This window comes from Orcinus orca, chromosome 2, assembly GCF_937001465.1.
Source record: "Orcinus orca chromosome 2, mOrcOrc1.1, whole genome shotgun sequence".
In the NCBI taxonomy this organism is placed as follows: Eukaryota; Metazoa; Chordata; class Mammalia; order Artiodactyla; family Delphinidae; genus Orcinus; species Orcinus orca.
Genome location: NC_064560.1, coordinates 63,532,625 through 63,599,609, shown reverse-complemented (window position 1 = coordinate 63,599,609; position 66,985 = coordinate 63,532,625). Strand labels below are relative to the sequence as shown.

The following is a 66,985-nucleotide window of genomic DNA, read 5'->3' as shown; positions in this document are numbered from 1 at the left end:
CAGAGTCTTAACCACCGAACCACCAGGGAAGTCCCTATTATTATTATCATTATCATTTTACAAAAAATTAAAGGCAACAAGTCCCTCTTTCTTCCTTGATGGGTTAGCTGCGGGGGTGGGAGTCCTCAGCTCCCTGCAGCTTGGAGTTGGACAGTTAGCACCTCACTGGGGAGTGGAGAGATGGGGGGGGTCTTAACCTCCTGGGGAGGGATACCCCTCTCTTACATCCAGCTGAGAGCTGGGGGGCTGGGCCTCCGAGCTCGGTTCTGCCAGTCTTCTCCATGTCCCCCCTCTAACCTTCAGTTTCTCTGGGCCAGCCCTTCCCCACTCCGGGTGCACAGAACAAGCCCAAGGATGGCGGGCTGGGCTACAGAGGAAGAGTTGTAATTAAAAAGAGAAAGAATTGGGCTTTCCTGGTGGAGCAGTGGTTGAGAGTCCGCCTGCTGATGCAGGGGACGCGGGTTCGTGCCCCGGTCCCGGAGGATCCCACATGCCGTGGAGCGGCGGGGCCCGTGAGCCATGGCCGCTGAGCCTGCGCATCCGGGGCCTGTGCTCCGCAGCGGGAGAGGCCACAACAGTGAGAGACCACAACAGTGAGAGGCCCGCGTACCGCAAACAAAAAAAAAAAAGAGAGAGAAAGAATTAAAAGCAGCATCAAAAGGGAAGGGTAATTACCCTTCAGCTGCTGCAGAAATACAATTAGGGCCGTGCTCTCTGAGCCGCCAGGATACTGTGGCTTTTGCTAATTATGAAGCGGATATGCCCTGGCAGCACAATTAGAGGCCGGCCAGGCACCGGGGGCCTGGCCTCTCCTCCATCAGTGCCCAGGCCTGGGGAAATTCAGCCCGGAGCCCAGTGCCGGGACTGGCTGGGTGGAGGCGGGGGCGCAGGCCCACAACCGTTGTCCCTTTTCCTCTCCTGCCTATTCTGCTAGGCCCAGCCCCCATCCCCACTTCATTCGGAGCCGTGGTTCAGTAAGCACTGGGTGGATTGTCACCCTGGGCCTTCACCGTGGACTAGGGCGGAGATGGGAAGGGGGAGGCTGGTAGAGAGGGGTCACCGTGACCTGGAGCTCTTCACTTTTCCCTTCTCCGTGATAGTACAGCGCTTTGTGATTCCCAGAAAAAGGTAGAGAAATGAGCCGCCCGCTGTCTCCCTTTAAAAATAAGATCCCCCTATTATTAAAGGAAATACGTTCATTAGAGAAAATGAAACACTCCAAAGAAAAAGAAAATAATAAAACAATCCCCTCCCCACCCCCCCACCCCCATCCCCCCATCCCCCCATCCCCCCATCTCCATCAGAGGCTCCGGAGAACTCTGGGGTGGGCGAGGGGTGGTGGGCTGGTGGGAGGAGGTGACCTTGGGGGCGGGGGCGGGGACACAAGCTGGCCCGGCGGGAGTGTCGGGCTGGCTGAACGCCTGGCCCGAGCGGCGGGTGCGGCCGTGGACCAGCCAGCCCCATCTGGAAGACTAGTGATTTTGTTGTTGTCTCCCTGCGCTCAACAACAAGTCCCAGTCTGCCGCATGGTGCCGGCCGCCGCAGCGGGGGGGAGGGGGGCGGTGCGCTGGGGCCTGGGGCGGGCCGCGCACTTTGTGGCTCTTCCTCCGTGTGTTCTTTCTGTGCCTTCTCTGTCTCCTAGAAAGCACCTCTGGAAACTACCCTGAGCACCACCTTGGGCAGCACACCTCAGGCGGACTCTTCCAGAAACAAGGACAGACTACAGTGTGTGTGTGTGTGTGTGTGTGTGTGTGAGTGTGTGTGGTGGGGTGCGGGGAAGCATGAGGGTGGGAGGGATGGACAGGGTCACAGTCCTCCGGGAGCGGCGAGCTGCTTCCACATCACTGACAAGGGCAGGGAGAGAGAATCCCCCCGCAGGGGCCCAGGCGTCTAGTTGTCTCTGGCAGGAGAGAGCCAGAGCGTGTGCAGGCACAAAGCGGCATGTACTTATGACCAGGGTGCCTGCGATGTTGGTGCCCTGGCAGCCACCTGGAGGACACGCCTGACCCTGGCCGGCCCGGACCTCACCTTGCCTGCCCAGGGAGGAGAGAGTGGACTTGTGCGTATAGAACTTCTTCTTGGCCCCAGAATCTGCCTCCGTGCTGCTGGGCCCAGAGGTGTCGCCAAGGGAAAACTGAGGTGAGAAAGCCCAGTCCCACATCTGAGCCTGGAAACCAGTCCCCCACTATGGCAGAAGCAGTGATCATACAAACCATTTCCCATCCTTTGTCCATGCCTCCGTGTGGGGGGCACCTTACCCTCAGATGGTCGCCAAGTTCCAATGGTGAGACTCTCAGTGGGACAAATTTTTCAAGCAGCAAACTCAAATGCCCTCCCCAGTCCTTTCTAAGTATATTCCCACCCTCCTCCTCCACCCTGGAGAAGGAGGCACTCCTGGGGCCCTTGGGCCAGAGAAAGGAAGTGTTGGTCAGCAGCCTCCGGAGGCAAAAAAAAGACTGGGAAAGTGTTTGTTTGTTTTAGAACACTAACACATCTTACCAATTTAAATTGGGTTGGGAGTTGTACTCCTTTAGGGAACCCTAAAAATGCAACCATTGTTGAGCTTACCCTGCCTCTGCCACTTGCCAGCTGTGTGACCTTTGGCAAGACACTTAACCTCTCTGAACCAATCAGTCCTTCACTTCCACCCAGAGGCTGCTGCTGTCAGTGTCTCAGCTCCTCCAAACTGGCTCTCTCCTTCTCCATTTCCTGCCTCTTAAATTCTCTTTACTCCAATCCTGCCTGAAACCAGTGGGCAGCCAGTCCTATTAGAAATCTCATTCACACTTGAGAAGGCTGCAAATTGGTGTCAGCAGGTGCCTGCCCTTCACTGGAGGAAAGGGGCCTGGATTGGGCAGAAGGGGGCAGAGGTGGGGAACAGGGGAGGAGGGGAGTCAAATCTCTCCCAGGCAGTCCTCAGTATCCAGGGCTGCTATGGAGACAGAAGGGAGAGAGATCCTGCCTCAGCGAAACAAGCATCTAGAGAGGGTAGTGGGGTGCACTCCTGATTTGAGAGATGGACAAGAGTGCCCCTGTTGATATGTAGCAAGGTACAAAATGGAGGGAGCAAGGTACTCCCTGGGGGGTGGGGAGGGAGTCCTGGCTTCAAAGTCAGACACACCCCAGTTCCAATCCTGGCTGCACCACTTACTAGCTGTGTGACATTGAGGCAGTCACTTAACATCTCTGAGCCTCAGATTCTTTAATTGTAAAATGAAATTGATCACATCTACCTTGCTAGGTTATATGTTAATTAATCAACAGAAGTGCCAATAATATATAATGGTATATGTAAATACTCAACAGTAGTCTCTTTTGCCTCCTCTTTCATAGTTTTTCTTTTCCAGGATCTGGGGTACCCACAAGTCCCCTTTCCTGAAGTAGCAACAAATGAGAACCACCATCTCTCTATTAGTCTCCCACATCGCATAGAAGTTTTATCCCATTTAAACGTTTATCCTTCCCCTCCCCAGATCAGTATCTTGTCCACTTCAGGAGGCTCAATATATATTTAAAGAATGATTATAGACCAAGTGTCCCCGCCCCCACCCCCCTCCTCTTCCCTCCCCACACTTCTCCGTTTTAAAAATGCAGAAACCAACACTTAGGTTGTATGATTTACCTCTAAGTCACTCGGCAAAATAGACAGCTTACTACTTCTTAAAGTAACTTTCTAGGAGTCTCAGAACACAAAATGGTTGGTGATCCAAGGGTCAGGCATCTGGAGTCCCCTTACCTCAACTGCATCGCCCGGGTTTATGCAGCCAGCAGCCCCATCTGCGGGCGCGTTTCCAGGGATGAGCGGGGAGGCAGCGCCCTCTGATGGATCTTGTAGGTAGCTGCGCCTTAGCGCCCAGTCTCAATCTTGGCTGCAAGCTAGAATCACCTGATAAGTTTTAAAAATCTCCATATTCAGGTCACATTGCAGACCTGTTACATCAGAATCTTGGGGTGTCACCCAAGTGTCAATATTTTTTAAAGCTCCGCAGGCAATTTTAATGTTCAGCCAAGATTGAGCAATAATTACAGATTAATTTTATATGTGAAGAAATTGTAGTGTAGAATGGAAAAAGTTAACGGTGGAGAATAAAATTCCCCTGGATCAAATCTTGCCAGTTTTCCACAAAAAGTCAGTCATATGAGACTTGACATGGTTCTAAAAATCCTGGAAAATCTCAGGAGTTGGGAGAAGGTATAAAATACTGTAATTGTCTTGATGACAGGCTGTGTCCAGGTAGGTTCAAAGTCACTGTTGGATCAAGAGTGCTAGTAGAGCGGGAATGTGCTTGAATAAAATAAGTTATTTACATTGGCTCCCAGGTTGTGTCCGCTTCATACCCTCTAACACATCGGATTTTAAACTTGAGCATGCATGAGGAAGCTGCTAATCTGCTTGTTAAAACACAGATCGCTGGGCCACACCCACCCCTGAATTTCTGAGTCAGTGGGTCCAACAAATTTCCAAGTGATGCCTAGGCTGCTGGTTTAGGACCACACTTAGAGAATCGCTGCTACAAAAAATGGCCAGATCGACACCCGCCTTCAGGTCTGCACCTGCTCCAGCAACATGGGAATCCCCATAGCATCCCAAATAGTCCTCAAAGCAGGCATGCAAGGAAGGCAGAATGGTGCTTCGAGTGTGGCATAATGATTTGTAAGCACAAAACACAGGTCAAGTCCGATGTCTCAAGTGCTTCTGGATTGACAGGGTTGGGGGGGAATAGTGTGGGGTCCCTGGGGGCAGGGCTTGGATCTTGGGCTTTCCCCCACCAAGCCCCAACTCTAAATGGTCTGTTATAGAGGAGCCCCAGTCTTTGTGGAAGGAGGAGATAGTTTCATTTCAGGAACGGGAAGGTGAAGTCCCTAAAGGTTGGGGTTGGAGGTACTGCCGTTCACAGTCAAGATGCCAGTATTGGGCCATCCATATTGTATACTTGTGGACCTTCAAATTTTTTGCTTGATAATATTTTCTATTGTAAGTTGTGGTAGTTACAAATGATGTATCGTAAATATTGACATCTTTTTAAAAACTGTGTCTGTAAATGAATGTAGTGGACACATATCTATCAGAGCAATTTGATACTAACATTAACCATTTTAAAAATACATGAAAAAACTCTTACCATCAATGTTAAATTTTATCTGAGTCCTATGCTCCTGGAAAGCAGCAATGGTGAAGAAATTTCTCCCATCCTTCTGTGTTCCAGAAACTAGTTACTGCAAAGAAACATCCTGCCCCATATGATTGTGAAAAGACTCCAGGATTCCCCCATTGTTTACCTATGACGAGTCCTGGCACGCACACTCCAAATTCCCATTCTTTGCCTCATTGATGATTAGCTGAACTGCTGGACCCATGGATCAATTGGAATAAAATGCTCATTAACCAAACTTTGGTTAAGCTTCTTTTCTTCCCCTAGGTCCCTGAACTATGGCCCACCCTCAGCCAGAGCCAGTTTACAATCCCTCCTTAATGACCCCTCCAGGGAATAGGCTGGCCTCAGGGTAAAACAATCTCCATATCTAATATCAATTTACTAACCTAATAGGATCTGGGATCTGGTCACTGCCATCTCCATATCCTGTTCTTTCTAGCCCCCTTTACTCCTCCCTATAAAGGAAAACCCTTTTTGCCTACCCTTGAGAACTAGCAGAGCATTTTCTCTATTGCAATAAATATCCCCTCCCAAACACCCACCCCCCTAATCCTTTCAAATAAAGTCTCTCCTTCCTAAATCTGGATTTATTTTTTATTACATGCAACATTCTTTTTTCTTCTTCAACTTACACTTCCATTCAACTTCCACTATGGAGATTTATCCTAACATAATCTATTTTCATGCTTGGCAATATTTTCTGGAGAACCTGATCATACTTTAATGTCACAAAATTATGTATATCAATTTGAACTTGTTAACTCTAGAAAAATGTCCTGTGACCCATGAGGTTCCACGTGTTATTTTTTTTCCTTCTGGATTGAGACATTGTTGCTATTATTTCTATTACAAGTGAGCAAATGATAAATATACAGCATTTCATTATATGAGCAATAATCTTTACACATAAAAAGTGAGTTTTAATTAGAAATGCCATTGGAAACATGTCTCTTTAGGAGATAGATGGAGCCAGTTATTTTTCATTAAGTTTATAAATCTGGGGATGAATATCACTTTTTGCAAGAATGGGAAAAAGTTGGGCCTTCTGTTTTGTTTTTATGGAGGTAAACACTGATTAAAAACATTGTTCACATAAAAAGCAGATAGAAGTGGAAGGAGTTTTCTCTGACAATGTCATCTCTTTTCATTTCTGTTAATTATGTAGCCTCAAAAAAAATTTTTTTAATGACCCATTAGCTGGCAACATGATTAAATCCTCCTCAGATCATAACGAAAGCAAAGAATCAGAAACCCACCAGACTTGTAGAAAGGGTTTCTTGCCCAGTCCTCAATAATAACCCATATTTAGAGCAGTCTTATTGAAACTGATAGGTGTCATTTCAGGCGAGCTCCGAAAAGCCTGGTCCTTTATGTCTCAGCGCAGAAAGAATTCAGCGAGAGGCAAAGTGATAGATAAGAAGTGATTTATTAGAATGGGATGCTTGTGAGGCTTACAAGCGGACAGGCAAGAGGGTGCCACGCCTGAGAACTTAGTGGGAACTTACATTTATAATCAAAGGAAAAGGGGGGAGGGGGAAAAGACCACTTTCATCTTCATTCTTTTTTTTTTTTTTTTTTTTGCGGTACGCGGGCCTCTCACTGTTGTGGCCTCTCCAATTGTGGAGCACAGGCTCCGGACACGCAGGCTCAGCGGCCATGGCTCACGGGCCCAGCTGCTCCGCGGCTGCATGTGGGATCTTCCCAGACCAGGGCACGAACCCGTGTCCCCTGCATCGGCAGGCGGACTCTCAACCACTGTGCCACCAGGGAAGCACCTCTTCTTCATTCTTGAGTAGACATCATGCTTCCATCATCAACTCCTCGTCCAGGTTGGGCAGGGGAGTTTTTTGTCCCTACATGGTCAAGCCAGGACTTTAAAAATTATTTCAGGTCTCTGTACAATGAGCACCTTTCCATACTGAGCTCACTGGGCAGGATGTGGGTCTCATGCCACCATTGTTTGTTTTGGGGCATGTCTCGTGCTTCTGTCACGTGGTTTTGTGGCTAGGCAAGCCTGCTTGGTTTTGTGGTTAAGTAAACCTGCTTTCTTGAGTGATCATTAATCTTACTGTGGTCTCCCAAAGCCTCCTAAAGTTCCCTATCTACAATCCCCTAATGGGGTTTCTAAGCTGACTATTTGATTATCCTACTCAATCCCTATCATTATTTTTCTTCTTCCCAAGACTACTTTTATTTACCCGGGTAATGCCACAGAGCAAGATTTAGAATGTGTGTGTGTGACTTTCCTTTGTAAAGTGGGAGACAGCTGGTTATAAAAAGGGAGATGGAAGCTGGACTCCAAAGACTCCAGGTCCATTCCCAGGTGTAGTTCCATGGGAGTTAAGGATCTGGTTACTGACTCTCTTAAAATCCTCCTTGCCCCGAGAGTTGCCTCTGACAGAGTCTCCATGTCCGAAAACAGCTACTCTGCATCCCCTTTCCTTCTGCTCTCTGTCGTCTCAATGTTGCCTCCGAAGGAGCTCTGGAATCTGTCCCAAGCTCTTTATCCTCTCTACCACTCTGGCCACCAGGATCTTATCCCACCTGAATGTCCACAATCACCCCAACACCCATGTCTCTTCCTCCAGGCCTGGTCCATTCCTTTCCTATTGCAGCCAGAGTGAGCTTCCCCAAACGCAAATCTGCTGGTGAACCAGCTCTGGCTTGAATTCCTTCCAGCTCCCCCAAGCCTTCAGGAATCTGAGTAGAAAGGCTTATCCCTCTAGTGGCCTTCTCCTTTGTCCTGCTTCCCTCAAATCTGTAGCCTGGGCAGAAATACCCAATTTTTGGAACATGTACCCCTGGCCTTCTGAGTACATTTGCGATGCCACTGCTGCTTGCACAATGGAGCTAGAAGGAATCTGACTGCGTTGGTCTTTGTTTGGACCTTCGCTGTTTTCCCTTAATTTCTTGAAATGTCAATTTCCTTAATCGTAAAACAGAAATAATAGTACACATCTCAAAGGGTTCGTCAGATTAAAGGGGTGTATTGCCTGGCACTCTGTTAATGCTCACTTAATAAATGCAAACTCATTGTTATTGTTTTTTATTATTCACGTTGCACTGTTATCTGTTAACCTCTGTTACTGCGCCAAACCATGAACAACTAGAGTCCCCAGCGATTGTTCTTATTCTGTGTATCCCAATGCCGAGCCCATAGTAGGAACTTATTACTTATGAGTAAAGTATCGCAAAAGGATAACTGAAAAAGTAGCGCCGAAGGAGCAAACCTGACTTTTAAAAATCTTTTTTTTAGTGGCCATCGTGTACATTATTTCACCGAAACCCCTCGACACCCGAGGAGGTAGGAGTTATTCCTATTCCGCAAATGTGGGTGTGTACTCTGTAAGTCAGCCTGCCTTTAGTGGCACGGAGCTCATAGGAGCCCGCATCCCGACCCAGGGAGCGGGATGGATTGGACAAAATTGGGAGCAGAAGTGGGCGATAGGAGGCCACGATCCCCTCCAACCGCTTGAAAATTTCCCGCGGGCTGGGCCAGCCTTGGGCACAAACCACACCCCTCTAGGAGTCCCCGCCCCTTACGCTCCCAAGCGCCAACCCGCAGCGAGCCAGGCTCCCGGCCAATCAGAAGAGGACTTAGGCGGGCGCTGCGGTTCAGCAAGCCAACAGGCTGGCGGCCGGAGCAGGGCTTGCCCGGGCGTGTTGGAGCTGCAGGTTCCCTGGACGCCACGTGCTGGCGTGAGAAGACTCGCTGGGCTTTCAGGTGATTTCGGGGACCATGCTGGGGATCGCGGGGTGGGGTAGGCTGGCGCGACGTGTCCCCGGCCACAGGGCCCCGCGCGGTGTGTCCGCCCCCGGCTTGTGGCGGGGGACGCCCGGCCGGGCCGGCCCGGCTCCCGGGCTCCCCAAAGTGCAGGCCTGGCCCCGGGCGCCGCCTGGCCCCCATCCCGCCCTGCTCGGGGTTCTCGGGCCTGAGTGGGCGGCGCTGGGCGATGGGACTCGGCCTGGTGGGCGTCTGCCCGGCCGCCGCGACCAGTGAGTGACCAATGCCTCAGTCCTTCCCTGGGTGAGGCCGGGCTCCTACACGTCACTCCTCGGAACGCCGGCGCCGGGGGAGATCGTGCAGGGCTCTCCTCTGTTCTCGTCTTGTGAACTTTTTAGTAGCACAGGGGATCTTATCGAGCCAGCTTTTCTCAAATTAGGGCGATTATTAGTATCATGGCAAGGGGGTGAGGCCGCGCACTCTTTGAAATACAGATTCCAGGCCCCGTTTCCACAAATGGCAGTTACGAAGGTGTGGGGAGTAGGCCTGGAAATCAGCCTTTTAAACAGACGCTTTAAACAGACTAGGTTGGGGAAGCCCCTAACCTAGTTCAGTGCTGGATTTCATAAACACTCGTTTATAAGTTAGGAGACAGTGCCTTGGTCCAGTTGATCTAGCTCTTTAGGGCCAGAGCAGGGTCTAGAACTGCCCACCTTCCTGATCAGCCAGCAGGTTGGTGGCCCTGAGGCCACTGGGAATTCTGACTTCGAGGTTCCTTTGGGCCTTTGCCCAAAGGCCTGGTGGCTGCTGATTCAAAGTGCTGGTTCTGGGCTGGAGAGAGATTTGTTTGCCTCACTGAAATACTTTTATTTGAGCAAAACTTCTCCTGAGCTTCCCTGAGCTCCATGTGGGAGCCCAGGATGAGGAAGGTGTCCCCTTGATGATTAATTGTTGGTTCTGACGTGTCAGCTATGTCAGGGCATGTAGAGAACTGCTTTCATCTCTTGCAGCACAGGGCCAGGGCCACAGAGACCTTTTTTCTCAGGGATCCTAATTTCTGGCTTCTTTGAAACCTTGCCAACAGTGTTAGGGAGGCCACCGACCCTTGTCCTGGCCTCAGCTCCTGACCTGTAGGGTCCTTAGCCATCTCAGAGAAGGGAAAGGGCCCTCCTCCCCTACAAAAGTCAGTTATTAGTGAGTCTCTGTCTAAGGCCTCCCCATTACTGGGCTGAGACAAATTGAGGTTCTGTATTTGTCAGCCTTAATATGTGACTTGTCAATATGAGGAAGTTGATTACAGTTAAGAGCCCTTTTAAAAATGAGAAGACTTCTTGGGGAAGGGTTAAGCAAGCAGAGGGAGGATAAGTCAGGATGGGTCACCGTGCCTCCCCCTGGCCCAGGCATCACCAAATGGCAGTTCATCTCCCCTCCTATTTCTCTTAGCCTCTGCTGCTATTGCTCAGATTCGTATGTTCTCCAGGTCTCTTCCTATATGGCAGTTGTGATCCCCCTCACGCTAAAACTCTAGGGAGATTGGTTCCCATCCACCTCTGGATTAAGGCCAAACTTTTACCACTCTCCAGGAACAGTTCTTTCTCACTGTCCACACTGCACCCGTCTCCTCTCCCCTTACCTCCTTGCTTTCCAATTGCTGCACCAAACTCCTTGCTTTCCCACAATGGATGTGCTTTGCCTCCTGGACTTTGTGTCTGTGTTTTTTTCTGTCTGGATGCCCTTCCCTACCTGGGCTCCCTGGTAGACCTTTCTGAAACCCTTCAAAGTGTCCCCTCCACTGCCAGGGCTTTTCTAACCTAGCGCTTCTGCTTTTTAAATACCTGGCCTGGTGACTCAGGCATGGGTCCTTTGTCCATTGCTCCCATCCTGAGCACACTCTTGTAAGTTCCTGACTATCTCTCTTCTGACCAAACCAGAGTTCCCTGAGGATGTGGTCACTTCCAGCACTGTAGTCCCGACAGTCTGGCAGATAGCAGGCCTGGTGTCAGCTTCTGGAGAGGATCCACTCCATGCCAGGTTCCGGGCTGGCTGTAGGGGAAGGGACAGAGACAAACAAAGCTCTCTACCTGCCTTCATAGTGCTCTGAGGTAGGCTGTATGTAACTGTTGACTTTGAAGAGTGCAGTAAATTCTCTGATTGTGCTGCCAGAGCAGAGAGGGGTGAACTTCTTTGCTCCCCAGTTAGACTGTAATTGTCCGGGGTCAGGGCTACTGTGCCATATTTCAGTGACCTCCCTAGGTGCCTTTGGGGCTCCCTCGCTTGACCCGCCGAGACCAGTATAGGGACACCACCTTGGGGTAGGAAAAGCCACCAGAGTGTGATGGGCTTCCCAGAGTGCAGGCAGAAGGTGGAGTGGTAAAAAGCGGACAGGGGCAGTTCCTCCAGCCAGGCCTACCTTGTGCCTTACGCCCAAATGGCATCAGGCTGAAGGTGGGCCCCTCTTCCTCAGCCCTGGGGTACTTTTTTCAGGCCTTTGCCCCTAACATGTCCACTGATTCCTCTCCATTCTACCTGGAGGGCTACTGTTCCACGTTCATGCAGACTTAACCTCTTCAGCCTGTCCTGCTTCCCTGGCACTTCTCACGCAGCCCTTCACACGCCTTCTGCTCTGTTTCTGTCTCTGCAATGAGACTCAACTCTTGGAGTCCAGGATCTTTCTTTGTAACTCTCTGCCCAGCTCTTGCCACAATTGGGAACCCAGAGGCCTCAGTGTGACATTGGCCTGTGCAATCCGGAGGATTGTTCCAGAAGGGCTTCCTGGAGGATGTAGAAAGGGTGGGGGGGTGTGAGTGGGAAGGGAGGCAGGAGGAAGGCCTGTGGGTTGGGAGTCCAGGCTGAGGCAGCTCTGGCCTGGGAAGAACTGGTTACCAACCATGAGCAGGGGTCTTCACCTCTGGGGGAAAGGGAGCATATAATACATGCCAGGAGGGAATTCCCCTGTGGTCCGGTGGTTAGGACTCGGCGCTTCCACTGCCGTGGCCTGGGTTCAATCCCTGGTTGGGGAACGAAGATCCCGCAAGCCGGGTGGCCATAAATGAATGAATGGATGGATGGATGGATGGATGGCCCGGATTCAATCCCTGGTTGGGGAACTAAGGTCCTGTAAGCCACGTGACCAAAAATGAGTGAATGAATGAATGAATGAATAAATAAAATAAAATAAAAAAGCAAATTATTAAAAAGGCAAAAGGGACTTCCCTGGCAGTCCAGTGGTTAAGATTCCGTGCTTCCAATGCAGGGTGTACGGGTTCGATCCCTGGTTGGGGAACTGAGATCCCACATGCCGCTCAGCCAAAATAAATAAATAAATAAAAGGCAAACAATAAAAAGATAAAGTCCTTTAAATATATATATATGTATATGTATATGCAGGGAGCATATAATATATGCAGTTTAATGGGGATTTGGCCACAATTCAAATATACACTAACCAAGGGAAACTTGGGACATGACACTCCTGACTCCACAGAAAATCCCTTTGTTCCTATTAAGAATAGTTGATTCAGGAGTTAAGGATGAGCAGCTAAATTTTATCCAGATGTACTAGGAAATAGCATTTTCATGAATACAGATGCAACTAAAATTGGTCACCTATAAAGATTTTAAAGGCTACATCAAGGTATATAGTCTTGACTAAAGACAGATTAATGAACCAAATGACTAATAATTAGTATTCTTATTAATAGGGTGGGGGAGGGAAGGATTGGGAGTTTGGGATTAGTAGATGCAAACTATTTTGTATAGCATGGATAAACAACAAGGTCCTACTGTATAGCACAGGGAACGATATTCAATTTCCTGTGATAAACCATAATGGAAAAGACTGAAAAAGAATGTATATATACGTGTAACTGAGTCCCTTTGCTGTACAGCAGAAATTAACAACATTGTAAATAAACTATACTTGAATAGAATTAAAAAAATAAAGCATGATTTTAAAAAATATATGCAGATCCTAGCACACATGGATTGTGCCTTTTTCTCTTCACAAGGGAAGGGTAGTAGGGCCATTTTACACGCAAAGAACCTGAAGTTCAATGGTTAGGTAACTTATACAGAGCTGAGTTACCCTGCTCTGTCTACTTCAAAGCGCTGGTTTTCTGGTGTGTTCAAAACATACTGGCTGACTTAGTACAGCAAACAAGATGAGGTTTTCCAGGCTACATCCTTCACTGTTGGGAAGATGCCGGCCTTATTGCATGGGATTTGCAAACCCATGTGAACAACAAATATTTCCTGTGGCAGTGGTGTGTGACAGCATCTCTTTACAACCCAGCGTTCAGGGATGGAGAGCTTGTGGGAGGTACCACAGGAATCTGCAGCACTATAGGTCAGGGCTTTTTCTGTTTCTCTTTTAGAGTTGAGCTGGTTAACCAGCACACCAGTGCCTGTAGGCTTCAGTGATTAAACTACATGTCCAACTGTATTTAAATGTTTGTAGACAGTGTTGTGATGAGTGAATTAGAAGAAAGGCATTTAATAGATTACATCATTTTAGTTAACCCATACCAAAAATACAACTATTGTGGCCTTCCTGTGAAATATTTTCTCCAGGTTTTGCTGTGGGTCTTGCGTTCACATTTCATAAAGTTTTTGTTTTTGTTTTTTTTTTAAATAGGATATCATATATATGCCGTTTCTGTAACCTTTATTTTCTCATAGCCATACCTCTAAAATGTTTTGATGCTAATGGTATTGGAGGTAAGCTATGGCTTGGAGGTTGAGAGCATGGATTCTGGGTTCACATCAGCCTTTGTCTATGTATTAATCGGGCAAGTTACTTAACCTCTGTGCCTCAGTTTTTGTACCTGTAATATGAGGATAATAATGCTTTGTTCAAGTTGTTGGGAAGATTGAGTGATTCCATGTAAAGTACTTAAAACAGTGGTTTTGCAGGTGGTATCGATTGTATGAGTGCAATTATTATTAACATAGGTCCTTGACTCCACCTGGGATGCTGAGGCAAAGTGTAGGGCTCTGGGGCGGCCTGGCAGTAGAGCACTGCAGGGAGGGAGGAAGAGAGTTGGAGGGGCAGGGCTGGCCTGGGACACTCCTCACCCAGCCCCTCTGCCCTATGTGTTCTCTCCCCAGGCTGCTGCCCTGTTGGCAGATTACCTCCCAGACCTCCCTTGCCCTGAGCGGTGAGCTGATTAGGATGGTGGCCCGGGAAGCTTCTGAGTCTGCCCAGTGCCTGTGCCCTTCCCTGGCCAGCCTGAATGCCAAGGATGTGCTTCGGAGGAAACACAAGAGGAAGAGCCGACAGCACCAACGGTTTATGGCCCGGAAGGCCTTGCTGCAGGAGTATGGGTTGCAGAACACACCCCCGGAGCCAGGATCCTCCCCAGGCACCGAAGCCGCCAGCAGTGTGAGGCAGCGTCCAAGGGCTGAATCTGGAGGTGCCCAAGGCAGCAGAAAGCCCACCCCCAGAGAATCTACTGGGCCCTTGCCCAGCAAGTGCGTGGCTATCGACTGTGAGATGGTGGGCACGGGACCGCGAGGGCGGGTGAGTGAGCTGGCCCGCTGCTCCGTGGTGAGTTACCACGGCGAGGTCCTCTACGACAAGTACATCCAGCCTGAGATGCCCATCGTGGACTACCGCACTCGCTGGAGCGGCATCACCAGGCAGCACATGCGCAAGGCCATCCCCTTCCAGGTGGCCCAGAAAGAGGTAAGGGCAGGGCTGGGGGCTTGGGGGCAGTGTGATGGGCTGGGAAGAGCAGCCCCGGGCCTGAGTCAACACTTAGCCACTAGAAGCGAGAGACCATTGGGAAGTTACTTAACTTCTCCAAACAGTGGGTTTCCTCTCCATAGAAAAGGGTGAATAGAAATCCTGCCCTACCTGCGTGGAAGGGGTGCTGGGGTGTCCCACGTGATAGTGTTTATGGAGAGGCCGCGCCAGCTGTAAGATGCGAAACAGCTTCTTTTCTGTTATGAAAGCACTATGTGTCTGCCTAAAATTTGTAAGGCCCACAGTGCTGTCACCTTCAGGTGTTAAATGTTTTGGTATTTTTTTAATGTTAGTTTTTCATTGCTTTGAAAAAAATTAGTGTTGGGACCACACTGACCAGGAATTCCCAAACGTCCTCGAGCATAGGAAACACCTTAATCCTTATTAATGATCTTGGATCCTTGTCCTCAGATCCCTCCATAGAGATTCTGATCCTGCAGGACTCTAGGCCTTGGGAGGGCTCTGATGTGTGTGTTCCTAAAAACCGTCATGCTGTGTAAACTTGCACGATAAAAACCCCAGAGCTGATGGGGAAAAGGGGTTAGGGACACAATGCCCAAAAAACTTCATTAATGACACCCCAAAAATAAAAAGATAGAAACCTAATAACAGTGGGAGCACAGTTTTGCACAGGTTGAGTGGTTGAGAAATGCGTAAATACAGCACTCTGCCTTGAAAGACCTGGAGCGCTCGGGGAAGTGGGTGTCAGGGGGGTGGCGGCTCGCACTGTGGGGGGGGTTGAGAGAATTACCTGAAGTCAGGAAGTGGGAAGCCAGGTGCGGGCAGCGCGCTAGTGAACTGCGCTGGCTGGTAGACTTGCAAGGCGTGGGTGCTTTCTGGATTCCCCAGTGGCTCTGCTCAGCTAGGTGAGGTTTCTGCATTCACTTTCGCCCTTCTGTTTCTCAAGGGCGAAATTTGCATTATTCTCAAGTCACATCCTAATATCAACCGTGTTGGAACATTTTTCATTTTCAAACCAAGCCTTGTAGCAGAACTACTTAACATTTCTGGTTTATTCTTGGGATGAGGTGCATTTAGGAAATACTAATATAAGTCATCTTGTGTCTTCCTTTTTCACATAAGATACACCCTAAGGATTTCTTTCAAAAGGTTATTAATCAAGCAGGTTGATCAGGAATAGAAGCAGCAGGAAGGGAGGTAGGTGGTGAACCCTCCAGCTCCCTGTTGCTTCCCTCAGCCTGCCAAGAGCTGGACCACATTGGATCTGCCTGGACTTGGAGCCAGTGTGGAGTGTGCTGGGTGCCTTCCCACCACGTGGCTTGTGTTGGGGTGTGTGTGTGTGTGTGTGTGTGTGTGTGTTATGGGGGGTGGTGACTAGAGTGGGGTGGCCCGTCCCTACCACTAAAGTCTAAATGCACCTTATCCATATGCCGTGAAGGCTGAGTTTAGCGATAAACCATGCGTCACCAGCAGAGGCAGCTGTGGGAGGCTGGTGGCGGGTGATAAGGAGATGCCCATGGCCCTGGACATGGCCTCCCTAGGGCCTGAGGACGGCGGGAGGCAGGAAAGAGAGGCGCGCATTGTGTAGCTGGTGAGAGCTGAGCCAGAGAGCATGTTTTGACGGTGAGAAGCGGGAGTCCTGTACAGCAGAGGGGCAAAGGGATAGAATCCTGAAGATAAGGACCGTTCCATTAATGCTGTAAAAGCTGCCGTTGGTGATACGTCTCCAGTGCCTGGCACAGTTCTGGGACTTCACCCTGACACCCTCCTGTGTGCTGAGCTGGCACAGAGCATCACTAGTCCAGGCAGACATGGTTCCTGCGTGTTACCATGAGCTCACAATGGGGGGCAGCCGGACAGGCCACGCGGAGCTGAATGTGTGCTTAGAAAATGTGGTGAATCCCCCGAAGGAGAGAACAGCGGGGGTCCTGATGGCGTTGGGGGAGGCCTGCTGATGTGTAAGCTGAGACCTGCCATGAGAGGAGTTGGTGGGGGTGGGGGGTGCTGGGGGGCTGGCGAGGTCTTCCGGGCTGAGAGAGAAGAGCCTGTGCTGGCAGGAAAGAGTGCTTGTATGGGGTCACTTACCCATCCAAGAGCCCCTTAATGCTCACTACCACCCCACCAATGCTGTCGCCAGCTTTCCTGTTTTGCAGATGTGCGGGAAGCTTAAATGGCCCCCTGATTATAGCAAGTAGTGAGTAGAGGGTCTGGATTCAAGCTCGGGGCAACTTGGTTGACAGTGGAGCCCGTGGTCGCCCCTCTGCGCTGCCTCATTCCAGAGGGGTCCCCGCACCCACTGGTCAGGGTGTCAGGATGTGTCTTGTGCCCGCCTGACAGTGGGGCCTTCCCGACTCCTCCTCTGTTCACAGATCCTCAAGCTCCTGAAGGGCAAGGTGTTGGTGGGGCACGCCCTGCACAATGACTTCCAGGCCCTCAAGTACATCCACCCTCGGGGCCAGACCCGGGACACCACTTATGTCCCCAGCCTCCTCAGCCAGCCCAGCCTCCACGCCCGGACCCGTGTCTCTCTTAAGGACCTGGCCCTGCAGCTGCTGCACAAGAAAATCCAGGTGTGTGGTGCAGGGGGGCGGGGGAGTGAGAGGGCCTGGCCTCCATGCTGGCCTGGCCACGGACAGGCCGTGGGCTGTGCCTCCAGCCTGCCAGTCCCAGTCCTGGGGCTCCCGCATGTCCACACAGCCCTGGGTTTTTTCTCTCCGTCGCCCTCCTTCCCCAGTGCTTTGTGACAGCCAGCCACACCCTCCCGGGCTGCTGTCTTTCAGATCTGTCTCCCACCTAGTTCCTGGCTCTGTCCCCACGCTTGCATGTAGAACCCCATCTCCTGCAGCCTTCGGTCAGGGGCAGCTGATCACTCTTGCTCCTGCTGTGCTTCACATTCATAATTCCATCTGCTCCTCAAGGCTTTGAAGCAGGGATTTTTTTTTTTTAAATAAATTTACTTATTTTATTTATTTATTTTAGGCTGCATTGGGTCTTCGTTGCTGGGCGCAGGCTTTCTCTAGCTGCAGAGAGCGGGGGCTACTCTTCGTTGCGGTGCGTGGGCTTCTCATTGCGGTGGCTTCTCTTGTGGAGCACAGGCTCTAGGCACACAGGCTTCAGTAGTTGTGGCACACAGGCTCAGTAGTTGTGGCTCGCGGGATCTAGAGCTCAGGCTCAGTAGTTGTGGCGCACGGGCTTAGTTGCTCCGCGGCATGTGGGAATCTTCCCTGACCAGGGCTTGAACCCGTGTTCCCTGTGTTAGCAGGCGGATTCTTAACCACTGTGCCACCAGGGAAGCCCTGAAGCCGAGATTTTTAACCGGGTTTTCTATTTGAGGAAACAGGCTTCAAGAAGCTAGGCTTGTGGTACAGCTGGGATTCTAGCGCTTGTCTGTGTGACTAGGACCCATGCCCTTCTCGCTGGACCAGGCTGTACACCCGCATTCTGAGAGTATGCATCTCTGGGCCAGGACCCAGCCCGGGCCGCTGGGCTCCCACCAGGACTGCAGGCAGTGATGCGTGGGCTCTCGTCCGCAGGTGGGCCAGCACGGGCACTCATCGGTGGAAGACGCCGTGACGGCCATGGAGCTCTACCGGCTGGTGGAGGTGAAGTGGGAACAGCAGGAGGCCAGCAGCCTCCAACCCCACCCTGAGGACAGAGAGCCCGACAGCAGCACAGACATGGAGCAGTATATGGAGGACCAGTACTGGCCGGAGGACCTGGCCCAGGGCACCAGCAGAGGAACAGGAGAGGCACCGGGCAGAACGGAGTGAGGGAGGGGAAGCTCCACTGGAGAGCGGGGACCAGGAGAGTGGCTGGGGCCGGATGCCACCAGTGTCCCCCAGGGCCTAAAGTGTTGGGACCATCTGCCCACAGCACAGTCCCCGATTCTGTGGTTTTGCTGATGGCACTTTATAGGCACCATGAAAATGGCGGGTGGGCTATAGCTGCTTGAGCCTAGCAGGAGTAGGGGATGTGCCGGCAGACTCCCCACCCCCAGGCTGTGCTCTCTAAAGGGATGATCTCTCCCTCCTTGGGGGTGGGTGGGGTGGGTGTCCCTATTCAAGAATTCCCTTGTCTCGCCCCAGTGACCTGGGGTAAAGCTCTCTTCCTGTTGTCACCATCTACCTCTTCCTCTACAGTCATTTTCAGGAGAATAACTACGCCCTGAAGCTACAGAGTTAAGGCCACTCAAGGGTCATTTTGTCCCTTTCTCTCAGAACTGGAACCCTGGCTGTAGCCATCGTAGGAGCTGCCAGGCTACAATGGAATAGCAGAGACCTCAGCTCGTGGGGAGCTGGGTCTTCACTTGCTCGCCACCAGAACTCACCAGGCACTATTCTGGGAGGAGGGAAGGCAGATGAGCTTTGGGTGGAGACTCGCATATGTATTTTGACCCAAGTCAGGCATTCCTCCTGCCCACCCAGCGCTAGGCTCTCTTAAGCAAAAGTCTGAGAAACAAGACAGCGGTTTGAATTCTGGGACCCCTGTGCAGAATTGCCCACAGGGATCTTTATTTATTGAGAGCAAGGCCACGGGTCTGTAGGGGGGCAGAGGGCGGGTCCACTGGGGCCGGGCCGGGCATTGACAGCTGTGCAGCTGTTGCACTCGGGTGGGTGTCCCCAATCACTGGTGGTTGGGTTTTCTCCAGATTTCTAAAAATGTTCTGTGTCAGGATTCATCTCCTACCCCTCTTTCCTTGTTTCCTAAGGGGCAGTTTGGGGGTATTGGGGTAACCCGGAGCTCAGGTCACACAGAACCTTTGAGCCCCATCTTTGTTCACTACTCAATAGCTTTGAGACTCAGGCAAGTGTGTGACTTCACTCTTGAGTCTGTTCCCTCATCTGTAAAATGGGGATAATAACACCACCTACCTCACAGGTTGTTAGGAGGATGAAGTGCTGAGTGCTTGGCGCAGTGCCTGGCGCCTAGTAAGCTGGACCGGCTGTGTTTTCTTTAAGGATCAGTGTTGGGCTTTCCGGGTAACACCTGAACACGCCCTCAGGTTGAGTGGCTTTGACCCAGACAGGACTGTCCTCGTGGCTGTTCCAGCAGGTGGGGCACAGGCTGCTGAGGACAACTCAGAGGTTCCGGGCTCTCACCGTTCCCCGTGATGCTTGGATTTCACGTCAGTCTGAGCAAAGCAGCAGGGCCAGGAAGGGAGAGACACTGAAACCACGCAACTGCAAAAGCAGGGCCGCAGATTGCTCTGGGAGCTGGCTGAGTCACTGACCATGCCTCGCCTGGCTCCAGGACTTTGTTCTAGGTTCCTTAAACATCTGTAGCTGACGCCACACTCACAGTTGAGAAGTAGCTTTGGTTCTTTGGTCTGTGGGTTGAGGAAGGATGGAACTGCTAGCAGTGGGGAGATGTACTGGGTTTAAAATCAGCTTTGTTGTAAAACCTGGAAAAAAACTCAATTAGAAAGTGGGTGAAGTGGCCTTTTCTTTGAATTCTTCAGCTAGGGTGGGAGGGTGGCTTGGGGGAGGGATGGTGGTGATGCTGGGGCGCTGAGTCTTGCTGGCTGCTTTGACCTTTGAGGTGGGCGGCTTTCAAGATGATGCTTTGGGATGTAGCAAGAAAATACTACAGAATTTATAATTTATTATTTTTTTCCTTTATTTTTTTTAACATCTTTATTGGAGTATAATTGCTTTACAATGGTGTGTTAGTTTCTGCTTTATAACAAAGTGAATCAGCTATACATATACATATATCCCCATATCTCCTTCCTCTTGCGTCTCCCTGCCACCCTCCCTATCCCACCCCTCTAGGTGGTCACAAAGCACGGAGCTGATCTCCCTGTGCTATGTGGCTGCTTCCCACTATAGTTTATTTTTGAAAATCTTATAACTGCCCTAGTATAGAGCACAAGTTTATTAAACTTCTTTCTCTTTGAAGGTACATACTCACTTTTTTTATTTTTAAAAACTTTTTTTAGTTTTAAATATAAAATACACAATATAAAATTTACCATCTTAGCCATTTTTAAGGGTAGAGTTAAGTAGTGTTAAATATATTCACAATGTTGTGCAACCTGCCTCCAGAACTGTATTATTTTGCAAAACTGAAACTCTATACTCATTAAACAATAGCTCCTCATTCCCTCCTTCTTCCAACGGCAACTACCGTTCTTTCTGTTTTTATGAATTTGATTAGGTACCTCATGTAAGTGGAATCCTACAGTATTTGCCTTTTTGTGTCTGGCTTATTTCACTTAACATAATGTCCTCAGAGTTTGTCCCCGAGGTTGTAGTATGTGTCAGAATTTCCTTCCATTTTAAGGCTAAATAATAATTCATTTGTATGTATATGACACCTTTTGTTCATTCATCCATCCATACATCAACAGACATTTGGGTTACTTCTCCCTCTTGGTTATTGTGAGTAATGCTGCTATGTCTCTCCAGGACCCTGCTTTCAATTCTTTTGGGTATACATCCAGAAGTGGGATTGCTGGACCATGGTAATTGTGTTTGTTTATTTATTTATTTTTGGCCGCACCGTGGCTTGCAGGATCTTAGTTTCCCCCGACCAGGGATTGAACTCCGGCCCACAACAGTGAAAGCTCAAGTCCTAACCACTGGACTGCCAGGGAATTCCCTGTGTTTCATTTTTTTGAGGAATCTCTATACTGTTTTACACAGTGGCTGCACCATTTTACATTCCCACCAACAGTGCACAAAGGTTCTAATTTCTCCATATCCTCACCGACACTTGTTATTTGTGGTCTTTTTGATAATAGTCATCCTGACAGGTGTGAGGTGATATACCTCATTGTGGTTTTGATTTGCATTTCCCTGATGATTAGTAATCATCTTTTTCACATATTTATCTTTTTCACATATTTATTGCTATATAGTTTATTTTTAACACATTCTTTTTTATGTTTTAAAAAATGTATCCCAGGGCTTCCCTGGTGGCTCAGTGGTTGAGAGTCCGCCTGCCGATGCAGGGGACACGGGTTCGTGCCCCGGTCCAGGAGGATCCCGCGTGCCGCGGAGCGGCTGGGCCCGTGAGCCATGGCCGCTGAGCCTGTGCGTCCGGAGCCTGTGCTCCGCGACGGGAGAGGCCACAACAGTGAGAGGCCCGCGTATCGCAAAAAAAAAAAAAAAAATGTATCCCAGGGACTTCCCTGGTGGTCCAGTGGTTAAGAATCCTCCTTCCAATGCAGGGGACACGGGTTCAATCCCTGGTTGGGGAACTAAGATCCCACATGCCGCAGGGCAACTAAGCCCACGCGCTGCCACTACTGAGCCCGCACACCTCATCTAAGATCCCGTGTGCTGCAACTAAGACCCGACACAGCCACAAAAACAAAACAAAACAAAACAAAACAGTATTCCATAGCACAGTTTGACATGTTTTAAGTTGAACCATATTAAATTGCCGATATTTGACTGAGGTGTTTCCATCTGTGGTATATAATTTAGAAATTCACATACACATTTTAGGGGTACGTGACCAGCTGAGGTTGGAGACAGTTGAGCTGGATTTCAAAGGGCAGGTTGCCTGTAGGGAGAGGTATCTGACCCACCGTTATGATTCATCCACTCGGCCTGTGTCCTATGCTGGGGGTTCAGAGAAGGCCATACAGTGGCAGCCTTTAACCTGCTACAGGCACTGCAGGTGGGCCAACTGGCAGGATGCGTGTCTTGTAAGGCTGAGAGGTTTGCCCTGAATGACTCACTTTCCCCCTTACCCAAGGAAATTTGTGGATTGGTCTGGCCAATGAGTGACACCAGTTAAACCTGGGAAGCATCCCCACTAGGAAATCCCCATCCCATCCCCCTGGCTGGGGTCAGGGATTCCTCTCCTAGGCTGTTACTCGCCAATGTTTGTGTCCAACCTCAGAGCGCACAATACATTTGAAAAAATTCAGTGTGATCCAGGCAGGGTTCCAGGTGCAAGTGGGAGGGGGAACAGTAAGTGAACAAGTCCAATATGTGGTATCTCAGATGGCATCAATTCTTATAGAAGAAACCTGGGAAGGGGATGAGGGTGTAGATTTAAATAGAGGCCAAGAAAGGCCTTGGTGGGAGACCTGAGGGAAAGGGAGAAAACTGGATAGATAACCTGGAGGAAGAGCTTTCCAGACTGGCACAGCAAATGCCCAGGCTCTGGGGACAGAGAAGAAGCCAGTGTGCAGGAAGGAGGTGAGAAGGGGGTGCTAATTGAAGGTGTGGGACAGGGGCTGACCTTGTAGCACGGCTGTACATCTCCTTGACCTGAAGGTGCAGACCTGATTATACCCCTGCTAACCCTAGGGCTTAGCACGTGATAAATGAATTATGGAATGACTGATCTCTTCTGAAGGAGTCAACATGTGAACACACGGAAGGCCATCAATTTAGGTCAAAACCTAAAAAAGAGTCTTAGATTGGATAGTGGTGCAAGATGAGATTGGAAAGGCAGGTGGGACAGATGTAAGAGGGTCTTGGGGACTGCGTGGGAGTTGAGGTTTATTTTTTTTTGGACAGCAGGAAATCACTAGGTTCTTGAGCAAAGTGCCATGACAGTGTAAGAGATTCGATTTTGGAGAACTTAAATCTGGTAAGATTTGAAGGATAATTTAGAGCAGGGCGTGAAGATGGAGGTAGGGCAGGTGAGGACTGGGGTAGGGTGTGGGTAGAAAAGGAGAAATGCAGAGAAGACTGGAAGATGCAGGTTTGGAGTTGACCACGGAGCAGGTTTAGGACCCGTGGGGAAAAGAATCGCAGGGGTGAGTACGTGTTCTGCCTGAGTCCTGAGGTGGCCAGTGGAAGAGAGGGGGTGAGGCCTGTAGTGGGGATGTTGATGTGGGCCGATCACCAGAGGGTGCATGGGGTCCTACGGGGACTGTAGAAACAGAAACCTCCAATTGGATCTTTAGGGGGTTACCTTTTCAATGCATGTTCATTTAAAGTAAGGGGAATTTTGCTTCATCTCCCCCTAAATCAGGGTGACAATCCTTTATGCATTTGAGAAACAAAAAATTCCCAGACAGCCTGAATTCAAGAAAAAGTAGCTCATTCAGAACGGGAACCCCAAATAACCTCTTCTAACTCAACTTCCCACCAGTTGAGCGACAAACAGGAACAATGACTTATCCTTTAAACGTATGTCAGTATCTGGTTTTCTTTTTGAGGTCTGTTAAATGAAGCTGGATGTCACTTGGTGAAAACACTGAGAACCTGGGGAAATTCCTTTCCAAGCCACAAATCTTTGTGACAACGGGGGGCTGTCAGATTCAGCTCCACAGCTCAAAGCTTGTTCCATATGGATCTGGGGTAGGAGGCAAGATGGGAGCGCTCAACTCACCACAGTATATAATGGACAATTTCCTCATTAAAGCTGATTCTATTTTTGCCCCGGATGTAACTCATTCATTTATTCAATAAATGTTGAGTGCTCCCTATGTGTTAGGAATTGTTCTAACGGGTCAAAGTTCTAGCTTGGGAGAGCGTTGCCCCTGGGAAATATGGCCGGGCTGGTGGGGCTCCCTCCAGGCCTGCTTCTCCTTGTCCTCAAAACAGTGTCAGTCCAGCTGGAGGCAGAGCCGTCGAGGGCAGACCAATGACCCTTTCTGAGGCATCCCTGAGCCAATAGAGGCCGTAGGGCTTTACTGGGTCGGCAGTGGGGGCTAGCCCCTCTTGCACCCCAACCTTCTCCTGCCCTTCCCAATCAATAACCTCAGTGTCCCAAGAGCCAGCTCTCCCTGCCCCCATAAAAGACCTCACAGGGGGACTTCCCTGGTGGTCCATCGGTTAAGACTCCATGCGCCCAATGCAGGGGTCTCGGGTTCGATCCCTGGTCAGGGAACTAGATCCCGCATGCCACAACTAAGAGCCTGCATACCACCACAAAGACCTGGTGCAGCCGAATAAATAAATAAATATTAAAAAAAAAAAAAAAAAAAGACCTCACAGAGTTGTCAGATTGGTGGTGGCCCCGGAAGTTGTGGGACATTCCCTGGGCTCCAGTCCTGGGGATGTTTATTCCCCAGGCAGAGGGTGAGAAATGAAAGACAGATGTTGCAATCCACTCCATCCACATCAGCTGCGTCATCCGAGGAGGGGGAGGGCTTGAGCGATTAGGTGGAGGGCAGGGGCAAAGATGGGACACACGGACAAGGAGCCGGCAAGCTTGGTCAATTCTGACTCGGGACACTGAGCTCCCGAGCCGGCCGAGGAGATGAAGCTGCCCAGTCCACGTGCCCCGCCTCCCGCCCCTGATTTCACTTGATACCAAACCAGAAACTGAAACAGGGTCAGGATTCCCGGCTTGAAGTCAGAGATGAGTCACTGCTAAGAGCAACTGCAGTAGCTGAGAAGGGGCACCAGAGAGGCAGGCTGGTAAGAGTGGGAGACAGGGTGGTGGGTTCAAGGCATTTCTCCGGGGTAGCAGCCAGGGGAGGTGCTGGGAGGGGATATCCTGGTCCTGAGGCTGCCGGACGGGACCAGAGAGAGGCCCTGGGACTGCCGGCTGAAGAAGCCAGTTGGGGTGGCAAGAGGCCAACTTCCGTCTGTGCCAGGTGGTGTTTGTGACAAAGGGCAGGGCAGAGGGTGTAGGCTGGCTGGGAGGTGGCTGAGGACGCCTGGGGTCTCAGCTGGCCCTCATGTGATGCCCCTCCTGCCGCCCCCTCTCCAGCACATCTGAGGGTCCCGGTGGAACATGGCAAGAGGCACAGATGTGGTGGCCATGGACTGCGAGATGGTGGGGCTGGGGCCCTTCAGGGAGAGTGGCTTGGCTCGCTGCAGTCTCGTAGACTACCACGGCACCGTGCTCTACGACAAGTTCATCCGGCCTGAGGGCGAGATCACCGACTACAGAACCCCCGTCAGCGGGATCACAGCTCAGAACATGGAGGGGGCCACCCCGTTTGCCGTGGCCAGGCTGGAGGTAAGAGAAGGGCCATATGCCATCCAGGCCAACACACATATACCCCCTCACACACACACATACACACTTCCCCAGCACCTCCCCTGGTTGCCGGAGCTGTGACCTGTGACCCCAGCCATGTCAGATTCCTTGCCACCCATGCGTGGGGAGCACCAGAGCATGAGAAACACGTTGGTGTGTCCATCACATCCCTGAGGAGGCTTCCTGCCATCAGACAACCTTAGACTCGTGTCTGGGAGCAGCCTTCGGGGCATCTGGTACACCTTGCTGGTCTTACGATGGGGAAGCTGAGTCCTGCCTGCTGTTCCCTGCATACTGATTTGGGGGCTAGATTCCTCCTTCTTTCCTCTATACCAGCTACCTCTGGGGAGCCCTGTGGGGGAAATGGGGGACGGGTCCTGGGTGGAGGCCCTCACTGGCTGGGCGCTCGGCAGGGCGCCCTCCTGGTCCTGAAGGACAGGCCAGCCAGAGTCCACGGAGCTCAGGGAGAGCTTGCTCCCAGACCCACCACAGGCCATCCACTCATAGAGATGGGTGTGGCACACCAAAATCTCCCATTCTCTTCCCCTTCAACTTGTTGTGACATCTCCAGTCTACTTTCTGTTTCTCTGAATCACTAGAAGAAAACGAAACTCAGCCACTCAGCACCAGGGTTGGTCATTCATGGGAAGGTGAACTCACCCTGGGGAAGTTCATGAAGAACACAAAGAACTGAGGTTCACCTCAGTCCCACATACTGCACATGTGCCAGGCTCCAGGTGCCGGAGATAAGCCCACAACAATAGCCCCTGTTTTCTGAGCACTGGCTACTCACTGGATGCTCTCCTGAGCTCCATCCAGGAGCTCATGCCTCACAAAACAGTCTGCCAAAAGTGTCTTCAGGAGCTGTTAGCTCAGAGCTAAGAGGGCCAAGTTTGAATCCTGGCTTTGTTCCTTACCTGCTAAGTTACCTTGAGCAAGTTCCTCACCCTCTCTGTACCCCATTTCACCATCTGGAAAAGAAAATGGGGGTGATGACAGCAGCAATCTCACAGGATTATTGTGAGGATTGGAAAAGGGCCTGGAGAGAGTGCCTATATAAGTACTAAAAAACTGTTAGCTGTTAGGTTTCTTTCCTTGTTGTCCCCATATTACAGATGAGGAAAACTGAGGCTCTCTTGAACTAAACAGTGATTTGGTAGAGCTGCTGAAACAAAGTACCAAAAAGTGGGTGGCTTAAACAATAGAAATGTCTTCTCTCACAGTTCTAGAGACTAGTTCTAGAAGTCCCAGATCTAGGTGTCAGCAGGGCTGGTTCCTTCTGAAGGCTGCAAGGGAAAACCTGTTCTCTGTCTCTCTCTTAGCTTCTGACAATTTGCTGGCCATCTTTGATGTTCCTTGGCTTGGAGAAATGTCACCCCAATCTTCGCCTTCATATTCACATGGCATTCTCCCTGTGTGCATGTCTCACAAATTTCCCCTTTTTATAAGGATATCGGTTGTATTTGTTAGGGACTCAACCTATTCCATTATGACATCCTAACAATAACGTCTGCAATGACCCTATTTCCAAATAAGTCACATTTTGAGGTGGTTGGGGTTAGGATTTCAACAAATGAATTTGAGGGGGAACGCAATTCAACCCATAACACTAAGCAACTCGCACAAGTTCAGATAACTAGAATGTGGAAGGCTCAAAACCTCTAGAGCTGTGTGTCCAGTAGGGTCCCACCAGTTACGGGTGACAGGTGAGCACCTGAAAAGTGGCTGGTCTGTCTGAACTGAGATGTGCTGTAAGTGTAAAATATGCACTGGATTTCAAAGACTTGAATGAAAAAAGAACCATAAAGTACTTCAATAATTTAAAAATATAGATTATATGTAGAATGGTAGTATTTTATATATTTTTATATATTAGGTTAAATAAAACAGTAACACTAATTTCACCTATTTCTCTTTACCTTCTAAAATATGGCTGGTGATGATTTAAAATTACGTATGTGGCTCACGTTATGTTTCTTTCTATTGGACAGCACTGTTCTAGAGGTACTAAGAGGGTACTAAGGAGCCCTGAGGAGGGGGCAGAGTACATCAGGGTGGTCCTGGAAAGGCTCCATGAGGCTGGTGCTATTTGCCAAAGGGGAGGGAGGAGTCTGTGTATGCAACTCAGTGGGCCATAGAGAGCCACTGAAGATTCTTGAGCAATAGCATGGCAGGAAAACCACTGTCAAGAAAACCTGAACGGGGGTGCTGGGGAGACGGATGGGAGTGAGGAAAGAGATGGCAGCAGAGAGAAGAGTTAGAGACCCCAGGGAGCAGTGTCTTAGTCATCAGTAGCATCCAGAAGATCGGAAAGAAGGAAACATTAGGACAGAGGAGAACAAAGGTGAGTCACCGAGAAGGGGAGGGCAACACGAAGAAAGGTGGCGTGCTTTAGGTGCCGATGGGAGACCCAGGGATACTACATGGAGCTGCCCACACTCAGAGCCCCACGGAGCAGTCAGGTGGGCGGCTTGGCCCCGTCCCTTCTCCTCCCCGGCCTCCCTCCCCATCCCAGCAGCAGAAAGGGCAGAAGAGATATGCGATTCCCTGGACGCCCTCCAGCACTGGCCTGGGAGTCAGGACACCTTGGTCCTCATCCAGACTTGGTGCCAAAATGCTTTTGTTTCTCAGTTGGAGATTATGCCGGGCCCTTCCAGTGTGTAACACGGAGTGCCGTCCAGAGTAGGCACTTAACAGCCATTCGAGGAGGGAGGCGGGGATCTAAAGACCGGGCAGCTCTTTGGAACCACATCTGCGGTTCACATTTCCTGCTCCATCACTTACTGGTTTGTGTGACCTTTGGCAAGTTACTGAAACTTTCTGAGCCTGAGTTTTCTCATCAGTGAATGGGGAGTACTAATGCCTCCTTCCTGGCCTTGTGTAGGTTGGGTGTAGTGATGTCGTCTGTATCCCTAAGCACAGTGCCTGGCTCATGGCTGAAGGTCATCAACGTGCCTGTGGAGAGAACAAGGCAGAAAGTCAGATTTTACAACCCGTCCCCTCTCCAGCTTCCCTTGAGAACCTCGGTCTTAGATTCTGGCCCTCGTTTTCTGCCTGCTGCACCATGTATGCTCCCTGCCCCTGTCTTCTACCCTGCTGCCAGAGACACTTCCCCAGGCCTGGCTCAGATCATAGCCCCCGCTCCCATCCCCACCCCCTGGTTCAAGTACCTCCAAGGCTCCCATTGCCTAAGGTCTGGCAACCCAACGTCCATGGTCCTCTAAGTACCACATACCTACATTTTCTGCCTTCTCTCTCAGCTCAGCCATCGCCCACTGTGCTTCAGACCCAACCCTACTCTCTCCCATCCCCCATCCCTTTCCCTAGAAATACTGCCATTCTGGCAGGCCCAGGCCAGAGGAGTCCTGTGTGAGGCCCTGCCCGACCCCCTCACCCTCCCCACCCACAACTCTAACCCCCTGGGGGTCTCACCCTCCTTGCTATAGCCCACACACTTCCTTTCTTTCTTTGGCCGCGCTGCCTGGCTTTCGGGATCTTAGTTCCCCAACCAGGGATAGAACCCGTGCCCCCTGCAGTGGAAGCACTGAGTCCTAACCACTGGACCTCCAGGGAATTCCCATAGGCCACACGCTTTAGAGCTTGCCTAGCCACACACACGGGTCTGTCTAGCTCCACAGCTCCTGCCATGTACTTTATCTGCCCCAGGTTGGATATTGTGCTTTTAACATAGAAGGTGCCCTGAGAATGTTTGTGGGATTGGAGTTGAATTGATTTTCATAATACAAGAGTTCTGGCAGCTGCGTGGAAGAGAATTGCCTCTGCCCTCGTGTTGGCCTTTGCTGTCAAGATACAGTAATACACGTACAGCCCAGGGGGCAGGGAGCAAGCACTGTCTTGATTTATTTTTTATAATTATCTATCTATTTATTTTATTATTTATTATTTATTTTGGCTGCGCTGGATCTTCATTGTGGCATGCGGGATCTTTAGTTGGGGCATGCGGACTTTTAGCAAACTGTCTTTAGACTTGGCTGGATGTGGGTCCAATCCCAGCTCTGCCACCTGATTGCCCTGTGTCCTCCGGCTTGTTGCTAAACCTCTCTGTGCCCCTTAGTAGGATCCTCTGTAACACAGGGGTGATGAAGCAGCACAGGTGTATCCAGCATCATGTCCGGGCCCTGTTCTAAGCACTTTTCATACCCCCACTACCTTTACGCCCCACCACAACCCCGGGAGGTAGTTAACTAGTATCATCACCCCATTTCACAGATGAGCAAACTTAGGCACAAGGTTGAGCAAATTGTCCAAGAAAGGGGTGGAGCAGAGACTCAATTTCTGGCCTGAGGGCTTGCTTTGTGATGTTCTGATCCTGTGATCAAAGTGTGTAAATGCGGGCTGTGAATGCTAAGTGCCTGATGTATGAACAGGTAGTGTCGGAGCAGCATTGGAGTGAAGCTGTGGTATGAGGAAACCACCATCATCTGTTTTCATGAACGAGGACGCTGAGGCACCTTGACCTCACTCATCACCCACAGTAGTTTAATCCCAAAGACCAGGCTCACAGATCCCAAGCTATGCTGGGGAACCCCCAAAGGGCAGAAGCCTATTAGCCATTTATCAGACCCCACAAGTCCAGGCGACACCTCTCAGCTAAGCCACCAGCTCACCAGGCATTGGTTTCTTGCAGTCCTTTTTCAAAGGTGGCTCGCCAGCCTGTCTCTTCCTGCAAGTGGGCCCGGCTAGCAGTGAGCCATAGACCAGGCCATAGAAGCCAGGCTGGCTCCAGGGAGCCACTGAGGCCCCCAGTCCACCCAGGGCCCATGCAGCCACGAGGCACTAGGATTTTGAGGGGGCTCCCCTTACCCCTTTTCTGTTTTTTATTTTTTGTAATAGGATGACATTGCTTTTATAATGCAAGGTAACTGCCTTGTTATCTTCTGATGCCTATAGGTCTCACTGTCATCCAGAACGGTGGTTCTCAGTGCACTGTGATTTTGCCCACAAGGGCAAATCTGGAGGCGATATCTGGAAGCATTTAGCAATATCTGGAGGCATTTCTTTTTTTTTTTTTTTTTTTTACAGTAAGATCAGATACTTTTATTTTATTTTATTATTATTATTTGTGGTACATGGGCCTCTCACTGTTGTGGCCTCTCCCGTTGCGGAGCACAGGCTCCAGACGCGCAGGCTCAGCGGCCATGGCTCACGGGCCCAGCCGCTCCGTGGCATGTGGGATCTTCCTGGACCGGGGCATGAACCCGTGTCCCCTGCATTGGCAGGCGGACTCTCAACCACTGCACCACCAGGGAAGCCCTTTATTTTATTTTATTTTATTTATTTTTAACATCTTTATTGGAGTATAATTGCTTTACCATGGTGTGTTAGTTTCTGCTTTATAACAAAGTGAATCAGTTATACATATACATATGTCCCCATATCTCTTGCATCTCCCTCCCTCCCACCCTCCCTATCCCACCCCTCCAGGCGGTCACAAAGCACCGAGCTGATCTCCCTGTGCTATGCGGCTGCTTCCCACTAGCTATCTATTTTGCATTTGGTAGTGTATATATGTCCATGCCACTGTCTCACTTTGTCCCAGCTTACCCTTCCCCCTCCCCGTATCCTCAAGTCCATTCTCTAGTAGGTCTGCATTTTTATTCCTGTCTTGCCCCTAGGTTCTTCTGACCATTTTTTTTCTTTCTTTTTTTTGTTTTAGATTCCATATATATGTGTTAGCATATGGTATTTGTTTTTCTCTTTCTGACGACTTACTTCACTCTGCATGACAGTCTGTAGGTCCATCCACCTCACTACAAATAACTCAGTTTCGTTCCTTTCTATGGCTGAGTAATATTCCATTGTATATATGTGTCACATCTTCTTTCTCCATTCATCTATTGATGTACACCTAGGTTGCTTCCATGTCCTGGCTATTGTACATAGAGCTGCAATGAAAATTTTGGTACATGACTCTTTTTGAATTATGGTTTTCTCAGGGTATATGCCCAGTAGTGGCATTGCTGGGTCGTATGGTAGTTCTATTTGTAGTTTTTTAAGGAACCTCCATACTGTTCTCCATGGTGGCTGTATCAATTTACATTCCCACCAACAGTGCAGGAGGATTTGGAGGCACTTCTGATTGTCATAAGTGAGGTGCGGAAGGCTGCTACTGACATCCAGTGGCTTGAGGCCAGGGATGGTACTGAATGAACATCCTACAATGTACAGGACACACACTCACACCAAAGGAGTATCTGGCCCCAAATGTTAGTTGTCCCAAGGCTGAGAACCCTGTTCTACAGAGAGCCCCACAAATCAGACTGTCAGCACAGGAAGGAACCTGCGAGGAGACCAAGGTCCAGAGAGGGGCAGTGACTTGCTAAGGACACACAGCAAGCTGGGCTACAACTCAGTGCTCAGATGCAGGGCTCTCACCTGACAGGTCAATGCTCTTTTAATTCATTTTTTAATCTAACGGTAATTGTCCGTAGACTGTAACTCATTTTTGTAAGTAAATGCTCTTTTAATGTTAACCTGGTATGCTGAGTAGCACCCAGCCCATGACTGGGATTGGGGAATGATAATGACACTCTTAGTTTGCAGATAAAGAAACTAAATCTTGTGTGGCATCGTGGTTTAGGTGGGAAACAGAAAGGAAGCCACAGTAGCTTGTGAACAGGGACTGGTTTCAGCTGTACCAGTGCTGTAGCCCTTGCCTGTGTTGGAATGCCCTGTCGGGGCCCTGCCACCTGGCAGGTCTCTCTGGGGCTCAGCCAGATGGAGGAGGATGACTTCGTCATCCAGGTTTACCCCGGGTAAGCAGACAGAAGCTGGGGGCAGGGGTACCCAGAGAGCTTGGCAGGGGACAGAAGGAAAGAGGGGGACCAGGGTCACTCCTGAAGATGCCAGTAGGGGACCTGGGCCTCCACAAGGGCAACATTCTTCAGAGTCCCTTATAATCATGTCTCCTGGCAGCCAGGAATGAATGAACGGGCAGATGGAAGAATGGATGCATGATGGGAGCAGCGGGCTCTAAGGGGCTGGACAGGCATCCGTGCCGGGATTGCCAAACTTGGCAGATGGGAAGAATACCCTGGAACATTTGCTAATGCCCCTCCCCTGGCGATGTTGATTCTGCAGGTCTGGAGTAGCGCCCTGCCCTCTGGATTTCTAACAAGGGTCTCGGGTGATTTTTTTGATCAGGCCTGGGAAATACCTGGACTGGAGGGAAAACACAGTGGAAAGAGAATTCGGGCAAACACCAGGGCCTGTCACTCCTCTGCATGTGACATGGGTACACACCACTGGCACCGCCCTTTCCCTGTTGGTAAGATGGTATGACAATCCCCGCCTCATAGGGGCCATATTCATGATTCAAGAAATCTTCAGTGAGTGCCGTCATGGGCCCAGCAGTAGAAATTATTAATTTCCACCCTGAAATTAATAATGCTAATATAATCCCTAGGTTCTCAGTAGGTAGTAATAATAACAACTGTGATAATAGTGACAGGGTCAGGCAGATCCGGACACTGCATCTCAGCAATCAACTCACCAGCTGTGTGACCTGTGCAAGCCTCTTACCCTCTCTGATCCACAACCCCCTTCACTATAAAATGACACTAAGACACTTCACTATAAAATGACACACTCTTGTTGAGAGGCCCCATGATGAGGTGAGGAAAGTACCTGGCCTAGTGCCAGGCAATGAGAACAGATCGATGCATGTCCCTTTCCCCACCCACTCCAGTTCTTTCCAGGAATTTGAGCCTCCCTCCCCTGTGTTTGACACACCCGCCTCATGACACTGATTCAGGGCAGATCTGAAGCCAGCAGGTCACACAACCCTGAGGCCCCTCCAGCTGGCACCTCCACACCACCCTGGGTTTCCCTCCCAGCCCTGCCACAGAAAGTCCGTGGAGCCTCACGTCGCCAGGCCCTCACCTTACAAATGGGGAAACTGAAGCCCAGAGACCGTCTTCAACCTCCCTGAGACCACATAGCGAGTTGCAGCAGCCTTTCCCTACCCGGTGCCCGGCACCTTTGTCCTGAAGAGTTGGCATCTCTCTGCTAAACAGACTGTTCTCCTCCTTCCTCTACTTCTTCCTTCCTTCTGCTTGTCCACCTCTTATTTTATTTGTCTCATGATGAGTCTCATGGTCCTGAATGTACCCCTCTCCCCCCGCCACCACCGGGACCCTGGGGCTCGGGAAGTGATGAATTTCCCAGGAATCTGCCTCACAATGACTTGGCCCTCTTATGCCTGGGACCGGCTGCTGTGGCTGACTCTAGGGTGGCACAGTCCCCTCAGAGCTTTGTGTGAACTGGCCCTGAGTCAGCTCATAGACAGGAAAACAGGCCCCATTGTTCAGAAACATAAAGGATGTCAGCAAGGAAAGGCGTGTGACCTACAGTTGCCCAGCACAGCCACATCCACTGGCCCTGGGCCTCTACCTATCCCCTGTGTGCTGCCCGAGCCCTTTCCTCCACACGTAGGATTCCCCTCGAGCTGCTGCTCTGAGGTTGTGTGCCCTTACTACTCAGCGTGACCCACAGACCAGCAGAATCAGCACCACCTGTTAGAAATGTAGAATCCCACATCCGAATCCAGATTTTGGTGAGATAAACCAGGGGATTCCTAAGCCCAAGTGTGACAAGAACTGGTGTCCCTCAGGAGTGGCCCAGCTTTATTCTTTGAGTGCTTTCTCCAGTCCCTAGGTTGGGTGAGGGTCTGTCCAGAGGAGGACCCCAAGAAAACCATGGTACCAGTGGGGCAGGCTTGTGACATTACCTGTTGACGGTGGATGGACCGGCTCTGCCTCCAGTGCTGTGACCGTGGACAGGTCACCTCACTTCTTGGAGCCTTAGCTTCTTTCTGCAAAGTGGCCACAAGGGGGAGCAAGTCAAACACCCCATGGGATGTCTGGGGAAGCCACTAGAAGCAGAAGCAGGACACCGGACGGTGTTAGCCATCCAGAGGGCTCCTTCCTCGGGCACAGAGGAAGAGATGAAGGCTGCCGGAGAGCTGTCCTAGGGGGGCCTGAGATGCCCATGAGCTGCCCTTCAGCTGGCGCCTGGTACAGCTTGCTCCAAGGTCCCCCTTCCGTCCTCCCCAGTGGCAGCCAAGGGAAGGAAAGGTGACCCACCTGTGTGGCCAATGATTGAGGCTCTCCATAGGGCCACCGTGGGAGAGGAGGTGAGAACGGAGGCCTGGGCATACGTGCAGGGCACAGGACTGGGGCACCCTGAGGGCTGTCCTCTGCAGCTTGGCAGCTGGGCTGGCGGAGGCCTGGAGCAGGCGGCTTTTTCAGCATAATGTGGTGGTGATAAGCTGGCTTTGAGGGCTGGCCCTGCCACGAACTAACCGTGTGACTTGTCTCAGTTATCTAATGACGCTTAGCACGTCACCCCAAAACGTAGTGCTCCGAACAGTGTCAATATTTATGTCGCTCAGGCATCCGCAATCTGGGCAGGGCTCGGCAGACGGGGACAGCTGGTTGGCTGAGGCACCTGGCAGGCCCGGGATTAGAATCACAGAATGGTTCACTCACCCACCTGTGCTGTGGCTGGTGCTGGGGGCCTTGGGCACATCTCCCTACGTCAGGGTGGTCTCCCCAGCATGGTGGCTTCAGGGTAACTCAGGGCTCCCGGGACACTGGCCCCACAGAGAGATCAGATGTCACACAGCCCGGCCCATATTCAAGGTGAGGGGAATTAGACTCCATCTTTTCTGTGAGGAGTGTCAAGGAATCTGCAAATATTTTAAATTCATCAGAGTCACCTTGAGTAAATGATTCCACTTCTTAGCACTTTAGTTTTTTCAACTGCAAAATTCAGTTAAACACAATCCTCCCTCATAGCTGTATGGGTTTTCTATGGCTGCTGTAACAGAACTGCAGACCGGGTGGTTTAAAAGAATGAAAATTTATTGTCTTACGCTTCTGTGGTTCAGGAGTCCGATGTGGGTCTCACTGGGCTGAGATCAAGGTGTCAGTAGGGCCGTGTTCATTTCTGGAGCCTTTGGAGGGGGATCTGTTTCCTTGCCCTTGCCTGCTTCTATGGCCGCCCCTGTTCCGAACTCTCAGCCCCTTCCTCCACCTCCACAGCCAGAGGCAGCCTGTCCAGTTCACATGTCAGATCTCTCTGACCTCCACATATAAGGACCTTGGGATTATGCTGGGCCCACCTGGATCATCCAGAAACTCTCCTTATTTTAAGGTCATTTGATTAGCAACCTCAAGTCCATCTGCAACTTTAATTTTCCCTTGCCATGTAACATGTTCACAGGGCCTGGGGATTAGGGAGTGGGCATCTCTGGGAGGTCAACCCGCCTGCCACAGGAGGGCTGTTAAAAGGATTAAACGACATAATGTATGTGATGCACAATGAATGCCTGGCTCGTGGCCATTGCTATCACACAGAAACCACGGAAGGAGTTGGGATGGGCCTTCCGGCATCACTAAACTGTTGAGGGTGAAGGGGTCTGGTCCAGTCTCCTCATTTTATCGATGGTATATATGTTCCAAGCCCAGAGAGGGATGGTGATTTGTTCATAGTCACACAGCAAGTCCAGGAGGACTTTGCTCATAGTCACACAGCTCAGGCCAGCCCCCCGTGATGGCACCAAGTTGCCCCAGACCCACCTGAAGTGCCCTGCGTGACGTGTAGGGTGCATGTCTTCCTGGCCAGATCCTGCAGCTCCTGAAAGGCAAGCTGGTGGTGGGTCACGACCTGAAGCACGACTTCAAGGCGCTGAAGGAGAACATGAGGAACTATGCCATCTACGACACGGCCGCGGACAAGCTTCTTTGGCGTGAGGCCGGCCTGCTGTACTGCCGGCGTGTCTCCCTCCGCGTGCTGAGCCAGCGCCTCCTTGGATGGCGCATCCAGGTGAGGACCACCCCTTTCCCAGCCTGGGGCCGGATTGCCAGCTCTGGGGGCCTGGCCCTTCCCGCTAGGACTGTAAAGTCTCCCAGTAGCTGTGGAGCAAATATTTGGCCCCAAGGATGCTCAGCCTCCCCTTAGTCCTGAGAGGCTGTGTGAGAGGGTAGGGGTTTCTCCAGGAGGGCAGGGCATTTATGTGACAGCTGACCCAGGAAGCCCTGGTAGAGTGAGGATGAGCGGCAGGGAAGGGAAGGCACCCAGTCAAGGCGTTTTTGTGTGTTTTCAAAATCGTGCCAGTTTCCCTGTGGGTAACTGAAGCTTAATCCCCCTGCCTAACTCTGCGAAATGGTGTAGAGCACAGAGCGCAGATGTATCCAGGGAGCCGCACTATTTACACACACCTCCCTTTAGGCAGGAACTGATGCTGCTCCCGGGGCCCTAATTCCTCAGCACTTGCAGCCACAGACAGAGCAGGCCCCCCCAGAGCCCCAGGCAGAAGCCTCTGGAATTGCCCCCCCAGATAGGAAAGCGGCAGATATCCAACGAGGGGGGTTCCAAAAGTGAGAGAGGGACCCTGAGCTCAAACCCACAGGCAAAGCAGTCTCCAGGAGCCGGCAGGCGTGTGCTGGGGCCTGGGAGCTCACCGAGGTGGAAGGGCCCAGGGAGGCGGGCTGGACACTAGGAGCTGCGGCCACACGTGGGCCCTTCCAGCACAGTGGACGTTTATGAAGCACCTGCTCTGGGCCAGGCTGGACCAGAGGCTGAGCACCCGGGTGAGCAAGGCCCAGCCCATCCTTGAGAAACTCGTGGTTGAACGGAGGGTGGCCCGAGACCTGAAAATCAGCACATCTGTGGGGCGTGTCCACAGAGGGGAGGTCAGGTGTCCTGGAGCAGGGACGGAAGACAGGGGGCAGGCAGGACACCAGGTCTGAGTGGAGTGTGACGGGGGCGTCTTAGTGGAGGAGGCAAGAGAGGGGGCGCCGGGGAGGGGAGAGACCGAGCCCCAGCCTGAGGAGTGGGGGGCGGCTTGGCTGGGGAGCAGGAACGTGTAGGAGACAGGGGATGGGCCTGAGGTCGGGCCCCTCTGTTGCGCTTGTGGCACCAGGGACCGAGGACAGAGTGTCAGCACGTGGATTCACTGAAGAGCCCTGTTCACGTGCTGAGCAAGGAGCCCCTTAGAAACATCTGTGTCCACATTCCTCGCTGCCCTGGGGCTCCCTGTGAGAACTGCTTCAGCCCCTCTGGGTCTGAGGCCAAGTCTGCAGTGCCCGGCCCACACCCAGCGGATTGTAAGCGCCTGGAGGGCACAGCCTGGCCCTCAGGATGCTGGATTCTGTGCCTGGCCATGCCTGGGTCTAGTGCTAATGGGTGAAGCCAGGCCTGCTCCAGCCACCTGCTGAGTCCAGGGTGTCAGAGGCCTGGGGAGACTCACCCACTGACCCACTTCAGTCCCGGAAGTCAGGGTGTGAGCAGGGAAGGCCCGGGTCACATGGGCGCCTGGATTCAGCCGCACCCCAAGTCCCCACTCTGTACCTGTGTCTGCAGGACAGCGTGTCGGGACACAACTCGGTGGAAGACGCCAGGGCAACAATGGAGCTCTACCGAATCTCCAGGAGAATTCGAGAACTATGAGGACTGCCCGTCTGGTGGTATTCAGCCCCCTCCCCAAGGACTACAGACCTTCGTGTCTTCAAAACAAAAATGCCCTTGTTTTTGGAAAAATATTTTTAGCAATAAAATGACTCTATATTTTCTCTACTCCCTCGGCTTCTCCTCTTGCCTTTTTCTTTCTTCTCTCTGAGCCGGGTGTTGGTGGACACCACCTAGCACTGAGAAGACAACGAACACTTGAGCCAGGATAGGGACAAGTGTCAATTTCCTTAATGTCTTGAATCCTGTGGGTCCAGGAAGAAGTTCCTGTGACTTAATTAATACCCCTGCCTCAGGGCTTCCCTGGTGGCGTGGTGGTTGAGCATCCACCTGCTGATGCAGGGGACACGGGTTCGAGCCCTGGTCCGGGAAAATCTCACATGCCGCGGACCCATGCACTACAACTACTGAGCCTGTGCTCTAGAGCCCACGAGCCACAACTATTGAGCCCACGTGCCAAAACTACTGAAGCCCCTGCTCCTAGAGCCCATGCTCCGCAGCAAGAGGAGCCACTGCAATGAGAGGCCCGCGCGCCTCAACAAAGAGAAGCCCCCCTCACCGCAACTAGAGAAAGCCTGTGCACAGCAACAAAGACCCAATGAAGCCAAAAATAAATAAATAAAACTTAAAACAAAAAACCCCAAATACCCTGCCTCCACCTCCTTTTCCAGTTGCATTTATTCCTGGGAGCGTGGCATTATTTCCTGGGGGTGACACCCACTCAGAGGTCCATTCATCCCATCTTGAAATTGGTTCCAGGGCACTGGTGAGCTTCCAGGCAAAGGTACAGGAGGAGTGATGGGTGCCACCCCTGGTGACCTTCAGCAAGTCATCCCACCTCTCATTTGTAAAATAAGGAAGCAAAGGTGGTGGTGGACTCTGGAGTCTGTGGGAACTAGGTTGAAATTTGGGTTCTGCCATTTAGTAGCTGTGTGACCTAGGGCCAATTACTTAACCTCTCTGTGCCTCAGTTTCTCCATCTGTAAAGCAGGAACTTCTAACAATTCATAGGGTTCTTGTGAGATGCTGTAACAAAGTGTCCAGGACCATGCCTGTCACAGCTCAAGCAGCCTCCAAATTCGATAACTGGTGATTATCCTGTACACAACCTGGCGTTCTAGGAGAACTGCTGCCCTCTGCTGCAGGGCCTGGCTCTCTAAAGGAAGGGCATGAGTAGGGTATGGAGAGAAGGATCCAAACCAGAGCAGTGACTGTGCAGTAGAATCAGCTGCAGAGTTGTTATTTTAATCCCTGACTGGGTCCTGCTTTGGCTCCACTGAACCAGACTCCCTAGGGGTGGAAGTTAGGGTGGGGGAGTGGGGGTGAGGCAGGCACCTGTTAGTATTTTGACCTTCACAGGTGATTTTGAATCCTAAGACATCTGAATCACATGAGGTGCTTTCTCAGCACCCCCCAGTAGCTAAGCACTGTGTTCTCACACTGGACCAAGCACCAGCATCACCTGGAGCCTGCTGAGCCCCATCCCAGAGTTTCTGATTCAGAAGGTCTGGGGTGGAACCCAGGAATCTGCATTCCCAACAAGTACCCTATTGATGTTCTGCTGCTGGTCCGGGGACCATGCTTTGAGAAGCACTGCCCAAGCGGCAGGTGATTGTGATGTGCACCCATGGATGAGCCACTGGCCTAAGGGCTGAGCACCACCAGGTGGACACCTGTCATGGATCCAGCCTTGACCCTGCCATCTCCCTTGGCTGCCTGCTCATGCAGAGAGAGGGCCATAGTCCTGCAGGATGTGCCCTGAATAGCCCACTGCATGGGTGAGGGACTCGAGGTGAGGTTAAGAACCCCAGGGATTAAAGTCCAGGCCCATCCGACCCCAAACTCCAGTGCTTTACACTCAGACAGATTTACAATGGCGGTACCTTCCATTTGCACCACTGACTCTGAAAGCCTGGTCTGGGAAGGGTTGGGGAGGTGCACCTTGATCTCTCTGGGTTTTCTCTTGCCCTGTCTCCCATGTTTTAGGGTCATGACCTCTGCTCTTAAGATTAATTAATGAACACTGGAAGCTGCTGGGTGTGGCTGCATGTTTGGCTGTGCGTGGCCACCAAGTGGAGCCCTTGGGCCGTCTCGCCCCCAGGCTGCCGTGCAGTCAGAACCGGCGGGGCGGACACTGGCAGGTGATGTGAGGGGCTGGGTCTTTAACATGGTTAGGCGGCTGCTCCAGGGACCCTCTAGATGCCCTCGCTCAGCCACTGAGCTGCTCAGAGGGGGCTAGTGCAGTGGTACAGCCTGGCCTGGAAGGTGAGCCCAGGCTCCCTGACTCCCAGCCCAAGGTTCCTTCCAGGGCTTCAGGCTTCCTTGAAAGGAGAGGAACAAGGATTCCCAGAGGAAAAGCTTTCCCAAAGGAAATCTCTAACCAGACCTCCTGCTTCTGGCTCTGGGGTTTGGATGCCCCCAGGGGAGAGAAAAGATGGGGAGGCCCCCCTACCTCCCGGGTGGGCCCCGAGGTGAGGGTCAGTCCCCAGAGGGCAGCATGTGCTGTGGCCCCGGCCCCTCTCCAGGGCTCCCTGCCTCCTGCCCAGCCAGCTTCTCAGTGGAAGGAAGCACAATCACGTGGGAAGCACATGGGTTGATGCTCTAGAGAGACTCCAGTTTCAGTCAGCAGACCTGACTTGAGTGTCTCCCTCTGAGCTCAGGGCTGCTGGCCACCAAAGGGGCCGAGAAGGGGACTGAGATCCCATAGGCAGGGTGTCCAGCCCCAGGCTGGGGGTAGTGGGGACCCATAAACAGCAGCATCACCACTGATCCTAATAAAAGGAAGAGCTGCTCCTGCTGCCCCTCTAGACTCCTGACCTACCTGGGTCCGCACCCACCTGGGGTTGATGCCTGCAAATGCTGGGTTTATTCACCGAGGTTGTGAAGGAGGGAAGCAGGGAAGGTGATGTTTGTGACTAGTTCTGTGATAGGTGCTTCAAACACATCACCTTACACTGTCCTCCAGTGACCCTGCCTGGGGCTGGTTTATTTCCCATATTACCTTTAGGAAACCAAGCCTGGCTCCTGAGCCCAAGCTCTGTCCTCCCCAGCAGACCTGCTCCTGGTGGCCCAGAGCAGTTCCTCAGAGAGCAGACCTGGGACACACCCAGGAGCCCTGCTGTTACCTAGTGGCTCTACTCATCCCTGGGCAAGTCTCACCTCAGTCAGTCTCGTCCTCTGTAAAATGGGGATATTAGTCCCAACTCCTGTAGCCGTCATGGAATCAAATGGGGCCACAGTGAAATCTGCCCCAGTCTGGTCAGGCATCAGCTGGAATCTCCTCCCCATGAAGACCACTCCCTCCTGGTCTTCTGCCCTCAGATCTGAAAAGCGTAGGTCAGGGTCCATCCCAGGCAAGAGGGAGAAGGGAGAGCTGGGCTTCTCAGCACCACCTTGCCTTCCGGTCTCTTCTTCCCAATCCCTTTAGCTGCCCCACTGTGCTTCCCCAGGTTAGTGTCCAGTCCCCTTTGCCCCCCAGTCCACTGGTCACCTTCCATCTCCCCCACTGCTGCCGGCATCCTGCCCTGGGCCGTCCTCCTGGGCCAGGGGAAGGGCACACGTCCTTATGTTGTCCCTCATCTCAGCTCACAGAGCACCTGTCCTGGGGACTGTCTCTTCTCCAGGGCAGGAGGCCCCATGTGTGACTCTGCTGCCCTGGGTGGAAACAACCCATCCCTGAGACCATGATAGACCCTGGCAGCGTGGCAGCATGTGGACGGGGAGGAGGGGCGGGCAGTGGGGGGTCTCGAGCCGGGTGGGGTCCAGATGCCATCTGGCATCACAGTCATGGCCGGGCACTCGTGCCATGTGCTCCCACCTGAGCCCGTGGGAAGGTCCTGCTGCCTCCCCTCCTGTCCCAGGTGGGCCTGTGGGTGAACCTAGAAAGGCGGAACCTGATGAGTGTGGTCAGTGCTCACAACCCAAATGCCTAAGGGGCCCATCCGGGAACAAGTGAGTGACCCAGGCCTGATATTTGTCAGAACTAGGAATGCAGGCCCGGCTGCACTGGGCAGTTGCCACTCGGCCCAGCTGACCTTGGCTGTGCAGAAACCCTGGCCCATGGGAACATCATCAGGGCTGTCTCTGGACCACAGGCCACCAGGTTGAGGCCTGAGCCCTACTCCACCTCCCCGCTACCACCTGACTCCTTTCACCTAGGGGCCATGGACCTTGGCCTGGATATGTCCAAGGACAGATGATTCACTGTCTCCTAAGCTCTGCTCAGCGGGAGGGCTGAGGTCCCTGATCTATACACACAGGGCTTCCCCACTGAAGCTTCCAACCAGGATAAATCCAGTGTCACCTCTACATGGTGACCTGTCACCCATCTTCACATCATCTTCATGTCTCCCGTCTCAACCCTGAGTCTCCGACTTTCCAGGTTAAACATCCCCAGTTTCTTCAATGTTTTCCCTTATGTGGAGCCTGACCAATTTCCCCTCTGCCCCTCCACCCACCCCAACACTGGCCTCCCCGTCCCTTCTCTGCCCAATTCCCCAGCCCCATTCTCAGTGGATGCTTAACAAATGAATCAAATAGACCCCAGGACTCAGTTGAGCCCAGGGAAGCAGCAGCGTCCTCCAGCCCAGGGCTGGCTTTGGAAAGACCTGTATGTTCACGGGGCTCTGGCAGAATGAACTACGACACAGGGACGTGATCATCTCCTGCCCCCTCACCCTGAAGGCATCAGGGGGAATCGGGGGCGTTTGGAAAGGACAGTCTAAAGTGGCCCTGCCTCTCTGAGCTCACCTGGGTCACCTCTGACTCAGACCTGTTTGCAGCTGGAATGAGGAAGGGATTGGAAAGGGCGCCCGCCCCTCTCAAACCCCGTAGCCTTCCCTCCTTCCCTCCCTCCTCCGCCCACAGCCCAGCCCGAATGGAGAAAAGAGCTTCTATGCTCTAACCCCGGCTGTGACTTCTGTTCCCACCTCTCCATGGGAACTGTTCTCACCAGGTCACCAGTGAGCACGATGTTGGCAACTCAAGGTGTATTTACCTTCTCATCACTAGACCTCTCAGCATAATTCACCTGAGTCAGGAAGCCCTTCTCTGGAGTGACTTTCCTCCTGCTGCTCAGCCTCTCCTCCGTCTTTCTCCCCCTCCTTCTCCTCCTCTCCCATCGTCTGAGTGTCTCAGGTCCTCAGGACTTGGGCCTAGACCACCTCTTCTTTGTGTGCCTTCTTGTGCTCATCTAGTCTGATGGCTTTAAGATTCCACTCAGTCGACAAATATTATTGTGCACTGAGTGTGTGCCAGGCACTGTTCTAGGCACTGGACAGACAGCAGAACAGAACCAATAGTTCTGCCCTCATGGAGCTTACACTCCAGTACAGGAGATGGAGAATATGCAAACCATATATATTATATCAGGTCTTTGCGTGATAAATGCCATGAAAAAGGGGAAACAGGTGAAGAGAGAGTTATTGGAGTGTGGAGGGTGGGCAAGGCTGCTATTTATGTGGGTGGGCAGGGCAGGCTGCTCTATTGATGTGACATTTAAGAAGATACTGAATGAAGTGAGTATGATGACAGTTCCCTTATTTGTGCTTCCAGAGCTGATCTCTACTGAGATCCAGAGTCATATCCAACTGCCTCCTGATCTCTCAGGACACCTCACACTCACCATGTCCAATCCCATCTCTTGAATCGCCCTGCCTCCGACAACACACACTGATCCTTCCTCATCTTTCCGTCTCGGTCAGTAGCACCACTTTCACAGATGCTCTTCACAGCATACTTGTGAATCCACCCACTCTTCTTCCTCTCTAGAGCCGCCACCTGGTCCAGATCCATCCATCCCCTCACTTGCACTCCTGCCATAAGCTTCTAGCTGATTCCTCTATTTCCATCCTTTCCCGCAATGTCTGCTTTGGAATGAACTCAATCTAAGATAGCTTGGACAGCTTCTCTTAGGATGAAACACAAACTCCAAAACATCACCGCCAAAGCCCTGCCAGCTCTGAGCCCTTTCTAACTCTACAGCCTAATCACTCCCTCCCTCCAGCCACTGAGAGCTCTTCCAATTCCTCTTTGTCATCTCAGGGCCTTTCCCCTTACATGCCTAACCTGCCTCCCATCCCTGAACTGAGACCAGAGAACAGCCTGGCACATGGTAGTACTCTGCTCAGTCAATGCCACTCTAGACCTCAGATTCCTCATCCAGAAAATGGAGATAATAGCATCAATGTTCAGACATGAAGGTTCTTGATTTCACGCTGCAGAAAACATCTCTGGTAACTTATGCAGAGAACAACTGTATGAGAAGGATGCTGAGTAGCTTGAAAAATTACTAGGGAGGGACCAGGCTCAGAACAGGCTCAGAACAGGAAGGAAAGGTGTTGGGCAGCCAGGGCACAGCCAAGGGCAGCTGATTCAGGCACCGTGGCCATTGGAAGCACACACTGGATGCTACTGCGGGCCCCAGCAGAAGGAATTCTGATCTGACCTGGTGTCTGTCTATCACTTGCTCCTTAGGTGTGTGTCCAGGTCCCGCTTGTGTGGCAGGTCAAATATTTACCTGGCCTTTTAAGTTTCTTATTGAGGGTTAGGCCCAGTCTCTCACCAAGACTCACATGGTGGGGACATCTTCAAATATAGTGGGAAGTTCAGGTTCTCAATGGTTCCGCTCAATGGAGGTGTCCATCACATAAGGCCATGGAGTGTTAGGGGGAGTAAATGATATATAACATGACCCAGTGACTCTCAAATATTTCCCCTAAAGGCAGAAGGGATGGAATGTATCCAGGTCAGGCAGTCCAGCCTGGATCTTGAGACTGTAAGCTCATGTAATGTTCATTAAGCAAACACCTCAATGTGCCAGGCCCTCTTCTCAGCACTGGGAATATATCAGTGAACAAAGAAGAAGATACCTCTGCTTGGTGGATCTGTATTCTAGTGTTTCTTTTTGAAGCCTCACGTTTCACTTGAAAGTGAATGTAGAGTTTTGCATTTTATTTTGTAACACGGACATAATAATGTACCCATAACATATCAGGGTTTGTTTCAATACGATAGTAATGGCTTCCTACTAATGGACTACTGGCTGTGCTGCCCATTTGCCTGAAGATACAGAAAACTGTGTCTTTATGTGTCTATATCTGAGCACATTCTGGGTGACACCAAGAGCAAAACTTCAAACGAGTGTATGGGAGGGGAGAAGAGAAAGTTGGGGTGCCAGGGCCCTGTGGGAGGGAGGCAGAGAGTGAGAGAGATGATGGAAGATGTGGGGCCCTGCCAGCCTCTGCCAGGGTCCAGGAACAGAATATTCTGGAAGCACCTCCTTCTGTCTGCTGCAGCAGAAAGAACCACGGGCTTTCTTTTAAGGGATTCGAACAAGGAATAATCCTAGACTAGCAACAATGTGTTCCTGGGGGCAGTGGTCTGGGCTGATGGGCAGCTGGCCCCAGATCAGCATGGACTTGGAACACTGTGGTCACCATGTGACCTGAGAGATGGCATGTTGCTGGCAGCAGTGGGCAGTCGGGAGCCCGAGGGGCAGGCGTCCTGCAGCTGGGACAAGGGGAGTGACTTCCCTTGGCAGTAGTGCTAAAAGGGTGTCATTGGTTCTAAGATTTGTTAGGGACAATGTAGGGAGGGAAGGAGGCCCAGACGGACACTCCCACGCCATGAGCAGCCTGGTTGCCCAGATGGGTGGTTTTGGAGAAATTTGTTTCCTGAGGAAGATCATTCTCCTTCCAGGCAAAGCACTGGAGGGATTTACGGGAAACAGATGCTGGTTGGAGTGGAGGTGAGGGGATGGGCTTGATCTGAGCATCTGCCACCCCCCCCCCATCTCACTACCCCTGGTCAGAAGTAGACCCAGAAAAGACCAACTAGGACAAACCCTCACCAGCCCAGCCTGGCTCCAGAAGAGACCTCAGATTAGAGCTCGCACATTTTGTCAGCTAAGAAAGTCTCCATGAGGGCTGGGGCTGCAGCTGGGCTGTCGTTGACACAACAATTATAAGAGGTCACACGTGTCGTGCTCACTGCAGGTCAAGCACCGCTCTGGATTCATTTGTTCTTCCCAGCAGCCCTGTGAACTATGTACTCACTGTCCCCATTTTCACAGGCACGGAGAGGTTAGCTGGCCCAAGATCACACATGTAGTAAGTGATCGAGCTGGGATTTGAACCCAGGCATGTGGCTTCAGGATCTTAAACCCTGCTTGGTATTAACTTTGTACCTTATACCCAAGAAGAAGAGAGCAGCTAATATTGTTTCAGCACCAGCTATCTTACCATGTGATTTAATAGCTAATTTCATTTCATCTTCAGGGATGTTATTATTGTCATTCACATTTTATAGATGATGAAACTGAGACTCAGAGACTACATTGTGTAGTTTGCTCATGGTCACAGAGCAACACCTGACAGAGCCTGGATTTGAATACAAGTCTGTCTCACTACAAATCTCAGCACATAATAAAACCTCAGTAAATGCTGAGCCCTTTCCCTCTTCTCTTGGGTCCAGGAGTCATCTCCTGGCTCCTGTGTGTCCTGGTCTGGCTGCAGTGCCCCACCCAGAGGTCCTGCAGCAGCGCTCCCATCTCAGCCAGAACACTTCCTGTTGGCAAGCCAGCCAGAAAACTCCAGAGAGAGTGTGGAGTCCTTAGACAGGCTGATGAAGCCTTGCCGACTCTCCTGTGACCACCTGCATCTCTACAGGCACCTTCGGACAGAAGCCAGCCGCATAGACAGGGCGACATGGATTGGCAGTCAGCAGCTGGTCCTGAGGAGGGCAGCCAGTAGCCCAAGGCCACAGGACAGAACAGACCCTCTTCTCTCCACTCAGAGGTGGATTGAGGAAAGCCAGCTCCGTGATTTCTCCAAGAAGCTGTTCCAGAGCCAGAGAATGGGAACCTCTCCACCCCGGTTCTGTTCAGCACCTCAGGCCTCAGTCTGGGGCTGGCGTCAGCTGGAGTCATCCCAGCATAGAGGAGGTTATGGCTGGCCAGCTGATGAGGGCTGCCTCTGGCCGCTGCCCCTGGAGACAGAAAGCCCAGGCCAGGCAGGGTGCAAGGAAAGGGCTTGAGGCTTGGGCACAGGGGGGCTTCTCCAACAACAGTGTATGCTAAAAGGCAGCGGGAGGCCCTGGCCACTCAGCATATGGGCTTGGTGGCCACAGAACCCCCTCCCCAGACCCCTGGGCCCAAGTCACCTCCCATCCCCCTGCCTTTGGAGATAGGCATGTGCGGGCATCTCTTAGCTCCTCCCCCAGCCTGTCCATCAAGGTTGCAGGGAATGTGGAGACCAACTGGCCAACTCTCCTTCCCCTGACCCTTCTTCTCCTAGTGGTATATTTTTCAAACTTAAATTTAATTTTCTTATAATGGTAATATATTTACGTGGCTCAAAATTAAAATGTCCTAAAAAGCCACACATTGAGAAACCTGGCCTCTGCCTGGGGCTCCATCCATTCTCCCCTCAGCTCCCCTCCCCACCCAGGACCAGGTAACTCCTCCACTGCACTCATGGGAGTCCTTCCCGTGCTCCTGATGCAAATCAAGCATATACAGGTATATTTATTTTTATTTCTCCCCCTTTTATTACTTAAAAATAGCATACTAGGCATCGTTTTGTATCTTACTGTTTTGAGTAAATATATCCTGGAGATATTTCCTTATCAATATTTGTAGAGCATCCTCATTTTTTCCAGCTGTATAGTACTCCCTCTTCTGTCTGTACCTTGGTTTATGAACCAGCATCATAAAGATGAGCAGTGGTTGTGTCCAATCTTATTTTGAAATGAGATCTTGGATGGAGTTTGATTCACGCCAGGCTGCTCGGGGTAGAGAAGGTGCTGGGTGAGGCCAACACCCTACTTGCTACCCCACTGCCTCACCAGAACCCTAGCACTCCAGACCACAATTTTAGCCCAATCTGCTCACCTTATGAGTAGGAAACTGAGGCTCAGAGCAGGGACTAGACTCATGTGGTCATGAGTTACCCTGGGGAAGAATTGAACTAGAAACCAGATCTCTTGGGCTCTGCTCTCCAGACTACTCACGGTTCATCCCCAGGGGGACAAGACCAGGGCAGTGGCGCCACCTGACTGGAGTCAGAGCAGATGTGACTGCGGACCCAGCTGTGAACGAACTCCAGATCTGCCTCTCTCTCGCTCTGGCCTTCCAATTCCTCTTTCATTATTTGGAATCAGCCCCTTTGTACTCCCAGCAGGAAAGAGCTCAGGGAAGAGGCAGAGTGAGGAAGGGACCAGGGGTCTCTGGCCCTCCCCCCACATCTTGTAGCTGAGGAAACTGACTCACCCAGCAGTGAGTGACCTCCTCAGGGTGACATAGCAGGTTTGTGGCAGAACTAGGGTAGATGGGGCATAAGCCCAGCCTGGAGGATGCTGCTGCCACACTTGTAACAAGCAGCGTGGGGCAGTGGAAAAGCAGCCGGCCTGGGAACCAGGAAACCTGTGTCCTGTCTTTGATTCTGCCAGACACAGGGTGACTCTGGACAAGTCCTGCTCTCTCCCTGGGGTCCAGCCGCACCTCCTCTATGGCAAGAGGGTTGGACTAAGCAGAGGACCTTTAAGCTTTCTTTTGAATGCCAAAGTGAGTGGACTAGACCTTGTCTTGGAACTGTGACAAACGACCCTTAACCTCCACCAAAAGGGAAGGATGGAGTAGCCACCCTCATGAACCATGAGGCTTGAGTAATGGGCACCTCAAGTGAGCCCTTTCCTTGGCAATTCTTTTACTGAACCACAGAGGCATTGCTAACCTCCTGGGAAATGAGCTCCCAGGGTTGAGTTCAATTTCATTCAGGAAAATATAAGAATATGAGATTCTTGTACCCAGACTTGGTGAAGTCAATGCATACTTGCTTTTGTGGATTAAAAATTAGTCAATAGTCAACCTAAGAAAGAAATGGAAAATTTTATTCTAGCTAACCTGAGGATTGTAAATGGGGAGACAGTCTCTCAGGAAGCTCTGAGAACTGTTCTGAAGAGGTAAGGGGGGAGGCCAGTATGTATGTGACTTGGGGGAAGGGTTACATGCAACTAAGCACACAGCTTGGTAGAAGGTTACTGTTGTTTGCAAGGAGCAGATATCTTAGTTAACGGTTTTAGTGTTTTTCTAAGTATGAGAAGATGCAAGAAACTAGGTTCATAAAAATTTCTGCTGAAAATGTCTAACTATCTGAGGGCCAGTTCTGCCAGTTTTCCCAGATCACAAAGTGTCTGAATCTGATCTTTGTCCTGAATTCCTTTCGGGGTGGTTTGTAGGGCAGTGACTGCAGTGGCTAATGACTTGATTCTTCTAGAGCTGGGTGGTGGGCAACATTCCTTTTTTTTTTAATTTAATTAATTTATTTTTTATACAGCAGGTTCTTATTAGTTATCAATTTTATACATATTAGTGTGTATATGTCAATCCCAACCTCCCAATTCATTCCACCACCACCACCCCTCCTCTGCTTTCCCCCCTTAGTGTCCATACATTTGTTCTCTACATCTGTGTCTCTATTTCTGCCTTGCAAACCAGTTCATCTGTACCATTTTTCTAGATTCCACATATATTCGGTAATATATGATATTTGTTTTTCTCTTTCTGACTTACTTCACTCTGTATGACAGTCTCTAGGTCCATCCACGTCACTACAAATGACCCAATTTCGTTCCTTTTTATGGCTGAATAATATTCCATTGTATATATGTACCACATCTTCTTTATCCATTCATCTGTTGGTGGGCATTTAGGTTGCTTCCATGACCTGGCTATTGTAAATAGTGCTGCAATGAACATTGGGGTGCATGTGTCTTCTTGAATTATGGTTTTCTCTGGGTATATGCCCAGTAGTGGGATTGGTGGGTCATATGGTAATTCTATTTTTAGTTTTTTAAGGAACCTCCCTACTGTTCTCCATAGTGGCTGTATCCATTTACATTTGGTGGGCAACATTCTTTATTACACAATCCCCTCCATTTTGGTCTTAATTTCGACCAAGGTTTGCGAGGCATTTCCTGACCATTTTGTCCCAGGAATGCTGATTCCCAGGTCAGCTGAGGATTTCACTGATAGACCAGTCAATGTGCTATTACTCGTCTAGTCCTGGTAACAGTAGCCAAGTGCCTCTGGACCACGTGTCTTACTAGTCTGTCAGCTCCAGGAAATGGTTCCCTCCTGTTGCTTCTTCCCATATCTAGAATCACACTATTACAGTCATGGCTCTTATAGACTATACATCAGGTCAATTGTTTCAACTCACCTGGTCATCACTATTTTTATCGGAGACTCAGTCACATATTTGTTAATGCGAGAAAAAATAATCTTGTAAAAAAAGTAGAGTACAAATAATATAGCCTGTGACATTAATCAGGTCATAAGGAAGTAGTATTATCTTCTAAGGAGTTACATGGCTGGGTCCAGAAAAAGAAAAATTCATCTTTATGGTGGAGCAGGTATTTCTGCCCTTGGGGAGGTCTGGTTAAGGCACAATGCAGATGCACAATGCACACCAGAAGGGAGGGAGGAGGCCCAAATGGGCAGAGAAAATTTTTATGTTGAAATTTTTCTTGTCTTGCCTTAAAATATGAATTTTATTTCATTGCTTCTTAAGATTTTTCTGCCACAGTTATCCCCTCCTGGGAGCACTCCCCCTCCACCTAACCTGCCACTGGGTGAAGATCACATGCTTCACCCCAGGACTGGAGTGAGTGGCAGCAGTGAGGGTCCTTCCCCTGTCTCTCCCCCAGGCCCCTCTGGCCCTGGTGACACAAGGATGCTGGGCTCTGAGCCTCTGTGGATACGCTTAATCGAGGAAGAAGTCTTGGTGTGACTTCCAGGTCACCAGTTACTGCAAAGGCCTGCTGGTCTCAATGCACACAGACACACGCACGTGTGCCCACACACACACAGCATGCACACAGACACACACCTTTAAACAGAGGCATCCAGGAGCTGGCAGGGCCCCTTTAAGAGCTAGGGGACAGGATATTGGACATTCGGGTGGGGCTCAACCTCTCCTTTCCTAAGGCTGGGACACTCCATAGGCTCTGGCTGAGGTGAGGGCAGGAGATGGTGGAATGGTGGCACAGAAAGGGCAGTTTGGGTGAGGAGGGAAATCAGGTGGGCTGCCTCTGAGCTCTAGGCAAATTTGAGGCAATTAGGATTTGATGATTTTGTGGGGTTTGTGTTTTTTCTTTCTTTTTCTTTAAATGGTAAAAAAAAAAAGAACATTATGGATTTGGGATAAGGGACAAGCTTTTTTTTTTCTATTACTGCAAGAAGGAGCTGATGGGAAACAGAAGTTCTGGGGAATTTTAAAAAAATTATATACATTTTATAGGTCACATTATTCATGAGTCCCAGAGAAGCAGGAAGCAGCAGCAGAAAGCAAGAGGCACAGAGAAACACATTTAAGCAGTGCAGTTTGACTGTGGCGGCAGCAAGGCCCACCCACCCCAAGCCACCTGCCCAAGAAAATTTGAAAAGAAGCTTCCCCGTTACAAAAAGGATCAGCCAGTAATTTTTGCCCTCCTGACCATCATTTGCCCTCCTGGTCATCATTACTTTTATCGGAGGCTCAGTCACACATTTGTTAATGCAAGAAACAATAATCTTGTAAAAAAGGCCGAGTACAAATAATAGAGCCTGTGACGTTAATCAGGTCATAAGTAAATAGTGTTATCTTCACCATTTTTCTGAAAAAAGAAAACAAAAATAAAACACCCAGGCTAATATCACCGTTAAGGCAGTGGCCGTTTTTGTCTCCCCGCAGAGGCAGGACATGCTGTTTTGAACACCGAGGCAGGAGGGCCACATCACTGCCCCTCACAAACACTGCAGAAGGTTGTCTCCAAGACCCTGTGATTTTTTGCCAGGTCCTTTTTTTTGATTCCCCAGAGAGTAGCTGGGTTGGAAGGCATACCAACTACCTTTAAGGTGGCCTCTAGGCAGTGGGTTTTTGTAAGCCTGGAAAAATTCTAGAGCCAGTCTCAGGTGTGGCTGAGCACCAGGTGGGGCCTTAGAATCTAGAGGCTTTAATCCTCCCGCCCACTGGAAATTACTGACATCCAGAGTTTTTTTTTTTAACTTAAAGGGGAGGTGCACTGTACACCCCCCCTCCACTGGAAGAACGGAGGCCCAGTGCCTAGCTACCCACCCCACACCCCAAACCCGCACACACACACCCCAACGAAGGCACAGCCAGGGGCACAGGCATGCTTTGGCTGTGAGGCCCCTCCGGAGGCCCGGGGTGTGAACAGCTGCACAGAGGGCTGTGTGATGTGGAGTCAGCACCTTAGGAGGTGGGAGGGGGGCGGTGGGCAGAGGAGGAAGAAGCTCAGGGTCCCGGTTGATCAGAAGAAGGAAAAGAGGAAGAGGCGGTCAGGACACAGGAGACAAGAACACAAAAATGACCAGAAAAGGGCCAAAAAGCAGAAAATGTAGAAAATAAGAGAGCGAAAAGAGAAAGAGGCAAAACAGGATCTGGGCAACCACACAAAACAGGAAGGAGACAGAGCAGAAGGAGGGAAGGAAACAGGAAAGAGAGCGAGATGGTTGGGGAAGGATGTGAGCAGGGAGAGAGGGGACAGGAAGAGGACATCAGAACTCCGTGTAGAAACTTCCAGTTAGAAGAGGAATCTGGAGCCCCTGGGTTGATCCTTAGTCCCTACAAAAGCCTCTTGGGCCAAGTATGCCATGTCGGCTGCATAAATCAGCAGGTTGATGGCTGTCATTACGGTCACAGCCAGTCGTTGGTCCCAGATGCACACCAAGGAGGTGAGTCTGTCTCTGCAGCTCCCATTGCTGGACCGCTGGGGCTGGACACCAAACTTCTTACTGAACTTGTAGAGAGGCCAGAGGATGTAGAAGAAGATGGAGAGCACAGTCTGCCCCGACAGGAAACGTGGAAAGCGGACAGGCAGCTTTGTATCTTCATCGCAGTCAGACCCCTTCACCATGAAGTTCATGGCCCCCAGGATGAAGCAGATGGAGTACATGGCCACGTACCACACCAGTGCCAGCTGGTGCTGGTACAGGTAGGGGCTGCTGATAAAGATGAAAATGACACAGGCCACATAGTTCTCCAGCCTCCTGAGCATGCCTGGCAACGTGGGCACACAGTTAGATACATCGCCAGGCGAGACACAGACCCAGGCCACTTCAGTGGCGTAAAGCACAGCAGCCATGCAGGCGAATGTAGTGGTGGTGATGGTGTGGTTCTTGGTGGGGCCTGGAGACAAGAACTGGATGTAGGTGATGCGGAAGATGACGGAGGCTGAGAGGCAGACGACGGCAAAGTAAACGGCGTGGGAATAGAGAAGCCGTCCCAGGAGCAAGGGAGGCAGGACTGGAGCCCACAAAACCCCACCATGAAGATGATGTGGTACACAGTGAAGCAGAAGCACCGATGAACATGCACCAGTTAATTACGTCACCCTTCAGAGTGTCCTCACTGGCCACCAGCAAGAAGGGCACGCAAGTGGAGAGCAGCTGCAGTAGGTGGAGGAAGAAGCCCACGATGGGCACAGAGCCCAGGTCTGAGGATGAGCACGCAGTAATTGGGATGATCAGGCAGGTTACCATCACTGGTGTTGTAACCTTGCTTGTTTTACAACCAAAGCCTTGTGAATAGTTAAACACAGCTCTGGGGTTTGATAGACTGGTTCCTGTTTTGCTTTGCCTGCTTTGCTCTGTCTTTGTTCTTCTTTCTCCAGAAATATATGACCACTGACCCCTAGAACACTGACCCTCTGATCTGGACAATGTAAGGACCAGACTCAAGTTTAAAAGCCAGCAAGGCACCTCGTGGTTAATGTAAAGGCCTCCAAAAGAGAAGAGCAGGGCACCCCCAGCACGCAGCCTGCAGCCATTTCCTGCTTCCCTTCTTGTATAAATCCGGCTAAAACTTGCATGTAAGGAGTTGGTTCTTTTGCGCAGTAAACCTCCTTCTCCCCTGGCTGCCGGCTTCCTTAAGATAAAGCTACTTTTCTTCTACCCAACACTTACCTCTCAGTGTTGGCTTCTCCAGCGACAGCCAAGCCTGAGCTGGGTGACAAATGTCTTGCAGCCAGGCAGGCGTCAGGTCCCCGAGGCTCCGGCCCCTCCACCTTGTCCTGGGGTGAGGAGGGGAGTTCAGCTGGGAATGTCGGGGCGACAGCTGCTTCTGGCCAGAATCTACAGCCATGTCAGCAGCTGCCGAACTTGTTCGTTTCCGGAACTTTCTCTCTCTTTCCCCACTCCTTGCCGACAGCCTGCTTCTGCTTTCTGTTGAGAGAAGGAAACTGGCCTCTGAAGGAGCAGCCGAGTTCTTGAGCGAGTGCAGGGGTGTGCGCCCCGGAGCCCCCTTCCCACCCGTTTGGGCATATTCTTTGCCCTTTGGGACTTTGGGATCAGTTTGGACACCGCGGGAGTGGGTAATGGCTTGTTTATGACTCTGCACCAGTATCTCCCCGAGGGAGAATTTGTTTGTTTGTTTTGAAATCTGTCCTGGGGAGCCAGTGAAGTGGGGTCTACATCAGTCCCTTCTAGAAGTCCACTAGGACGTATCTTGGCAGCCTGGCAAAACTGTAGCTATGACCTTATAACCGAGAAAAATAAAATGTTATTTTTAATTTTTTTAATTTTAATGCAGCCTGGCCCATGTATGTTTTCGATTCTGAAGAATGGTGGCCCCTGAATGGGTCTCTAAATTACTCCACTATTTTGTAGTTAGAACTGTTTTGTCAAATATCTGGTAAATGGGAGGAAATTCCATGTGCAGGCCTTCCTGTTACTCCATAATAAGGGTTCTTCCAACAAGGGCACTAATTTAATGCCCTAAAAAAAAAGGGAAAGCGGCCCTTAAAAAGGGAAACTACACTGTGAAAAGTCCACCCCCTTTACAGATGGGTCTTTGCAGGCAAGGGAGGAAGAAGAGGGGGTCAGCTTCTTAGGGAATTGAATCCACCCCAGCTGCTGTGGTTCTTCTCCTGATGCCTGAAGCAGGGGCAGCCCGGGGTCCCTCCCCCCGGTCTCTGGAAGGAGGAAGAGTTCTAGTGCACAGAGCAGAGCCTCAGTGCCCTCACAGCATGAGGAGGAAATGAGGTCTGAAGTAGTCTGTCCCTTTAAGACCCCACAGGGAGATCAGTTTGGCCACACTGTGTCCCCTACAGGGGGAGGCGGAGGGGTAGGGGGGTGGATTTCCACTAAGACAGTTCCTTGCGGGAGGTCTGAATGCACAAGGACAGCCAGTTGGCTGTTATTGGTCTTATACTCCGTTTTCCACCTTAGACCTACTAAACTGTAAAAACGCCAATCCTCCATACTGAGATGATCCACAAAAAATGGTGGAGACGTTCATTAGTATTTTTTTCAACTCACTGCCAAACACAGGCTGTTGCACAGGCGTTGGTGACGATTATGTTGACAGCGATGAACGGCACCTTGTTCTAGACAAAGCCCAACACTTGTCTCTCAGTATTTGACTTCTTGATTGATGAGCAGCTGAGCCTGAGTTCAGTAACAGTGCCACAAGCTAAGGGGCCTCCAGAAGCTAAAAGAGGAAAGGAAGGACCTTCCCCTGGGGTGTCAGAGACAGCAAAGCCCTGCTGACAACTTGATTTCAAAAGTCTGGCCTCCAAAGCTGTGAGAGAATAAATTTCTGTTGATTTAAGCCACCAGGCTTGTGATAATCTGTTGCAGTAGCCCTAGGAGAACAAGATTAATTTCCAGAAATGAAAAATATAATCTTTGCCATATTTTTTAAAAGTTTCCAGAAAAGCTTGCCGACCTCCTGCTCTAGAGCATATGGGCACATTGACCCAAGGGACCCCTTGTCATAATCCTGCGGTCCCCCAGTGTCTGAGACTCACAGAGTATGATTCCCTGATTAGAGAAGGGTGGTCAGTCCACAGGAGCTGGGAGGGAAGGAGATAAGTAAAGGAGATGGAGAGGACCAAGGCCCAGTGGAGAGGACCAGCTGCATCTGTTGGGGGATGGTAGAAAAGCACAATGCAGTGTGCATGACATGGTTTCATGATTATAATTGGGGGAAAAGAAATCTACAGATACGCCCTACAAACGTATGCATATATGTACGCACATGTCTAAATATGGTTTCAGAGCACGTGAAATGTGTTGAAGGTTGCATCTGAGGTTGAGGACATGGATGCTCCCTGGATGGGGGTGTGGACACGCCTGTGAGCAGGCAGGAAGCCTGGCCACGCTGAAGAGGGGAAACTGGGCACATGAGATATGATCAGGGTCCTGCTTTATGTCACGTATACATGAGAATAAGAAAATATAGAAAATACTAAACAGAGATGAAGAATGAAAAACATTATAACGTAAAGGGCATAGAAGCTGCTCAGCTCTAGCCACCCCCCCTTCTAAGGAGCGCAGCGCAGTGACACCAGATCTCCTGACGCTTCAAAAGGAGCTGAAAATCTGGATTTTCATGTGAAATTAAAACCTGCAGCTACCAAACACTTGGAGAAGAAATAATACCGATTTTACACCATCTCTTCCTGAAAACACTGTGAAGGAAAACCAAACACATCCCCGGACCACCTCTAGTACAAACTGGCTTGCAACCCCTGATCTGAAGCAAATCAAGCTTGCATGTGCTAATGTCCAGAGTGGGGTCAGGGCCTTCTGGGTCCTGTTTGAGGGGAACAGGCAGCTGGCATGAACTGAGTGGGCCATGTGCCAGGCCCTCTGATAAGCCCTTCACATTCTTTCAGACACTTAATTGACACAAAGTAGGTATTAAGCCAACTGCACAGATGGGGAAACTGAGACTTTGTTAAGTAACTTGCCCAGGATCATCCAGCTATGAAGTGTCTCCTCCATGCCCCACAGCCTCCCTGTAACTCTGAGTGTCCATCTCCCCTCCTCCTTCCTTCCTTTCTCCTAGCCATGATTTTCCCGTCTCACTGTCTTTCGAGTCCAGCATGCCAGGCTGTTGGGCAGGCAGGGCTCAGCCACATCTTGGATGTGCTCTGACTGGGGCACCATTTCCACGCTCACAGATTAGAATGGAGGAGGGGCTTTGGGGGAAATTCAGGCAAACCTGTTGCTTCACCCGTGGGGGAACTGAGGCCCAGAGAGGGCACATGCCTTACCCAGGGCCACACAGCTGGAACCCCCATGCCTCTCCTTCTCCAAGCCCTCCCTCTGTGGCGTTAAATGCATCCAAATCTGTCATTTAGCCTTAGGTGTAAATCGTAGGGTCAGTTTGGGAAGTAAGTTGGGAACAAACTCGGGGACAGTCAGAGTGACACCCCCAGCCTCCCTTAAATCCAGTGGCTCTTGCCCACACCCCACCCCTGGCAGTGTCCACTGGAAGGCCAGCAGGCTCCAGGGCTCCACTGGCAACTGGGGCTGAAGGAGCCTTGTGAGTCCAGGTAGGTTCTCGGGGTTTGCTCTGTGTTTCTCTTTCCAGCCTCAGCTTTTCCCAGGGTTTATTATCAGCAAAGGTGACAAGGCCCCTGATGGCAGGAAGCTGGCTGCGGGCTCAGGGTGCTGGCCCTTAAGCCCTGGGGGCGCCTCTTGGCAAAGAGTCCCTTTGAAACAGGGCAGCTGTCCCTGAGGAGGGAGTGGGCCGGGGAGGAGCTCTCAGTCCCCCACACCCTGGGACCCTTGCAGGAGGCCCTGTGTGAGGCAGGACTGCAGCCCTGCTGGCGGGACCATCTTGGGCAGGTGACCTGGCCGATTCCCTGGTCTCCATGGTCCCTGCCATGCTCGCCACGTGTCCCCTGTCCCAACCCTGAAACCCTTTTAGGCCTCCGTCCTCCCTCTCTCAGTTCCATTCCAGGCGGCCCCTCCTCCATGGGGAAGGTTGGCTCCATGCCTGCATCCCTTCTGGGTCAGAAGACACCTACTGGGCTGCCTCGGGGCCACTCGGACCCCGGAATCCTCCCCAGCTCATCTCCACTCTGCCTCCCCCGCCCCAGTCCCAAGTGCATCCTCAGGGCTGTCAGCTGCCAGAGGGCCAGCAGGTGCCTCCTCTTTCAGCTCCTGCCCTTAAAAGGGGGCCTATCATCTGTCCATGCTCCATCCCCTCCCTAGGATGCCCTGAAAGCCTCCACATCAGCATCCAGACGCAACATCCTTGTTCATTTCCAATCCCTCCCTCCCGCCTTGAAAGCCGCTAACCAGTCTCCCAGGCCAGAAAAATCCTCGCTCAGGCAGTACTACTCCTAGATCTTTCCAGACTCACACCTGGATGGCAGCTTTGGTACTTAACAGCCAAACATATTATTTTGTTGTTTGGTTCCCCCGTGATGCTCCTTCTTGTAGTAATGCTGGGTTGGTGTCTTCTTTCCCAAATAGGGAAGAGTCACATGTTAAGGCAAAATTTGGGGGGGGAGGGGATTCAAAACAGTTCCTACTTCACATATCATCTTGTCCCCACTGCCTTGCTTTCACCCCATGGCTTATCCCTGTTCACCTCTGAAGCTGCCCTCCTCTGGGTGGGGCTGGGTCACCTCAGATGGCAGCTCCTTCTAGTGATGGCTGCAGGGAGGAAAGGCCAGGACATGTGTCTCTTCAGGTTGCTGTGGAAGGAACCCATGGCTCTGAAGGTGTGTCCTGGGTCCCAGAGTCCCGAGCTTTGGTCCTGGGCTACCACCCATGTGCGCTGCTTAAATGCTGGGCTTAGAGAAAACATTCAAACCCACAGCTTTGGCATTTTTATCTGGAGTTCCCACTTTCTAGCCATGCAACCTTAGGGAAGGCACTTGATACCCCAAGAGTTAGTTTTCTTATCTGTAAAATGGGGTCAGCAGTACAATCCACAATCCGTTTTCTGAAACATTTCAGGTCAGATATGATCCAGAATTCAGAATTTTTCAGCTTCAATCATGTAACATGGTGCAACTACTCTGTAGGACATAACCCCCCACTGGGGCCTGAAAGCTCCTTTTAATCAAACACGTTAGTATTTCTGCAACTGAACTTTTGAACATTCACACTAAGTGAAATAAGTACAGACCATAAATTGTCTCATGTCTGTTCAGGTCAAATTTTCTTACCAAATGAATTTTTTTAAAGTTCTTTTTCCATTTCAGAGCCTTGAAGCTTTGGGGTTATAGATAAGGACCATCCTACCCTGTGTCTCTGTAGATAATGGCACACAGCACAGAGGACCTAAAATGTTCATGGTTTGAGGCCAGACCCAACCAAGCTATGAGGTTTGGGATAAGACAAGTCTCCTGACAAGGCCAAGGGTGATAGGTGGGGCGAACCATTCTGGAGTGGCTGTGCTGTTACCCGAGTGTCTGAGTCAGTGGTTCAAACCCCACACATCCTGAGCCTCAGCCACTCCTGAGCCGTTTCCAGGTGTCCGACTTAATCAGCTTCTGGAGCCGGATCTTTCTCTGGTGGGTTCTCAGTGAAGACCCCTGCTGTACTGGTGACGGTGACCTGAGTGACCATGTGCTTGTCCTCAGGTCTGGGCTCCATGACCATCATGGGCTTCTTCCTCTGCCTGGGGCAGCTGCTCTCCACCTGTGTGCCCTTCTTGCTGGTGGCCAGTGAAGACACTCTGAAGGGGGACATAGGTAACTGGTCCATGTTTGTCTGATGCTTCTGCTTCACCATGACCCTCATCATCCTTATAATTAATTATGTGTATTCCAGTCCCGCTTCCCCTGGCCGTTGGGATGGTTTTCTCCATTCCTTTGCCTTTTACTTTCCCTTCATCTGCCTCTCAGCCTCCATCATTTTCGGCATCACCTAAATCCAGTACTTGCCTCAGGGCCCTGCCCAAAATCATGCCATCACCGCCACTGCATTCTCAGGCATGGCATCTATGCTTCATGCCACCGAAGTGGCCTGGGTCTGTGTCCGGCCTGGCGATATGTACTGATTTCTGCCCACTTTGGGAGGTGTGATCAGGAGGCTGGAGAACTATGTGGCCTTTGTCATCTTTGGCTTCATCAGTAACACTGACTTGTACATGCACCAGCCAGCCCTGATATGGCGTGTGGCCGTGTACTCTATCTGCTTCATCCTGGGGGCCGTGAACTTCATTGTGAACGGGTGTGACTGCGACAATGAAAAAATCCTGCCCATCCCCTACCCCAGTTTCCTGATGGAGCAGACTGTGCTCTCCGTCCTCCTTTACAGTACTGCCTGGTCCTCTGGCCGCTTTACCAGTTTGACGAGAATTTTGACAGGCAGCCACAGTGGACCAGGGATGTGAGCTGCAGTGATGAGCTCTGCCCAACACTGTGCACCTGGGACCAACGACTGGCTGTGGCCATCTTGACCACCTTGAACCTGCTAGCTTACGTGGCTGACAGCATGTGCATGGTCTTGTATTTTGTAGGGTGAGGCTCTGCCCATGAGTGCCCATTCCTCTTCTTAACAGAAGTTTCATTACCATCAGAAGTTTCATGACATCCTCAGATGTCCTCATCCTGTCCCCTCTCTCCCTGCTCACATCCTTCCCCAATCATCTCACTCTCTTTTCTGTTTCCTTCCCTCCTTTTCCTCTGTCTTCTTCCTGTTTTGTGTGGTTGCCCACATTCTGTTTTGCCTCTTTTGCTTTCCATTCTCTTCTTTTTTACATTTTCTGCTCTCTGTCTCTTTCTGGTTGTGCTTTGTTTTCTTTTCTACCTGTTTCCCTACTACCTCTTCCCCTTCCTTGCACCGGGACCCTGAGCTTCTTCCTTCTCTGCCCACCGCCCCCCTCCCACCTCCTAAGGTGCTGACTCCACATCACACAGCCCTCTGTGCAGCTGTTTACACCCTGGGCCTCCGGAGGGGTCTCACAGCCAAAGCATGCCTGTGCCCGTGGCTGTGCTTTAGTTGGTGTGTGTGTGTGTGTATGTGTTTGGGGTGTGGGGTGGGTAGCTAGGGATTTGAACCCCTTTATCCCAGTGGAAGGGGATATACAGTGTACCTCTCCTTAGAGTTAAAATAATATCTCTGGAGGTCAATAATTTCTAGGGGCAGGAGTATTAAAGTAGATACCCTGGGTCCTGAGGTCCCACCTGGTGCTCAGCCCCACCTGAGATTGGCTCCAGAATTTTTGCAGGCTTACTTAAACCCACTGCCTAGAGGCCATCTTAGAGGAAGAGAGGGGTGAATGCCTCCCACCCCAACTACTATCTGTGTATCCAAGTAGGAGCTGGCAGAGAACTGCACCGACTTGAAGACAACCGTCTGCAGTGTTTGTGAGGGGCAGTGATGTGGCCCTCCTGCCTCAGTGTTCAAAACAGCATGTCCTGCCTCTGCGGGGACAAAAAAATTGGTCACTGCCAGCCTTATAGCTGATGTTATCTTTTTTGTTTTTTTTCCGGTTAAGAGGTCACAAATTACTGGGTGGCCTTATTCTGAAGGAAAGTTCCTTTTCATTTTATTTTTGGTGGAGTGGTTTGAATGGGGTGGAGACTGCTGCTTCCATAGTGAAAGAAACTGCAGTGACTGCGTGTGGTGCACACACGTGTGTTTCTGTGTGCCAGTTGCTTCCTGCTGCTGCTTCCTGCTTCTCTGGGACTCATGAATAATGGCATCTATATAAATGTGCATAATTAAAAAAAAACTTCCTGGAGCTTCTGGTCCCCATCAGCCCCTGTTGTCAATCACGGAGAGAAGCTTTGTCCCTTCTACCACATCTATAATGTTAGTTTTTAAACCTTTTAAAGATAAAAGTAAGAAAACCCAAAAAATCCACAGATCCTAATCGCCCCAAATTTGCCCATAGCTCAGACACTGCCAAGCAGGTTTCCCTCCTCACCCAAAGCACCCTCTCAAGGCACCCCTCCCTCAGTCTCTCCCCCACCACGCCCCATCCCTCCAGCCTGCCCACCATCACCTCAGCCAAATCCTAGGCAATGGCCCAGCCTTAGGAAAGCAGAGGTGCACCCCACCCCAATGCCCAGTATCTGGTACCCTAGCTCTTAAAGGAGCCCTACCAGCTCCTGGGGCCTCTTTTTAAAGGTGTGTGCTGGCGTGCATGCTGAGTGTGTGTGCGTGTACCTCTGTGCTCCTGTGCATTGAGACCAGAAGCCCCTTACAGTAACTGGTGGTCAGAAACGCATCACAAGCCTTCTTCGTCTCTTACTCCCAGCCAGGATGTTCAGAACTCAGCATCCTTGTGTCACCAGGGCCAGAGGGGTCAGGCAAGCTGAGCTCTGGGGGAGAGGCAGGGGAAGGACCCCATCCCCCAAATGCTGCCACTCACTCCAGTCCTGGGGTGAAGCATGAGTTCTTCACCCAGTGGCAGGCTGGGTGGATGGGGAGTGCTCCGAGGAGGTGATCCCCACAGCAAGGAAATCTTAAGAAATAATGAAGTAAAATTGCTATTTTAAGGAAAATTTGCTATTTAAATTTTAAATAAAATTTGCTATTTAACCAATGAGAGACTACCTCTAGGTGTTTGGACAGGCACATGTCACTCTAATTTCACATCAGGAAGAAGAATTAACCAAGGATCAGCCCGCCGCCCCAGAACCAGAATAGGGCCTGAAGCAATCCTGCGGTTTTGCGGCCAGCTCCCAAAAAAGCGAGTTGAGAAATGGAGCTCAGGGGCACTGCAATTCACAAACCTGCAGGGTTATAAAAGATAACTATCGTGCAAAAATATATTGAGGTAGGGCAACGAAGAGGATTTCAAAGCAATGCAGAATTGCAGGAAACAGTTTTCAAGAGGTAGATGGGACTCGCCTTTAAAGCACAGGAAAAGCGGCAGAACTTCGACAATGATGCAGTTGGCCAAAAAGGGCGTACGCGTTTTTTCCTGAATATATTCAGGAAAAACACGTACGCCCTTTTTGGCCAACCAAACAAGTGGGCAATCAAATCAGCACTACAAAGAAGTCTCACTTCGAATCGGTCAAAAGTTCCATCCTGAAAAAGTGTAAAAACCAGAAATGTAGGACAGGCCATGGAGAAAAGGGAGCATTGTTACCTGATGGGCGGGATGTAAACTGCCAGTGGCCACTCTGGAGAAGTGTATGGTGTTTCCTAAAACATCTAAAAAAACAGAGCTACAGAGCATAGGGCACTTCCAGTCCTGGGTGTATATCTTAGGAAAAACAAAAATCGACAGGACAAGGCACCCCAAAGTTTAGGGCTGCTCTGTTTAGAAATTCCTCGAGTTTGCTACAACTTACATGTCCTTGGAAGGAAAAAATGGATAAAGAAGATGTGGTACTTATGTACAATGGAATATTACTCAGCCATTAAATCAATGAAATAAGGCCAGTTGCAGCAACTCCTGGAGACTTAGGTACGATCATTCTAAGTGACATAAGTCAGACATAAAAAGAGACTTATCATAAGGTATCACTTATAGATGGTATCTAAAAATGGCTACACATGAACTCAATTACAAAACAGAAACAGAGTCACACTTTTAGAAGACACACTTCTGGCTGCTAAAGGAGAAAGGTGGGGTAGGGTGATGCATAATCGAGGAGGTTGAAATTAGCATAGATACTGTTCCATAAACAAAATAGGTAATTGACAGGACCTACGTGTATAGCTCAAAGAGCCGGACTCAGCACACTGTTGTCACCGGAAAAGGACATATAAGACTGGTAAGAATCTGTAAAAGAATTTATTAGTGTCTCTCTTTAAGTGAATCAAGTGAATAGATGTAGAGCAGGAAGAAACACAGTATTGAAAATCAGCTATACCCCATTATAAAATTAAATAACAACAACAACAAAAAGCAGTGTGAGAGAGAGAAATTCTTACAAAATTTGTTCAAGGGCTGTGATGCAACCTGGACTGACGACATCTAGCCACACAGCTGGATGGGACCTAAGGCTCTACAGTCGTGGGTCTGAGAGGCTTGGTGGGGATGGGACAGCAAATGCAGCACTTTTAGAGTAATACTGCCTGGTCCCCATGGGTTCCATATCTCCAGGTGCAGGGGACCCTTCCTACAGCTTAAACATGAATGGGACATCCAGAGGATGCTACACCGTCTGTTTGGGAAGAGTTTCGAAAAGTCACCTCATCTCCACTTCTCCTGGTATTTGGGTTCCCCCCTCCAGCTCCTTTCCTTAGAGTCTCCCCACTTTGGGAAGGCAGCACACTCAATAGCCGGTTTTGCACAGCTTGGAATTTTAAGGCTGAAGAAGGGGAAGTGGGGGATGGAATGAGACACAAGCCCTAGATGTTTGGACAGGCATATGCCACTCTAGTTTCCTAATCTGGAAGAAGAATTTCCCTATCCTTCAGGTGCCCCAGTAACCGGAATGGGTCGGTAGAAATCCTGCCCCTTTGTGGCTGCTTCCCTAAACAACAAGTTGAAAACTGGTGCTCAGGGGCACTGCAATTCACAAACATGCAGGGTTGTAATTGACACCTCTAATGGAGTCATTTCTTTTTTTTTTTGGAGTCATTTCTTGAGCCAAGTATTCATAAAGGCCTTGCAAGCAAGGCAGAATTGCAGGAAAGGGATTTCAAGAGGTAGTTTGCACTCGCCATTAAAGCACATGCAAAGCTGCTGAACATCGCCAATGACGCAGTTGGCCAAAAAGGCCATATGCGTTATTCCTTAATATATTCAGGAAAAACCCTTACTCCATTTTTGGCCAACAAAACAGGTGGGCAATGTAAATTAATACTACAAAGAGGTATCACTTCGCACCAGTCAGAATGGCCAACCTCACAAAGTGTGAAACCTGAAATGCAGGACAGGGTGTGGAGAAAAGGGAACCCTGACAAGCTGATAGTGGGAATGTAAATTGCTAACAGCTACTCTGGAGAAGTGGGTGGTGATTCCTTAAAAATCTGAAAACAGAGATTCAGAGCATATGGCGCTTCCACTCCTGGGCCTGTATCTTCAAAAAAACGTAAATTGACAGGACCCAGGCACTCCAAAATTTATGCAGCCCTGTTTACAAGAGCCTCTACTTGGAAGCTACCTAAACGTCCTTGGAAGGAAGACTGGCTAAAGAAATTATGGTAGATATGTACAATGGAATATTACTCAGCCATGAAATGAATGAAACAAGGCCATTTGCAGCCACTCGGAAGGACATAGATACATTCATACTAAGTGTCATAAATCAGACAATGATAAATATCATATGATATAACTTATCGGTGGAATCTAACAATTGATACAAAGGTACTATCTTACAACACAGAAGCAGAGTCCCAGACTTAGAACACAAACCTATGGTTACCAAACTGGAAAGCTGTGTTGGAGACATAAATCATGAGGTTGGAGTTAGTATATACATATTTACAGAGGGAAAACTTGTAATCAACATGGACCTGCTGTAGAGCACTTGGAACTCTTCTTAACACCCTTTAGTAACCTCAATGGGAAAATAATTCTAAAAAGAATATATAGTCATCTCTTTATAAATGAATCATGTTGGTGTATATCAAAAACAAACACAACATGGTAAATCAACTATACTCCATTATAAATTTAAAATTAAATTACAGAAAAGAAAAATGATGACTAAATTCATTTAGTCATGGTGAACGTGCTAGTGTCACATCCCTGGACACAGACCCAATTTGGTCCCAAGGCTGGACTGTTGTGGGCCTGAGGACCTCGGGAGGATATGCCAGCTACTTCGACCCCTTGAACTTGTAGTACCTGGTCCCCCTGCATGGGATCACAATCTCCAGATCTAAGTGTGCCCTCATACTACTAAACCAACCCTCTGACACCCAAAGGATGGTGGACTCTCTGGGCTGGATGACATTTGCAAAATCACCTGGTCTCAACATATCCTGGTGTTTGGGTTCCAACCTCCCGACTCCTTCATTAGGGTCCTCCCTCTCTGCACAACAGCACCCTCAACAGGTGATTTTGTAGGGATTTATACTTGTTCGGGGGATGAAGGGTAAGGGGGAAGAAGGAATGGGACAGAAGCCCTTACATGTTTGGTCAGGCACATTCCACTCTAATTTAAAATCCAGGAACAGGACTTTCCCTACATCTAAGGTTGTGTCAGTAACCAGAGAGGGACGGTAGAAATCCTGCCACCTTCTGTTTCCCATGACAACAACTCTAAAACTGGATCTTATAGGCACTTCATATTCACAATGCCTGGGGAGCTGTAAATGACAACAGCTCTCAAAAAATGTCCTGGGGTAGATAATCGAAATAGACTTCAAAACCAGGCAACCTTTCAATAACCCTTTTTCAAGGGGTAAATTTTACTCACACTGTTCAAAGAAAAAAAAAACCACATATGGAGATGCTCACCATTGATTTATGTTAGACAAATGCAAATCAGATATACAAAGAAGTATCACCTGGAACCACTCAGAATAGCCATCATCACAATGTCTACGAACAAGAAATGCTTCAGAGGGTGTGGAAAAAAGAGAAACCTACTACTTATTTATTTATTTTTTAATCTGTGTTGGGTCTTCGTTGCTGGGTGTGGCTTTTCTCTAGTTGCATTGGCAGGCGAATTCTTAACCACTGCATCACCAGGGAAGTCCCAGAATCGCAGTCTCCCTTTTAATATACCTTAAGCCCAAAGATCCATGGAAAATTGTTACAGAAAATAAGACAATAAAATATTGTAAGGACTATAACAGAAGCATATAGTACACAGTTCATATAGACACATCCCAAGTAGTTACAAAGTATATTAAAAGGGAGGCTGCAATTTTAAAAGAATAAGATAAATTATACCCACAAACTCCCAATCTTTCCTGAAACGTTGCAATCTGAAACCCTATTGTAGGAAGCAGAAGATTCCAGGAGACATTCTACAAATGAAGGACTCTAAACCCTGTGGTTGGATAAGGAATTCTGGAAGGAAGGTATCCTCACCCAAGGAGAGCAGGTTCCTATACTTCTCTAACATCACATCCCTGTACAATTCCCAATGATCTTGGTCCAGGTATTGTCACCCCTCCTGAGAGAAATCTATGGCTATATCCTGTAAAGTCAGCAGTCCCTGAAATTAAAATTACACATGCCATGTGGCCACGGGAAGAGTTCATAATGTGACCCAAGAAGAAAATAGCAAGTTAAGAGAACTGGTTTTAATTTAGAAGAGTGTCTTCAATTATCCAGTTATATATATATATATATTTACAAAGTAACTTTCTCTACCTTATTTCTAACTACAAGA

At 50.3% G+C, this 66,985-nt stretch overlaps 3 protein-coding genes and 1 pseudogene across 4 annotated transcripts; 3 read left to right on the top strand and 1 right to left on the bottom strand.

The window, feature by feature from the left end:
- Positions 1 to 8,769: 8,769 nt before the first annotated feature.
- AEN (apoptosis enhancing nuclease) lies at positions 8,770 to 23,978 on the top strand. Of its 2 annotated transcripts, XM_004284361.3 has the most exons (4): positions 8,770 to 8,880; positions 13,987 to 14,563; positions 16,954 to 17,154; positions 18,118 to 23,978. In XM_004284361.3, the coding sequence occupies exons 2-4, from the start codon at positions 14,051 to 14,053 to the stop codon at positions 18,352 to 18,354; spliced, it is 951 nt and encodes a 316-aa protein (XP_004284409.2). In that variant the 5' UTR covers positions 8,770 to 8,880; positions 13,987 to 14,050; the 3' UTR covers positions 18,355 to 23,978. The 2 variants fall into 2 exon arrangements, with proteins under 2 accessions (XP_004284409.2, XP_049562983.1); XM_049707026.1 differs by lacking the exon at positions 8,770 to 8,880 and having other exon boundaries at positions 12,602 to 14,563.
- Positions 23,979 to 24,666: 688 nt separating this feature from the next.
- ISG20 (interferon stimulated exonuclease gene 20) lies at positions 24,667 to 38,083 on the top strand. Its single transcript, XM_004284360.4, has 4 exons — positions 24,667 to 24,915; positions 25,211 to 25,462; positions 36,131 to 36,331; positions 37,871 to 38,083. The coding sequence occupies exons 2-4, from the start codon at positions 25,235 to 25,237 to the stop codon at positions 37,955 to 37,957; spliced, it is 516 nt and encodes a 171-aa protein (XP_004284408.1). The 5' UTR covers positions 24,667 to 24,915; positions 25,211 to 25,234; the 3' UTR covers positions 37,958 to 38,083.
- Positions 38,084 to 51,147: 13,064 nt separating this feature from the next.
- LOC101289936 (myeloid-associated differentiation marker-like) lies at positions 51,148 to 54,185 on the bottom strand. Its single transcript, XM_033414171.2, has 2 exons — positions 53,940 to 54,185; positions 51,148 to 53,208 (listed from the first exon to the last, which is right to left on the bottom strand). Exons 1-2 carry the CDS (start codon positions 54,115 to 54,117, stop codon positions 52,559 to 52,561), a joined length of 828 nt encoding a protein of 275 aa, XP_033270062.2. The 5' UTR covers positions 54,118 to 54,185; the 3' UTR covers positions 51,148 to 52,558.
- Positions 54,116 to 60,248, top strand: LOC101289695 (myeloid-associated differentiation marker-like; annotated as a pseudogene).
- The last annotated feature ends 6,737 nt before the right edge of the window (positions 60,249 to 66,985 follow it).

Excerpts from the sequence above, each read along its gene's own strand:
- LOC101289936 (XM_033414171.2), bottom strand. The coding sequence starts at position 54,117 with ATGGCTGTAGATTCTGGCCAGAAGCAGCTGTCGCCCCGACATTCCCAG. Across the intron at positions 53,209-53,939 it reads GGAGAAGCCAACACTGAGAG|CCTCCGTCATCTTCCGCATC; the intron begins GTAAGTGTTGGG and ends TCTGCCTCTCAG.
- AEN (XM_049707026.1), top strand. The coding sequence starts at position 13,850 with ATGCTGAGGCAAAGTGTAGGGCTCTGGGGCGGCCTGGCAGTAGAGCAC. Across the intron at positions 14,564-16,953 it reads TCCAGGTGGCCCAGAAAGAG|ATCCTCAAGCTCCTGAAGGG; the intron begins GTAAGGGCAGGG and ends CTCTGTTCACAG. Across the intron at positions 17,155-18,117 it reads TGCTGCACAAGAAAATCCAG|GTGGGCCAGCACGGGCACTC; the intron begins GTGTGTGGTGCA and ends TCTCGTCCGCAG.
- ISG20 (XM_004284360.4), top strand. The coding sequence starts at position 25,235 with ATGGCAAGAGGCACAGATGTGGTGGCCATGGACTGCGAGATGGTGGGG. Across the intron at positions 25,463-36,130 it reads TTGCCGTGGCCAGGCTGGAG|ATCCTGCAGCTCCTGAAAGG; the intron begins GTAAGAGAAGGG and ends CTTCCTGGCCAG. Across the intron at positions 36,332-37,870 it reads TCCTTGGATGGCGCATCCAG|GACAGCGTGTCGGGACACAA; the intron begins GTGAGGACCACC and ends CTGTGTCTGCAG.